The 63,822-nt window shown below is 36.5% G+C and overlaps 7 protein-coding genes and 1 pseudogene across 9 annotated transcripts; 7 read left to right on the plus strand and 1 right to left on the minus strand.

Annotated features, from left to right (window-relative positions):
- The first annotated feature begins 5,761 nt into the window (after positions 1-5,761).
- Positions 5,762-7,746, plus strand: LOC147848971 (uncharacterized; annotated as a pseudogene). Its single transcript, XR_015531861.1, has 3 exons — positions 5,762-6,025; positions 6,655-6,781; positions 6,913-7,746. The product of XR_015531861.1 is annotated as an uncharacterized LOC147848971 (transcript).
- A 4,446-nt stretch (positions 7,747-12,192) lies between these two features.
- Positions 12,193-18,695, plus strand: LOC147848972 (transcriptional corepressor LEUNIG-like). Its single transcript, XM_087337909.1, has 18 exons — positions 12,193-12,332; positions 12,453-12,550; positions 12,726-12,835; positions 13,244-13,630; positions 13,739-13,824; positions 14,296-14,383; positions 14,502-14,613; positions 14,721-14,770; positions 14,849-15,163; positions 15,250-15,462; positions 15,980-16,225; positions 16,322-16,466; positions 16,540-16,649; positions 16,727-16,876; positions 16,994-17,149; positions 17,248-17,364; positions 17,819-18,025; positions 18,189-18,695. Exons 1-18 carry the CDS (start codon positions 12,301-12,303, stop codon positions 18,330-18,332), a joined length of 2,766 nt encoding a protein of 921 aa, XP_087194035.1. The 5' UTR covers positions 12,193-12,300; the 3' UTR covers positions 18,333-18,695.
- A 3,304-nt stretch (positions 18,696-21,999) lies between these two features.
- LOC147848973 (beta-ketoacyl-[acyl-carrier-protein] synthase III B, chloroplastic-like) lies at positions 22,000-24,672 on the plus strand. The gene is made up of 3 exons (XM_087337908.1): positions 22,000-22,985; positions 24,171-24,307; positions 24,385-24,672. Exons 1-3 carry the CDS (start codon positions 22,841-22,843, stop codon positions 24,508-24,510), a joined length of 408 nt encoding a protein of 135 aa, XP_087194034.1. The 5' UTR covers positions 22,000-22,840; the 3' UTR covers positions 24,511-24,672.
- Positions 24,673-27,372: 2,700 nt separating this feature from the next.
- On the plus strand, positions 27,373-32,677 carry LOC147848974 (protein GAMETE EXPRESSED 1-like). Its single transcript, XM_087337907.1, has 8 exons — positions 27,373-28,436; positions 28,955-29,482; positions 30,369-30,495; positions 31,049-31,235; positions 31,318-31,474; positions 31,575-31,807; positions 31,899-32,130; positions 32,272-32,677. Exons 1-8 carry the CDS (start codon positions 27,922-27,924, stop codon positions 32,315-32,317), a joined length of 2,025 nt encoding a protein of 674 aa, XP_087194033.1. The 5' UTR covers positions 27,373-27,921; the 3' UTR covers positions 32,318-32,677.
- An 848-nt stretch (positions 32,678-33,525) lies between these two features.
- On the plus strand, positions 33,526-35,489 carry LOC147848975 (peroxidase 4-like). Its single transcript, XM_087337911.1, has 4 exons — positions 33,526-33,807; positions 34,326-34,523; positions 34,669-34,834; positions 35,098-35,489. Exons 1-4 carry the CDS (start codon positions 33,550-33,552, stop codon positions 35,487-35,489), a joined length of 1,014 nt encoding a protein of 337 aa, XP_087194037.1. The 5' UTR covers positions 33,526-33,549.
- Positions 35,490-45,248: 9,759 nt separating this feature from the next.
- On the plus strand, positions 45,249-48,411 carry LOC147848976 (uncharacterized). Its single transcript, XM_087337910.1, has 5 exons — positions 45,249-45,399; positions 45,535-45,870; positions 46,296-46,514; positions 46,631-46,744; positions 46,871-48,411. Exons 1-5 carry the CDS (start codon positions 45,277-45,279, stop codon positions 48,173-48,175), a joined length of 2,097 nt encoding a protein of 698 aa, XP_087194036.1. The 5' UTR covers positions 45,249-45,276; the 3' UTR covers positions 48,176-48,411.
- A 2,687-nt stretch (positions 48,412-51,098) lies between these two features.
- Positions 51,099-56,254, minus strand: LOC147848977 (E3 ubiquitin-protein ligase PRT1-like). Of its 2 annotated transcripts, none has more exons than XM_087337912.1 (7): positions 56,152-56,254; positions 56,028-56,056; positions 55,722-55,901; positions 54,728-55,165; positions 53,625-53,849; positions 52,383-52,447; positions 51,099-51,675 (listed from the first exon to the last, which is right to left on the minus strand). In XM_087337912.1, exons 1-7 carry the CDS (start codon positions 56,190-56,192, stop codon positions 51,364-51,366), a joined length of 1,290 nt encoding a protein of 429 aa, XP_087194038.1. In that variant the 5' UTR covers positions 56,193-56,254; the 3' UTR covers positions 51,099-51,363. The 2 variants fall into 2 exon arrangements, with proteins under 2 accessions (XP_087194038.1, XP_087194039.1); XM_087337913.1 differs by having other exon boundaries at positions 55,722-55,863; positions 56,152-56,203.
- Positions 56,255-60,734: 4,480 nt separating this feature from the next.
- On the plus strand, positions 60,735-63,068 carry LOC147848978 (pentatricopeptide repeat-containing protein At3g59040-like). Its single transcript, XM_087337904.1, has 4 exons — positions 60,735-60,842; positions 60,992-61,391; positions 62,369-62,659; positions 62,748-63,068. Exons 1-4 carry the CDS (start codon positions 60,805-60,807, stop codon positions 63,027-63,029), a joined length of 1,011 nt encoding a protein of 336 aa, XP_087194030.1. The 5' UTR covers positions 60,735-60,804; the 3' UTR covers positions 63,030-63,068.
- The last annotated feature ends 754 nt before the right edge of the window (positions 63,069-63,822 follow it).

Consider the following 63,822-nt stretch of genomic DNA (forward strand, 5'->3'; position numbering starts at 1 on the left):
AACAAACTCAACTAATTAAACAATGGGTTTTCAAATATTGATCAATAAGCAACTCAACGTTTTGATTAGCACAAGGTTCATTCATACGACTCAACATTTAGGCTAAAATATGGAAATAATCACATTATACATGCATATACAAGAAACCAGTCATTTTGATAACACAAGGGTTGTACCTGCAACCTTGCACTTAGGGAAAATTCACATGTGTACTCGCATATGTTGATGGTCTTCATGAAAAAGAATGAATGAGCTTGATATGCATATACAAGCAATTGAATATTTTTCATTACAGAAGGTTCTTCCATACAACCATACATCTGGGAAAAACTATGTAAAAAAAGTAACATCTAGATGCTTGTTCAAACAGCCATAATTTTTTGTCCAATAAAAGGCTCGCTTATGTATGTTTGAGGGGCTCTTTGAAAAAACTTAAAGAAACTGAACATTTTATTTTAACACATGCATCTTATAGAAAGTAAATCATAGTCAGTTCATTTGATGGGTTTAGGGCTTGCCAAGTCACCTGATTTGTGAATCCTCAGTTTTTTTCTTGTAATACTTTGTATAAAGTGTCAACTAAATGACTTTTTTGAACCTTTTCTTGTAGCTACGAGATGGGTCTATAAACAAGGGTACTGTTACATCTATGAAGCCAAATGTTGACCATTTCATTTTACACTCTGAGATTTCTAAGGTATGTTCGCAGTTTTTGTGGAATGACATCATGGACGTTGCACGAAACTTGTTTACTTTTATTAATATTGCTCAGCCACAACCATCCTCTGGCTTAGAAACCTCCAAATAAATAGCCTGCGAATGTAATTGCCTGGATACATTTGTTATTTTCATAGCCATCACAAGAAAATATTCTATGTGTTTTGATATGCTTGGTATTTTCACAAATTTACAAGCTTTGCCAAAAATTTGTTTGCTTCAAGGACATTATATTGTGGGAAATTTTGACTTGAAACTCACATGAATGATAAGTAGTTCGATTATGGGAGTATTGTCCAATTCATTCACGTAATCTTGATTCTACTCACATGATGGACAATATTGTATTAGTTTTTGTTCCATTTTAAAATATTTTGATTAATAGCATAGAATATGGAAACTTTGCAAATTAGCATGACACATTTTGGAGTTTCTACAAAACTAGAAACATGGTATTTGTTTAGTAGAGGCTAAAGTCACTGGGGTCCCTAAGTATGGTGAGAAGTAGACATTGCAACTTGTGGCTATAATTTGAGAAATGTGGCAAGTTGGATGGATGTTGTCTCAGAGAATGAAAGCAAATGTGAGATTCTTAATGTGTGATGAAAACGCTAGTTGACTTACAAGGAATAAATAGAAAACCAACAACAAAAAACATTTGTCATGTCAATGAGGAAATAATCTTTTGGAGGGCATGACGGAAGGAACGTCCATACATCCATAGCTAACAAAAATTACGGAGTGATGAATCTTTCCAAAATGTTTCTAGTAACCTTGTCAAATTTCTAAAGATAACTACAAGTTGCCTGATGAGTAGTTTGTTTGCGATATCACTTAGTATTAACTCTTCGTGGAAAAGCATTGAGTGTAAAATTTCTAATTTGGGAAAATTTTAAACATGTCATTTTGATTGCTATAAAGTTCCAAGAACTCTCTGTTTTTACATTTATAAAGGCCTTTTCTCATTGTAATCCTCCTAAGAGCTTCTAGGATATATTTGGGTCACTTGGCCAGGGTGAACTGGCTAAAATGCTGTAAAATTCTTTTTAATAAAAAATAATATTCTGTCCCCTTAAACTAGATTATTAGGGGACTCCTAAAACCAATATGTTTCTCCTCTATGTCATTCTGTATGCTCTGCACTGCAACTGTTCTTTCTCTCCTGTCACTCCTACCGTAAGTCCACACCATTGCACACAGGTTTCACCAAAATTAACCTCTTGGCCTGTTGTCAACTGGTATCAAGCAAGGTATATCTCTTGCGACAAAAGCTCTTCAGGCAAAAGAGTGCTGCTATTGATTTAGATCTCCAAGCATTTCAAGTATCCTTGCGTGAACATTTCCTAAACAGGAGGAATCTCATAAACATATGTTGTTTGTAGATATTCCAATGCAAGTAAACTTTGTTGCAACAATATATTTAGGTTCAGCCCATAAAGATCTTGTAGAAGTATCCTTGCGAGAACATTTCCTAAACAAGAGAAATCCCATAAACATCTTGTTGATATATTTCGGTAGTGATGTGTGTGAACACACTTAGGACAAAGATTTGTGAACACACTTAGGACTACATGGGCATTTTTTCCCTCTTTAGGAGGTTTTTCCCCCTGTCTATAAATACTCTCATAACCCTAAAGTGGGGTAGTTTTTGTGAATCAAAACAAGAACCCAATAGTGGTATCAGAGCAACTAAGCGACGTTTGAGCAGCAACACGAGTGAACAGCAAGGTGACGGCCCCCATCCGCAATTCGTGTGTGCCATCTATGTTGGCGTTTTTCTACTACTGCAAAACAAATTTCTGCGTGTTTTTAGGGTTTAGGGTCAATGAAAGAGACAAAATATCTATATCCATTAATAGAACTTGTGGAACACGGTCCCCAAACATCAGAGTGTATCACATCAAACGCATGGGAACTCCTATGACCTGAACTAACATACGAGCTTTTAGTAAGCTTACAAAATTCACATGCATCACAAACAAGTTTCGATCTATCAGCCTTTTCAAAAAGGTGTGGATACACCTGACTCAAAACCCCATAAGAGGTCTGTCCCATACGTTGATGGTAAAGCATCAACAAGTCCTCACAACTCATTTTAGACCCCCTTACATCTGTTCCCTCTACCATAGAAGCTAATGCTGAATCCAGCCCTTCATGATCCAAATACCATAGTCCATTATGCCATGTGCCAGTCCCAAGTCTCCGACCTATCCCTTTCTCCTAGAATGTCACCTTGGGAATATCAAAAGAAACAACACATTTTAGTTGGAGTATGATAGAACTTATGGATAATAGGTTTACTGGGAAAGGAGCATGCAACACATTAGACAATGTCACAGAGTCGGTACATTTCATTGTACCTATACCAACTACAAGTTGTGTTGTATCACCGGCAGTTTTGAATGCTCTCTAGTATTGCTAAGTGAGTATATGAGGAGAACTTGCTAGCATTACCCGTCACATGCCTAGATGAACCAGAATCAATTATCCATTCTGGTGTAGAGGCAAGAGTATGTGTGTTACTAGTACCTTTGGCGGAATAAGCATAGGTAGCAACATTACCCCTTTGCATGAATGTGGCTCTTTGCTTCCTCCCAAGTTTTTCTAAGAGAGCTTGATCCTCTTCGGTGAACACCACCTTACCATCAGGTTTGCCCGGTGACCTCCTCTTCCACCTCTTTGGCCCCCACAACCGTGACCTCTAGTTTGTCCACGTCCTCCATATTCTGAAAGTTGAGGTGGTTGTGTTCCCGTCACAACTCCATACGCTACAATCTCAGCCTGCTTCATGTATTTCACCAATCTTTTCACCTGATCCTCGTTCGAATTTGACAACACCACATCCATCTTCTCAACCTAGACCATCTCCTCTCCTCTTCTGACTTCTTTTCTGAAGTCACCACTTATTCACATAGCACTCTCATCCTAGAAGGAGAAGCCTCCCTCTCGTCTCTTGGATGCTAGGACAGTGTTCTGTTCATTGTTACACCAGCAGAGGGGCGGATCTAAGGTTTGGCAGAGGGGAGGATCTAGGGTATTGTAGAGGGGCGGATCTAGGCTCTGATACCATATTGAAAAATGAGAAAAACACCTTTATTCTCAAGAATATACATATATGTCACAACAAGAGAGAGAAAACACAGAGATCACTTTTTACATGAGGAGAAGGTTCCTCTTAAAGGCCAAGATCTGGCCATTGGGATAACTAGCTGTTGGGGTTGGCTAGTCGTTTGGCTATTAACTTTAATCATTCTCAACAGTGCTAGCTCCTTGTTCACCGCATCACTCCCAAGGGGGATTTGTTGATATATTTCAGTTGTGATATGTGTGAACACACTTAGGACAGTGGTGTGTGTGAAGACACTTAGGACAGTGGTGTGTGTGAACACACTTAGGACAGTGATGTGTGTGAACACACTTAGGATTACAGGGGCATTTTTTCCCTCTTTAGGAGGTTTTTTACACCTGTCTATAAATATTCTTATAACCCTACAGTGGGGTAGTTTTTGTGATTCAAAAAGAACCCAATACATCAGCTATTTGTAGATATTCCAATGCAGGAAAACTGTCACAGTAATATATTGAGGTTCAGCCGAATTTTTTTTCAAAGTCAAAGCTTGTGCCATCAAATTGTTTATCTCATACATTGATTTAAGCTAACTTTTAGTGTTAGCCATTTCCATGGAAAAACCAAATTAAGTCAGTTAGTTTCCAAAATTCCTATTACTTAAGGAATGTGACCATGCTTAGTGAATTACTAGGTAGAAAGAGCATGTTAACAGCTCCGTATGCTTCTCTTCTAATGTGGTGGCTGAAAAATATAATAGGACCCTATGTGAGAGGGTGAGTACATGTTGTCCTCAGCTAATCTCCTTCATGGCTTTTGGGGTGAGCTTATTAAAGTTGTAGTATCTATAAGCAGTAGATTCCCTCCCATAATGTTGAAAGTTGGCATCCCTGAATAGGTCTGGTCTAGCAAATCAGTCTTGCATGACCATCTTCACATATTTGGCTGTGATGCATTTGTGTATAGTAGCTATGAACTTAGAAATAAACTTCATGCAAAGTCCATTAAGAGCATCGCCCTCAGGTATGATGAAGGTGAAATGGGCTATAGGATACGGCTACCTTAGCTGAAAAATGCTGTACACAACCTGGATGCCGTCTATAATTAGGCCAAGCTATTTGAATCTTGTCGTGCCGTGAAGAATCATAGCAAAAAGGCAAGACTTCAATGTAACCTGCCAGCCATTGATGAAGATGATGTGCCTCAGCTGGAACCATAAAGGGCTGAAAATCATGATGAGCCCCCAGGAAATGCTGCCAGAAGATGATGATCAGTCATAATAATGCTGAAAATAGCTGTAAATGATGAATCGCTGAATGTTGAAGATTCTGTGGTTCCTGCTTTAGACTGAAGGTCATTGGCTACTGAGACTTAGGGGAATTGTTCAAGGGTAAGAATGTCATTCCTGATAGGTGGGTGTATAAAATCAATACCATGGATCAAAAACCCGAGCACAAAGGAAGGCTAGTTGCAAAAGGCTATGTACATGTCAAAGGGGTTGGCTTTCAAGAGGCGTTCATGTAGTCAAAATGACCACCTTGCGGACTATGCTCACTCTAATTTTGCCTCTTGACTTGGAGCTTTACAAGATGGATGTAAAGACTGGTTTCTTGCATGGTGGCATTGAAGAAGAGCTATATATAGAAATCCCATACGGATTTGCAATTCCTGATAAGAAACATTCTGTATGCAAACGCAGCAGTCTATACTGGCTGAAACAAGCTCCTAGACGGTGGTACAAGTAGTTTGGTGCTTTTATGTTATCAAGTAGGTTAAAAAGGAGCCATGCAAATCATTGCATTTAAGCAAAAAGGGATGTAGATGACATTTGAGAAGTTGCATGGCCAAAAAAACAACCAGAGTGATTCATCTTTCAGCTACGGATATATCTTTTAAAAATGCTTCTAGTAACCTGTTCAAAATCTAAAGAAAACTAAAACCTGCTTGATCATTAGTTTGTTGGGTGTATCCCTTTGTATAAACCTTCATTATGAAGAAATGAATTAAAAATTCTAATTTGGAGAAATTATAAATCTTTAATTCAAGTAATATCCCCATGATTATTTCTTTGCATTTTTGTTCCAGCAAGAAAAGCTAAGGGTTGTCCGTATAGTAGATGTACCTGGGTCCTGGACACTTACGGTTGAGATCAAAACTAGATGAATTTTTTCCTGAGGCAGGAGGGATAGTTTTCCTTGTGGATGCAGCAGATGTTATATCCAATGTCAGGGCCACAGCGGAGTAAGCATTCCATACAGTGTAATCCTTTGATAGTGATGGACATATTTGAGAACTTAATAGAACTTTCTCCCTACCTCCTAAGGTTTCCTTTTGTGGTGCAATGCAGGGTAAAAAAAGCACCCTTTTTTCTTGATTTGTAACTTTTGTACTGTTTGAAAAGATTCCGTTAATAGTAGTTTGTATGCTGCAGGCAATGGATCCGTACAATTGTTTTCTGTAATAGAAAATATAAGTATTTTATTCATGTCACTCATATTTAGATATTAAAAAGGTAGGCATGATATTTTGTGGAGATATGTCTGGCTTCAAGTAACGAGCCTTTATCCGAAGATTCACTCATTTTATGTATGATCCTAATTAAAGCAAAGTTTGCAGAGAAGTTGAAGTACAGCAAGTGGGCTCTCAGATAATACAATCATTCAGGTTAAAGTGTAGATAGCTTTGTAAGTCCCTAACAAACAAAATTTTGTCGAGATACTTGATGTAAGCTGTATCTAATAATTTTCTCACCATAAAGGAACGCTTGAAGTGTGCACAAGACATTTTTCAGATTATAAAATAAACATTCTGCAGGCCTTGAATTTTAACACTTAGCTAACTCTGCTTCTTATGACCAAACTTTTCTGTAGGTACTTGTATGAGCTGCTATCTAAGTCATGGATCGTGAAAAGGAAAATTCCTGTGCTGATATTTGCAACTAGATAAAGTCACTGCACATGCTCCAGACTTCATTCGCAAGCAGCTCGAGAAGGAGATGTAAATTCATCTTGTCATATATACTTAAGCTAAACATGTTCAATCATAGGAAAGGTCTTTAAGTACTTGTGCCAGCAGCTGTTTTGTGCGTAAATTCATTTCTATAATTCATTGTTTTCCATTTTGTGCAGTGAAAAGTTGTGCCTTACTTGGAATGCGGTATCAGATGCTGATGTGGCTAGTGAAGTCAAATTAGGTAAAGGAGAACCTTTCAAATTCACTCAATGTGTAAACAAAGTCACAGTTGAAGAGGCAGCCGTTATAACCAACCAAATTACGATTATTGAAAATTTTATAAGAAACCACACTGTACGCTGAAAGATAGTTCTTAATGCTGATGATCAAGATCTTGCAAAGATGTTGATCCTTTTTATTCCAGAAGATGGTCTAAATGCTAGGGTTGTTCGTGTATGTTAAATTTTGGTATGGTTTCTGAGGCTTGTATTCTAGAACACTTGAACTTGAAGAGCAGATTTATTCAGACATTTCTTACTATGAATCTCAGTGGATAAATTTGTATTCAAGCACATCTACCCATCAGACGAAGTAAGATCTGATTCGTAGAGCAGATTTATTCAGATAGTTCTTACCATATTTTTCAGTGTTTAAATTTGGATTCAAGAACTTTTTCCCATCAGACGAAGTAAGATCTGAGTTGTAGAGCAGATTTATTCAGACAGTTCTTACCATATTTTTTAGAGTTTAAATTTGGATTCAAGAACATTTTCGCATCAGACAAAGTAAGATCCGAGTCATAGTGCAGAGTCTGAAATATCTCCAAATCTGAGACCAACTCAAAGCATTTTAGATTGCTTGCATTAATTTAATGCAATAGTATGATACAAGCACAACTTCATACTGAATGATAAACCTGCATTTGGTTTATTAGAGACACTGATTTTGTGTTTAGAATGACGAATATGGGAGACCATTTCTAAGGTGTCTCAAATTTTTATTATTACTGTGATGCTAGTGTAAAGATATTATGTCTGTTTCAATCTCTTTTGGGCTAGGAGATGCCCTAGTTCACTTGGAGAAGAATGAGACACCACACGCTCTCCAAAAACAGGGGAAAGAGCCATCATTGAGAAGCATAGGAGGCTTGAGTCAAGTCTCCTAAAGCACAATTGTACGATTGAGGTGAGGTGTATCATGTGGCCTTGGGATGAGTCAACATGACCAGTTGATCTTGCCGTCTTGACTTTTGACCTTTTTTTATGGTCGGGTTTATTTACATTTCTAAATCAAGCAAACCAGTTATAACATCTCAGACTTCTTTAGAGATGTTAAATCTCTCTCTCTCTCTCTCTCTCTCTCTCTCTCTCTCTCTCTCTCTCTCTCTCTCTCTCTCTCTCATGTGACATAAACTTTTATAGTCTACAGTTTGGTAGGGACCAATGGGCTATTTTCTCTTGTGAGTTGTAGGTCCAGAATCCAAATCTAAAATGTTCCATTTTGATACGAGGAATGGTCAAAGAAAAAATCCAAAATGTGTCCTTTTCATTCTAGGAATGGCCTTCAATCCATCAAGTTTTCCTCTACCTTGTAGAACTAGGGTCATAAGGTTGTTAAGGTTGACTATTTCTAGGCTCAAATGGCATTTTGTTGGTAGTTTTTTGGCATCATACATAATATAGATTGAGTCATTGTACTAGGTATTATTTAGCCACACCCACTAAGCTCACAGTGACACATGCATTGTAATAGTGTCATTGATTGTTCATTGGACACAACCCTAAAATGGTGCTAAATTTACAATACCCTTATTTTTTTATGAAATTCTCAAAACGTATATTATCTTTCTTCATCAATTCTCACACACTCTTTTATTCTCATTATCATCACCACCATGACAATCATCACTATTAAAAGAATGATGGCAATGAAAGAAAAAGAAGAATGTGATGTTGATGATGAAGAGAGAGAGAGATTATGGATGTGATCATCTAGATCATGGTGGTGTTGGTGCTTATGATGATGGTTGAGGTGGAGAAAGATGGAGATAAAGGTGAGAAAAAATGGTGGGAGAGTGAAACTTTGGCGCTGCCCCTTGTATAACATAGTGTTTGACTATCATATATATTGGGTCCTATGATATAAATCGAGGTACGATAAATGGGTTCTTGGTAAATGTTCTCCATAGAGTACCAAAACAAATGTGTACATTGAAAGAATAATTGATTTGATAATTTCCACACTTGACCTTAGCTAATACTTTGTCCTTAGAGGAGTTAACAGGTTTGCCCTTGCCATAAAATCCACGCCATTGTATACATATAGGGACACTACAGGTTTGTGTATTGTCACATTGTTTTATTATATACACTACTTTCACCAAAAAAACATGGGACTAGATAGAAATGGTAATTTCTCAAAAGCAATATTTTGGCAAATTGGCCTTGGCCTAATTCATGACAATCATAGAGTGTTGTATTATTTCTTGGAACTCTTAAGTCAGAATTTTGCATAATGCAACTTCAAAACGAGTTTTTGTTAGGGACAAGATATTTAATATTTTACGCTAATCAATGAAGTCATTAAGAATTTTCATGCAAGTAAAAAGTATATTTTGAATGCAACTATAGCAAACAATGTTGTCCATGGTAAGTTATTTAATGTGCAATAAATGGTGAAAGTTTGAATCCATTAAAACTAGTTAAATTGTTGGGTGGAGCATTACTATGTGTTTATGTGCGGTGATTTTAATGATATCCTTGCAATTCTCCTCGGAGACAAGTAATACTTGAGATTGAAACATGTTGAATGTTCAAACTTCAAACTATTGGCCACTTCTATGACATCCGTTGTAAACTTTGGACTCATCGACCCCCCTAAGTTTTCAAACTAAACATCAATGTCACTTGGGATTGAAAGGGTTAACCTAATTTGCCTCAATAATTGATTGGTTATAGATGATCCATACTAATATTGTAGAAAGGGCGTTTCACAACATTTTTCCAAGTTTCTTATGCACATTTGTATAATGTTGCATTTTTTGTACATAGTGTACATACAAGCATTCAAGACTACAAATGTGGGTTTCATACAAAGATATTAAGTTGTGTTTGGGATGCGATGACAATATGTGCCTCTTATTTGTGGAATTAAATTACTTAATTCCATCTATGAATCCACAAACACATAGGTACCATACATGGGACATCTCTACAAATGAAAAAGTGTTTCATCTTGTGTGTGTGTGTGTGTGGAGAGAGAGAGAGAGAAGGGAAGTTGATTTGGCAATTTTCACAACTATGTATGTTATATGGGGACGTTGTCCCGAGAGGAGATGGACTTATGTCATCTAGTTTTGCAACACTTGAGAGGGTTTCCCTAGCACTATCACTATTTATGAAGTAGTAAAGATAGCAAGGGTTGTATTATCATCTTGTTTTAATAACAAACATTGATTTACGAAGAGAGAGAGAGAGAGAGAGAGAGAGTAGTGTTTGGCTTTCAAGGAGGGATACCCCAGATACTTCTTATTGTTTGAAAACTTTTGGGATAGCAAAAAGTTGATGAGAAAGGAAGAATTTGTAAAGACCATTTATTATTATACAACCAACAAGCTTGGAACCATCTTGCTAAATCTCGCCATATTTAATTCCATAATGCACCAATCTTTCGATGGATATTTCTAATTGCACCCACACCTACATGCACTCACACGTACACATCTTATTTTGTTGTGATAGTGGGACACAACACAGACTGAGTTACTTTTTATTGGATAAGATGGTATGCAAGGGTTTTGAGATTTGTCCATAGTTTGGAGTCATCAATTACCACTCTCTTTATTTATGACCCCTTGAAAGTGTTATGAGAGCTACATCCTCCACAAGCCTCAGTGAATGAGTCGTGGATGCCCTCATACACATGTGCCCCATTTGTATTCATGCACTAATGGCACACATTTAGGCTCCCTTGAATTTCTAGGGACGATGATTGGGACACTTAATATCTTCCCAATCGATGGTTATAGCATCATGCTTGGGAGGGCATATATATCTTAACGTATCAAGGTTGCACATTGCTTAGATCAATGGCAATGCATTGACCTCAAAAAGCTCCAAAATATAATGTCCTAACATTTGCTCGCTCAAATATAAAATGATATAGTACCTCACCAATGTTGGCCCTTATATGGACCACTATGCCCTTTTTCCTTGGTCCAATGACATATATTGCTCTAAATGAACTCTAAATGGAGTGTACTAGAGATTGCTTGCTAAGATAGTATATGATAGTGCAATACCTCATCACCACCGGTTGGTCCCTATAAAAACAACATGACAAAGGGGCGACCTCAATTGTATGAACATGGCAAGGCTTCACATTCCCTCCTAGTTCAATTCCTATAAATAAATGCATCGTTCACATCCATCCATGTACAATGACCACCGAAATCTCATGTCATGACCAAGTATAGCAGTACTTAATCAAATGAACCCAACTCATGATGTGTATGAACATGTCGAGCCCACACACATCCTCCTTGTGCAAATCTTATACATTCATCTCTCGTCCACATCCTTGCACAAATTGCCCCTAAAATCCTCAGTTGTAGCGGTACTTGTGAAGCGACCCCAACGCATTATGGTTGTGAGGTTTTTATGCCGCGAGCAAGTGACTAATCGGGGGGGGGGGGGGGGGGGGGAGCGTCCGGACATTGGCACAGTGTGAAACCATGGGAGAAGAAGAAGAAGAAGATGCAGATTTGCGTGTGAATTGACTTACAGTACTTCAATGTGAAACCAAGTAAAACGTAATAGTAAGTAGTAGTAGTAGTGGTAGTAATAGCTTAGTTAGAGAAAGAAGGCTCTCTTCTCTCTCTTTCTCTCGTCTTGCGTCTTGGTTCGGGAACGAGGCTACAGCCGGGACGAGGTTCGGGATCCGAGGCTCCGTGAAGTGTAGGTTCGGTGGAAAGCTGCAGACTTGGTGAGCTCATCGTTCTCGCTTTCTCCCCCTTTTCTTCTTCTCTGCAAACTCTGTTTCTTCTTCTTCTTCTTCTTCTTCTTCTCCCTCCTACACTTCCCAAAATTTCTTTCACTCTGTTCTGCCTCCCCGCACAGCAAGTAAAACCCCTCATTTCTTCTCCCCCTCTCTCTGATCCGCCACCGGTCTCTGCCTCCCCCAGAACAACCTTCTTTTTGTCTCTCCTCTGGTAAAAAACCTCGTTTTTTCTCGCGTTAAACGCTGAAATTTGATAACAATTTCCTTCTCTCTGTTTACAGTTTTGATGTCTTCCTCTTTTTTTACTGTGTTTCGAGAAACATTTTTACCCCTCAAAAGGTTCCGTTTTCCTTTGAGGATCCATGTCGTCCGTTTCTCTGTTCTGACTAAAAGCTCAACGTAATTAGCGAGAAATGCTTTTTATATACTAAATTTCTTCAATTTCCTTGCAATTTCAGACCATTCCTTTTAGCTTCTCAGCATGATTTCCTATAACTCTTGAATTGCTTCGACAAAGCTGATTTCTATTCAAATTTGTTTCAATTTCTTTCATTTTGGCTGCGAAAATGTCTCAAACAAACTGGGAAGCTGACAAGATGTGAGTAATCTAAAGACCCATATGTATTTTATTTGTTATATAGCTTGTTTTCTTATGAATTCAGGACTGATTATCTTATATTATTGTCAATTTTATACCTTTTTTTGGTATATAATTCAGGTTAGATGTGTATATCTATGATTATCTTGTGAAGAGAAATCTTCAGGCATCTGCACAGGCATTTCAAGCAGAAGGAAAGGTCTCTTCAGATCCTGTTGGTATGATACATACACATACATACATACACACACACATACATACACACACATACACACACATACATATATTTATGTATGTATATATATTTTCAAGTGTCATGTTGGGTTAAAATTTCTCTAAAATGTTGATGCTTAGTTTTGGCTTTTTTTTTTCATTTTCAATTTAATATTTTAGCCATAGATGCACCTGGTGGGTTTCTATTTGAATGGTGGTCCGTGTTTTGGGACATCTTTATTGCACGAACAAACGAGAAACATTCAGAAGTTGCTGCGTCCTACATCGAGGTCTGCCTTTAACTTAAATAAATACCCATGCACATGCTGTACCTATTATATTACAGTTTGGAAAACTTAATGCAAGGTGAAATGACCCACAATAATGATTTTACTGCAATGATCACCAGATAACTATATCTGTCTTTAGGTTATACGTGGAACACTTTTTTCCTGATGTCATATTACTGGTGAAATGTTCACTGTATCTATCGTCAGGATATTTGAATGCACATTTGATTTCTGTAAAACACATTAAATATTGCTAATGGGGGAACTTAAGGTGAGGTGAAAACCCACAAAAAAAATTATTTTAACAAAACGACCATCAGATCTCCATTTTTATCTTCAGACACATGCATATACACATACACTTATGCTATTGGTTCGATAACCATGTTTACTGGTGTTTGGAGTCAGACCCAGCAGTTGAAAGCTAGAGAACAGCAGCAGCAGCAGCAACACCACCATCAACAGCAGCAGCAGCAGCAGCACCAACAGCAGCAGCAGCAACAACAACAGCAACAGCAACAGCAGCAGCAGCAACAACAACAGCACCATCAACAACAGCAGCAACAGCAGCAGCAACAGCAACAACAGCAGCTTCAGCTTCAGCTTTTGCGACATCAACAGCAGCAACAGCCTAGGAGAGATGGTAACCATCTTAATATCAATGGAGGGGTGAATAGTCTTGGGTCTGATACCATGATGAGACAAAGCACAGCCAATGCAATGGCAACCAAAATATATGAAGAATGTTTGAAGCATCCACAGAAAAGAGAAGCTATAGAAGATGCAAACTTGAAGGTGCTTTTGTGGCAATGATCTAAGTCTTAACAAATAATTATGCGTTTACTCACCAGTTTAGTGTGCTTGAAGGAAACTATTGATGTTTTTGTCAGTTTCTGGATGCAGAGATATGCTGATAATCCTAATCAACTGTTAGATGCGAGTCAAGCACCTTTGCTGAAGTCACCTCCAACACCTGGTCAACCAGCCGGGTAACTGTCCTTTCTTTGACCTGGATTTGGGGATTAAGATCTTGAATACAGACTGTGGTTCAAGAAGTGACTAGGAAACTTGAAAGTATCAAGAAAATGGAAGGATCTTAACTTCATTTTCTGCCATGATACGTGTATTCTTAGATGGTGTTTCTTTTGATGTACTTATGCTACTTTGAATACAATGCCCTTAGGAAAGTGTTTGTCTAGACTCTAGGATGTTATGATGCAAATTTTGTGCTATAATGTTATTGTGATGTGTTCAAGAAGGTATGGTGTTTAAGTTTATCTAGGATATTCTGATGGGAATGATCTGGAAGGGTGTTGATAGTTTCCTGTATCGTGGACTAATTACGATTCTTCATTGCATGAGTAATTATTTTGCATATGCACTGTGCCTCAGACATGTGAGTATATTCTGCTGTCTCATTTCTATAGTAAATCTTAACATAATCTTTTCTATTTGGGAAGTCAAATGCTACATGCCGGAGGAGGCAATATGAGTGCAACCCTTCAACAAGCACAAGTTCGAAATCAAACAATCTCGGGTGTAAACCAAGTAAATTCTTTGATGCAGAGCACCTATTGTGTATTGATCTATGATTTTCCTGCATCAAGTGTAAATATTCTCTGTCTAGTGCCGTCAATATCTCTTCACTGATGTTAGAAATTAACAGGATGTAAAAGGTGATGTAAATGGAGTACTAAATCAACGATCACCTGCACCAGATCCAGCACTTTTCGGCGTGCCTGGAGTTGGTCATTCAAAACCAAATCTTTTAAGTCCAGGTGTCACTTTTGCGTTCAACGTGTTCCATTCTAGCTCGATTCCAGGCTTGCTGACAATATAAACATAATTATAGGTAAATTAACTGACTTGTCCCTGTTCCATCCAGGTGTTAATCAAGGTGCAAATACTTTACCTCTAAAGGGCTGGCCACTGACGGTAAGTTTTGGATATTCAGTTTTGCGCTAGATTGGAAGTGGAAGGCTCAAATAAACCAAATTCATATTTTGTGTTCAGGGATTTGATCAACTTCGTCCAAATATGCTACCCGCAAAGTCATTTATCCAATCGCCGCAGCAATATCATCAGATTCAAATGCTCAACCCTCAGCAACAGCAGCAACTCTTGCTGCAAGCACAGCAAACACAAGGAAATTTGGGATCAACCAATCTTCTCACAGAGTTGGAATCTAGACGGATCAAAATGCTTCTAAGCAGCAGGAATGCAATGCCCAATAAAGATGGCCAACCTACTGGTATTGGAGATGTCATGCAAGGTGTGGCCTCCCCAATGCAAGCTGCCAATCAGAGTAACCAGGAACTAATAATGAAAGTGTGTATTGGCTCTTTGTCTTCACAAAATTCACTGATTAATATCTATTCTTTGGTTTAAGTCTTTGTGGCTATACTCTAATGTAGGCTAAGCTGACTCAGCTTCAACAGCAGCAGCAACAACAGCAACAACGGCAACAACAACAGCAGCAAATCCAGCAACCACCACCATCTCAGCAGCCACAAATATCACAGCAACAGATTCCTGCAACTCCTCTGCCGCAGCAAGATAGGCTCATTGGACCTACCGGAGGAGTGGTTGATGGAAATCTCTCCAATGCCTACCGGAGTAATGAGCAGGTAAAATACTCTGGATGGTCTCTTGGTTGTGTCGTTTCATCAATTATGTAGGTTTGAATGTCTTTTGAATGACTTTAGATCATTTTAACATTGGAATTTGTTTCTTTTTTGTATCTAATTTTGCTAATACATATTGTGGATTGATTATTAGTATTTGTATTCATCATATACTTGCCATTAGCTCCGATAAATATTGAGATTATGAGCTCTTGCCTACATTTGATTACTATTGAGTCTTTTCTATCCAAGAAGTGGTTAATAAAAGTTGTACTCAACAGTGTAGATTCACAGGTGATGTTTATCTAGTTTTATATTGAAGGTTATCTTAAATGAATCATTTAATTGATATTTTTAGCATTTTAGGAATCTCTCTCTCTCTCTCTCTCTCCTGATTTCCTCCCATGTACTTAATTTGAAAGCCCAAATTGTCCTGGCCTTGGTAAATGTATGTATTCCTTATGTCTATTCAAGAAGTAATTAAGGTTGTTACTATCTAACTTTTATCTTCTATATATAGACTGTCACAAAAGGGCAGAATGGGCGGAAAAGGAAACAACCTGCATCTTCGTCTGGCCCTGCAAACAGTACAGGTACAGGAAATACAGCAGGACCCAATTCTGCTCCCTCAACCCCGTCAATCCACACACCAGGTGACGTTATCTCCATGGCTAGTGCATTGCAACAGAGTGGTAGCACATCGAAGTCATCATTAATATATGGATCAGATGGTACAGGAGCTTTAGCAACCTCTTCCAATCAATTGGTGTGTATTCTTTAAAAGAAATTCATCATTTTGATCTTCAGAAACACTTTTATCTATGATGAGAGTCACTTCAGCATTTTGATTACCAATGTGTAGGCTGATATAGATCGGTTCGCTGAGGAGGCATCATTAGATGACAACGTGGAATCCTTCTTATCTTATGATGAAGCAGACCAAAGAGAGACACTTTTTAGCTGTAGTAAAAGGAGTCCCACTGGACATAGTTTGGATGCCAGTAAAGGTACTTTCCTCATACATTCAAAAAGGTGTTAAAACATGGGATAATCAAGAATAATTTGTCTTCTGGCTTTCAGGCTCCATATTCTCGGAGGTTCGATGTATTAAAGCGAGTAACAATAAAGTTATTGCATGTGACTTCTCTCCTGATGGGAAGCTACTTGCTAGTGCAGGACATGATAAGAAGGTCAGATTTCGATTATGGTTAGGCTTTTGTGGTTTAATCTGCTGTTATTGTACTAAGTTTGTGATTGCTATTTACAGGCAGTGTTGTGGAACATGGAGCCTTTTAAGCTGAAGGGAACACTTGATGAACACAATCTCATGATTACAGATGTCCGATTTAGTGGAAATTCAACACGTCTTGCAACATCATCATTTGATAAGACTGTGAAAGTATGGGAAGTTGACAGTGTAAGTACTAAGTCTGCTTCCTTGATGCATGGGCATGCTTGCTATTGCCAACCTAGTCGACTTATCCTTTATACATGGGCGAGATGTTATGATTTTTTCGCTGGATTTGTTATGCAGACAAGCTACTCATTGAGGAGTTTTACGGGACACAGGGGAACAGTGATGTCACTGGATTTTAACACCATAAATGAAGATCTACTCTGTTCTTGTGATGGAGATAATGAGATACGATATTGGAATGTGACTCAGGGTACTTGCACTCGGACATTTCAGGTAGAAATGCTCGTTTTAAAACTGTAAATTTTAGTTTTGAGAATCTTAGTGGAATTTGGATTAATTTTGATTCAGCATTGAATTGAATTGAATAACAGGGGGGAAATAGTCGGGTGAGGTTCCAACCAAGAGCTGGAAGGTTTTTGGCTGCAGCAGCTGATAATACTGTGTCCATATTTGACGTAGAAACGACGACTCGTGTGCATTGCCTGCAGGTTTGCCTCTGCTTTCTGTACAAAAAAATGCATGCGGATCATAGAAATAGAACCACAAGTTTTGCTTCATGCAGTTGGCTCACAAACCGGCCTGAAATATGAAAATTATTTTTTTATCTTTTTCTGAAAGTCAATAATCATTAGAAAAACTTCATACAATTTCCAGATTGGAACAGTCTGGAATTTCAGCAATTAGGAAGCGTAAATTGTGATTTCGTTCTTGAATTTCTACAATTTTAAGAAACCTTCATAAACTCCCCATTTTCTCTAAATGATGCTCTACTATATATCCTAGATATATAATGCTGTATATTTTCATATATTTTATGAAGCCCATGCTGTAATTTTTTGAAACAAAATGGTACTCCGAAATGGAAGCTCAAAATCCACAAAACCATGCAATATTTTCTTGTAACACGAGCAGATCTTAGAGTTTTGTTTGCTTTTCTTGCAGAGGCATACAAACTCTATCCATGCCGTGTGTTGGGATGCAGCTGGCGACTATCTTGCATCTGTTAGTGATGATTCAGTGCGAGTGTGGGCACTTCGTCCTGGTTCTGAAGGACAATGTATCCATGAGTTGAGTTGCAATGGAAACAAATTCCAGTCCTGTGTTTTCCATCCCACTTACCCTCACATTCTTGTGATTGGATGCTATCAGGTATGATTTCCTTTCATCTCATGCATAGAATATCGTGTTGGGCTTACGGATACATTATTGCTGGTTCATATATATTATTTTGTTGCTAGAGATACATGCCAACTGGTGAACCCATTTTCACAGTTTTGCTCACATTTGATGAATGTTCATATTTGCTTGGCAGTCGATCGAATTGTGGTCCATACAAGAGAAAAAGAACATTACAATATCTGCCCATGAAGGTTTGATTGAAGCACTTGCCCAGTCTCCTGTCACCGGCATGATTGCATCGGCTAGCCATGATAAAACTGTGAAACTATGGAAGTAGAGGGTGTACCATAGTATGTTTTTTGTGGAATGTTTGTGGTAATATGTGGCAGAATATTGTTGTAAAATATCAAAGGCTTGGGCTTTGCTATTATGTGAAGTGTCAGAGATGCGTGCCATGTGAATGCCAAGGATTCTATGGCTGTTTGGTTCCTCTGCAATTCAGGAGAGACTGTCACGATACAAAAACCGTGTTATAAAAACCATGTGAATGCCAAGGATTATATGGCTGTTTGGATCATATTGCAGGGCACGGTTGGTAGCAAATCTTTTAATAAACCAATGAAAATTACTGTTTATTATATCTAATCCTCTAGACGACTTGATTAAGTGAAATATATGATTCGCAAATTGCATTGCCTTACACGAAGAAGCAAATTTATTCTTTTAATTCATTTCTGCAGTGTGTAATGCCTGACATTGATAAATCTTCCATTCCTGAGATATAGAGCATATGCATGACTATATGAAGTTGATATGGACAGGGGTTCATCCAGTTTTTGTGGATCGCCACATGGTAAAAGCCAGTCCTAGGTTTTCATGGTATATATCTCTATATATTCTGAGAGAGAGAGAGAGAGAGAGAGAGAGAGAGAAGAAATGTCCAGCTCATTGAGATAACAATGGCCTCTTGCTTGCCTTCTTAATGTCTTTATTAATTTCAGACTTACATGTCATGACAGGGTTAACTTTGATCTTTAATGTGTTGTCAACTCATCAACCATGTTAATGCATGGTCGATACTATATTTTTTGTTACACAAACTATTCACAAAATGACGAGAACCTAATCTGGAGTATGATTTCCATTTGGTGGATGTTTCAAAGTTGTCTACCGTGTCCAATAACATTGCTTATTTCCTGGAATTTATTTGTTTCAATCTAGTTACGTGTTCTTGTTTATTTGGATCTTGTGGCATTGGCAATTGTGATGTTTATTTTGAATGCTAGAATTGTTGGTTCATGTGATGGTTGTGGCCATTGGCTGGAGCAAGAAAAGTTTGGTTACACCATGTTAGGATTTGATGGCAATCCACCTGTCCAGGCCTTTGGGAATGTCACAGGCCATGTAAAAATATTTTGAAAAGAGTCATAGAAGTTGAATGGAGAAGTTTTTATCAGTCAACTAGGATAAGAAACATGTAGGCTGCACCTGTTCAAAACATAACAGATGCCATAATTTATGAAGTATATTCATAATTGCATAATGACGATGGTTTGCAATGTAGGTCTTGGGTATTAGCAACTAATACAGATTATTCTCGTGATTTTGAAAGTGAATAGCACATTCATCTCAAATCAATGATTGGAACATTTGATTTGGCATAGATTGGTCATGCATTTCATATTGAAATCTTTCATGAGATTGGATTCATAGCTTTTGCTAATATTGAAGGCATGCCACAACCATCACCAACTTTTGGATCCAGTCCAAAAAGGTGAATATACATGAGACATGACATGGAAAATGCTCACATGCTCGGTTTATGTCAAAGCTATTAGAAGTATGAAGTTTGGTTTTTGCATTATATGATCATTTGTTGCAAGTTTCTTTTGTCCAAAGTACCTTAATAAACATGTGAACAAATTAGATACACACACAAGAGTAATTGCAAATTGTGTACAATCATTTTGGGAAGCATTGATGTGCATTGATCAATATAGAAATGTAAAGGCAAGAGAAAGATGATCTTTTACTATGTGATGAGAAATTGTTTTAGTGATAAAAAACATGCACAATTTTGGGAAGGACTATTATAACTCGGATGAGTGGGGGCCTTTTGGAGGATGGTGTCTATTTTCCCCATCAAAATAACTTGAATGTGAAACAAGGTTTTGTAGGATGACTAATTCTTATTTTTCCTATTCAACTTGTCCTTAAATAAAAAGATGCAAAACTAAAGACCTTCCTCCAAATATGGGAATATGCCTTTCTACATAATTGAGGAGAAACTATTGAAATGACCTTTTTCTTCACAGGAGATGGTTTATGAATTGAATTTTCGTAACCTTGCCAATGAAAGTGTTAACATTTTCGCGCAATGAAACCTTTTGATCATATACTCGACGATACAAACAAATGGAGACCAACTTTCTAAATGCGAATGATAATGTTGTGTGTCATATTTTAGTCACCCAACATTCATTACACATTCTACAAGATTCTTAACAATTTCATCATTAGAGTCGCAACGAATGCTTTTGTTTGATGACCATGTCTTGTCCGAGGGGCCGAAATCATTTGGGATGGATGTACTCAAATTGCAATAACTAGACTAGCAATGACGAGTGTGTTTATTATGATAAGTGGACGTCCAACGTGTTATGAGTCTTTGATGGATGGATGGGCATGGGACCAAATCATTCAATCTGTGGAGATCTAGGATGGTCGGCATCCCCCCGCATATGGATAGTCAATCAAGTCTGCTTTGTTCAAAATGGAGCTTGATGGGGTCAAGATGGATAGTCAATCAAGTGTGCTTTGAGCCACGAGTGCAGTAGACTAAGATGGGATGTGAGAGCCTGATAGATGAGTAGTTGAGGAACATACGACGATCACACAAGACGCACGTGCACGATTCATCCATTGTTTAGGCTTTAATTTGCCATGAAATGAATTCCTAACCCTAATTAAAATGAGTTAAAACTAATTAGAATGAATTAAAATGAGTTTACAATGAGTTAAAACTAATTACAATGAATTAAAATGAGTTAAAACTAATTAGAATGAATTAAAATGAGTTAAAACTAATTAGAATGAATTAAAATGAGTTAAAACTACTTAGAATGAATTAAAATGAGTTAAAACTACTTAGAATGAATTAAAACTAGTTTAAATGGATTAAAATGAATATTTTCAACAAAAAAAATAAAAAAATCTATTACTTGGTAAAACTTGCCCAGGCAATTCTCAGCAGAGATGAATGCAGACAAAGCAGCTCTGACAGATGGAAGAAGCTCAAGCTTTCATGGAAACCTCCTCCTCCTTTCGATGCCTTCCCTCTTCTTCTTCTTCTTCACCTCCATCCCTGTCTCTTATCTGCGATTGAACGTCGGGCTTGACGGTTGGAACCTTACATGTTTGATAATCAGATCTCATGATCCAATTCCTGAATTCTTACCTTCCTCACTATCTGCGATCTTATCCGCATTGGTCGCATTTGAATTATCCATTGTATTTCCTGTCTTCGTCTTACATCACTATGGAGATGCCGTTCTCTGCTCCTCCTGTCTCTGCTTCGTCGTTCTCCTCCTCATCAGCATCTTCTTGTTCCTTTTCTTCTTTGATTTCCTTCAATTACGTATCTTGGAAGCGTTTCTTACATCGGAGAAGGGTTTCCAGCATGATCAACGCGTGCCTTCGGTAAAATGTAGCTTCACTACAGTTATGGAACGTCCAGCTCTACCGCAGGTTCCTCGAATGTATGAAGAGATCGAGTATCATTTTCACAAGATAACGTTTATTGCTCATTTCATGTTTTTCTTCCCCTTCTTCTCTGCACGGGCCTCATCTATGCCTCCATATTGACACATTTCGTGATTTCACAAGATTTGCTGAGTTTTAGATCATTGACACATATCTCGACTTTAATAACGAGATAACGTTTTGTGAGTTCTAAACCATCTTTTCTTCAGTGCTTCTTCTTTGTTGGATGATCATCTCTGCGGCATGATGATTCATTTTCAAGTAATCTTTGTCTCCCTCTGTATGTGAAGTCCTAATGCATCTTTCTTCTTCTTCTTTGTTGCATGATCATTGACGGCATGCGGTTCAATTATTAATCTATATCATTTTTCTTTCATTTGATCAAGCCATCTTGTATTTCCTTTTTGTTGCATGTTCATATCTCGTCTTGTGAAGTCATGTTATGTTCCCTTCATTCGCGCATTTATTAAGTCGTCATATCTTTCTTCCTATTGCATGTTATCTTTCAATTGCAAAGTCATCTTATCTTTCCTTCATTTGTTTAGTAATCTATTCTTTGTTCCTACAGCACGAACTGCTTATGATTAATTTGTGAAGACTTCGTCTTGCCTTCCTTACCTGCAATGCCATGCTCATTTCTGGTTATGGTTCATAATTTGTTGTTAGCTATATAGTCTGGCTATCTGTGTTTGTTTCATTTATCAAGATCGTTTCTTTAGTACTGGTTGCATGATCATTCTGCATATAGATAATTTGTTAATTCATCTTTCTTGGTTTTCTTGCATTATCATTGCATGCGCTCTACATTTATAACAAGTTTCATTGGCAAGATCTTATTTTGTTAAGCCATATTTTCTTGTTTGCTTGCATGTTCTTCTATACTTGATGAGCTAGATTGTAATAGGTTGTCTTCTTCCTCATATCCTTTAGTTCTATTCTTTTATTTGTTTGCAAAATGCTGATTTGAACAAGCACACCAATTTTGGAACTTTTGCTTAATTTTTCCAGTATGATATGAGTAAGATCAAAGATTTTGCAAGTTTTCTTTTTCTGTAAGTTTTGGTTGGAAATTATTACAAAATTATGGGGATGGGCTCGAAACTGATTGGTTCTTGGTCAGCCACTCCGAAGCGAGTTATATCTAATGATGACTTGTCCAATATTGTTGATAGCAATGATGAATGGATTGCTGTCTGGACAGGAATCAGGAATCGGAGGTTTCTTTCAGGTAAAAGAAATCATGTCTTTCAGTAATAACCCTGTGATCCATGTGAGGATCTATGTGAAAAGTGTCTACATAAGTTAATCATTCTGCAATAAATATGCAAAAATTGGTCTCTGTGTAAAAAAGTGTCTGCAGAAGTTAGTCATTCAGAGATAACAATGCAAAAACTGGGTTCTTTGCGAAAATGTCTGCAGAAGTTCATCAATAATGAATAACTATGTAAAAATCATGTCTAGGTCAATTAGATCGCTGTGCATGTGAATGCGAATCCTTCGATTACGTAGTATCGATTAAGACATTCATGTGAAATTGGCAAATGTCAACATCCTTTGGACCATGTTATATATTATAAGGTGATAGTATACAGATTCATTCATGAAGTAGCAATTTTATATACAGCCCCTGGCTTAAAATGGAGTTTCTTTTTGCAATTTACCCAAATACTCCACTTTTTTATTGTCATGCAGTGACTTTTATTGTGACTTCCGGGCACGCATGCTAGTTTTACCTGGATGCTGTAGATCTTGTCTATATGTTGGTTCTCCTGTTGGCATTGTTTTAGTCTTAACAGTACTTTGGCGTAACTTGTGTATAAATATCTTGGCTTTCTAGTTGGCATTGATGTACTTCAAACAATGGTTCCATCTAAAATTCTGTGCTAATATCTTGGCTTTGTAATTGCGATCATCTAGTTTGCACAATACTTTGGTGTGATTTTCTTAATCTTAGTGTGCTAATATCTTGGCTTTGTAGTTGTGATCAATCTAGTTTGCACAATAGTTTGGCCTGATTTTCTTAACCTTAGAGCTCTATGTTCCAATATCTCTGATAATTTATCTATAGGCATACACGGTTAGAATTGATAGACCTGTAGGTGATACTTAGTCCTCCTTAAACATAGAGAAACGTTCATATTCATAGATATCAGAAAGCTATTTCAGCCTGCAAACAGACAGATATTCAGGCTATCTCTCCCGAAATCCAAAATCGTATAAACACACTTCTAACCAGCGAAAAAATATGTTACCTTCATTGAGGAGATGTATGAGTGATGAATCATTTTCAGTTATCATCACCCATGTAAATTGATCGTTTATTTTCCCTTGGAAATCCTCAACATTTTTCTTAGAGTAGTTATTTATGTCTGAATTTCCGAGTCAGATTCTATAACTCCCTTATCGTTATCAGATGGCGAGACAATTACTAACCTGGCAGTGGAGTCATCTAGAAAAGCTATTGAAATGGCAAAGGTGGAAGCAAAAGATATTGACCTCGTGTTGCTATGCACATCCACCCCAGATGATTTATTCAGTAGTGGACCGCAGGTATGCTTTTTGTGACTTTTTACTTTTGTGGATGAGTCTCATAATTTGATTATCTTGATCTTTACCATTATGGCCAGATTCAAAGAGAATCAGGGTGTCCTAATGCTCTAGCCTTCGATATCACTGCAGCTTGTAGTGGCTTTGTATTGGGCCTTGTTACTGGAACACGGTTATTAAAGGTTTCAAAAGATATGTATTCGTGAAATTTTGAAGTTATGTAGATTTAAGGACATAAAATCAGGAGCTTTCTGATTTAAAAGAGGAGGTTTTCGAAATGTTCTGGTTGTGGGAGCAGATGCATTTTCTAGATACATTGATTGGACTGCCAGAGGAACATGCATCTTGTTTAGTGATGCTGCTGGTGTTGTGATAATCTACACATTGAAAGCATTTTTTACTAATGTATTGCAATTTTTTTCATCGAAATGTTCTGGTTGTGGGAGCAGATGCATTTTCTAGATACATTGATTGGACTGCCAGAGGAACATGCATCTTGTTTGGTGATGCTGCTGGTGTTGTGATAATCTACACATTGAAAGCATTTTTTACTAATGTATTGCAATTTTTTTCATCGAAATGTTCTGGTTGTGGGAGCAGATGCATTTTCTAGATACATTGATTGGACTGCCAGAGGAACATGCATCTTGTTTGGTGATGCTGCTGGTGTTGTGATAATCTACACATTGAAAGCATTTTTTACTAATGTATTGCAATTTTTTTCATCGAAATGTTCTGGTTGTGGGAGCAGATGCATTTTCTAGATACATTGATTGGACTGCCAGAGGGACATGCATCTTGTTTGGTGATGCTGCTGGTGTTGTGATAATCTACACATTGAAAGCATTTTTTACTAATGTATTGCAATTTTTTTCATTGATTATGAATTTATGCATACTCTGACGCAGCAAAACTAACTTGAGTAATGCATTTTCCCATTTGATTTTCATTTTTTGCCTCTGGCAAAACCGGATTTGCTAATTTTTTACATATATTCAAGCCATTTATTTTTAGAACACTAGGTTGACAGCACATTTTTTGTTTGGTTGGCAAGTTAATAAGTAAACTGTACATATCTTTGTTATTGACCATTACGGTCTTTTAAAAACCTTAATCTTTCTTTTTATTTGAGTGATTAGCTTCAGTGCTCCTTTTATGAGGAAGTAATACAGAACTTTATTCTTTTTATACTGTTTACTAGTCCATACCGACATTGGATACTGATCACCAGGGATGTCATAGTTTTTTTATCACAGCTATGCTATGTACAGAGTGCGTTTTGGTTACAGTCACTGAGACAAGTGGCACTTTGCACTTTATATCTATCTATCTATCTATATGATGGTCACTTTCCTCCCTTTTTCTTGTTCGTGGATTTTTATGACTGGTTTCTGGATATAAGGGATTGTAATGTATCTTATACTGAAAATGAGATGTAGCTCTTGCATTTATGCACAATGCATATACATATTCTTGTTCACTTTTGTCTTCGTTCTTCTCAATCATTGACTTTTTCTGATGGGTTACTGTGTATATATGTCTTGTATGAAAATGGGAAAATGCACCTGCATGGTGATATCTTCTTGTTGACTTGTGTTCTCATTCATGGATTTTTCTGATTGGCTACTGTTTATATTAGTTTAAGATGTATCTTATACGCATCACTGAAAATTTTCCCAGTGGTTTAACTGGCATCCAGTGATGACAAATATGGTTTGCTAGGTTTTGATTTTTACAGTGATGGAAACGGTCAAAAGTAAAGATCTACTTTTTCAGATCCTGTTTTAGAATTGATATAGTTTCAATTTTTATATTGTTGTGAGAATTCATACATAATTTTATATTGTTGTGAAATATACTTGTGCATCTCCGTGATTATGGTGTTTAACAGAACAAATTTCTAAGAATTTATTTATGTTTATAAAATTTTATATTGCGAAATAACATTTGCAGACACCTCCATGCTCTTGTTGGTATCTTGTTGGGTAGCACAAGCCAGAAGAGCAACAATGGGACCAATTTTTTGCCCATGACAGCTTCGCCATGTTGCCTGGAGATGAATGGAAAAAAAGGTTTCCGCTTTGCAGTGCGCAGTGTTCCGTGAGCAATAGAAGCAGCCCTCAAAGAGGCAGAGCTGAAGGAACATGACCTTCACTAGCTTCTCGTATATCAGGCAAGAAGTTTCCTATATACATGGATTTATCTTTCTCTTTTTCCTAATAATCAACATCCAAGGAATATATTTTCTTTAAAAATCTGGTCTTTTTAGCACTAGCCGATTTGGGTCAACCTTGACGAGACTGGGGAACATTTAGAGAAAAAAATAGAAATTCAGCGTTAGTTCAGAGTCTTCGCATAAATTAAAGATGATATAAAGGAACATTTGCCATTAGTATTATTGGAAATTTGTAATTAATATGTAGAGAAGGAAGCAGTTGCTGTACAATTTTTTCTATAGGCATATATATTCTGTTTCGAGTTTTTCTTTCATCTTAATCATGACAGTGAGTAACTTCAAAATATGGATGCTATCTATGTTCAGACAAACCGAAGGATTATAGATGCAGTGGCTGAAAAGTTACACATTCCCATCAACAAAAATTATTACAAACCTAGCCAACTATGGGAATACAAGTGCTGCATCCATTCCACTGGCTCTAGATGAGGCGGTTAGAAGTCTAGAAGATAGAACAAACATCTCCCTCGGAGAAACACAATCATTAAATGGGGAGGATAGAAACCTTGAAGAGAGAACGAACCTCTCTCTCACATGCACGCACGCACACGTGTAAATATATGGCAATGGCTCAATTCATATGTTGAGTGAGCATTGTAAGCACTGTGAATGGTATCATCAAATTGATGATGGGCATCATTTACGTTGTTAATTTTTACTAGGTAATATTCGTGTATTTGACATTAAAGATACCCGGGTATCGCAAGAAACTTCAGTATCGATGCATTCCTCCCAATTATTTTTGACTTCGAGGTTTAAGCTGCTTCTTTTGAACAGATCAATATTGTGTACCATTGTTTAACTAAAGGCAATGCTATGATTGATATTTAACTAAATTATCATCAGATATTTGTCAAAAGTACACTTTTTTTTTCAATTTTCCACGGGTTTGGGATTTATGTATGTGAGCCAATTTCTCTTTCCGAGCTTCAAGCCTGATATTAATATTTACCAAAGATGACAAATCCATGTCCTTCCGTTCTCTTCATCTGCATCGTATCTCCGAGAAAAGGGAGCTTTGGTTGCTTTCTGTTTATTCGAGAGATCTAATGATGTGTGTTAATTTTTGCACACGTGATGACGATGGAGAAGCAGGCTTGAGCAGATGGGTTGGAAAATGGCAGGGGCATTTCGGCAATTTTGCGGAAGATAAATTATGCGTTCTGTGGTTTGGAGGGAGGGTATTTCTGTAAATTCCACGAACCATTTGTTTCCTCCTCTCTCAGAACACCAAGAGACGCAAAGCGTTTCGCTACCTCGCTCTCTCTCTCTGCGTGGCGATGGCGATGGCGATGGCGATGGCAACCACGACCTCCAAGACTAGCCCCTATACGACTGCCAAGAAGGAGATGCAGAGAATCCGAGTATTTATGCCAATTCCATGCCACCTTCATCCTCCACCATCAGGTACCTCCTCCTCCTCCTCTTCCTCCTCCTTCTCGTCACTTCTTCATTCCCTTCTGCCTCCTGCTGGCTATGGAGGAATCTCAACACTGAAAGAACGGACGAAAACGAAGAAGGTTTTGAAAATCCTCTCAGGCATGGCTCTGGTCTAGACCTCAGTGGCCTGAATCGTAACGATGGTCTCCCTCGTTCTTCTCTGATGAAACAAGGGCAATCCATGGTGAGCAGTAGCACTCTGGAAGCCTCCTGTTGGCAGAAAGCATACAAGAAGCTCCTTTCGAGCTGCCATGCCATCCTTCAAGACGAAGAAAAGAAGTGCAGACTTGCATATGAGTTCACAGATTGCTTCTTGAGGATGACTGGTTGGCCTCCTCCACCAAAATGCTCTGACAAAACTCTAGTAAAATATTGCACACAGAAGGTAGATGCGCACACCCATGGGATCTATCATGCTTTCTTCGTGGAAGCCGAAGCTATGTGTCAACACCTTCAGTTAAGAAACGTGACCTCTTACTCGGTTCTTTCCAAAGATCTTTGCTGTGTTTTGGAATTTTACCTTCTGTGTTGTATGCTTAGATAGATTGGATCTCTCTTAGTTGTATAATTAACTGCACAATTAGCTCTGAATTTGATTGATCATGTTTATTGGGGTTAAACTATATTATAAAGGGAGTGCAACAATTCTAGCACTTGACTCTTAAAAAGTTCTCTATTTCACAAGTTAGAGTACTCAGGATCTCAATTTCTCAATCATATAATCATATAATTATCCAAATAAACATGATTAATCAAATCAAAGCATGTAGGAGGCGAGAGTTTGTAGATTAGAGAGAATATAACAATAGTGTAGATGCAAAGACCACATAGAGGTAAAGGCAAGCCATGTAGCTATATTGATCTAGATCATACCCATCCAGCATGTGGATGAACAAAGGATATCCAATAGCTGATGAGCATATTCTAAACATTGGAGTGTTATATAACAGTCCACAAGTCTATATTTCATGCAGGAATGAAGCATTTAGACAAGAGACATCGGATATCGTAAATGATCTCAAACAAACAGGGCACTGGATGCTTGACAAAGTGAAGGATGTGGAGAGATTATCCCATGAGATCTTAGATGATGCATTACAACAGTCTTCGAAACTGGAAGAGAAGCTCAGCACCATGCAAACTATGTCCCAAACACTGCTTGCTCAAAATGAACAATTTGATAACCAACTGAAGAGTACTCTTGGCACAGTTCAAGCTGTCTTTGAGCACTCACAAGAGATAAAAGATAGGCAGATGGAACTGAAAGAACTTCATCAAGATATGAATAAGGCAATATCTTCCAGTTTGAAAGACCTAAAAACAGCTGCCCAACAAACCCATCAGCAGCTAGATGGTATATCAGAAGGGAACAAGGAGCTTGCAGAGCAACAACTAAGATTGGCAGATGCCTTAGCCTCCAATATAGAGAGGCTCAAAGCAAGTGCATTGCGGAGCTTAGATGATCTGAAGGAATCTCAAACATCAGCCATGGATGAGACAAGGTACAGTTTTGAGTTATAAAATATCGTAGGGCTTGTTTTTTTCCCTTCTTTTTCATCCATTTGTTAAGAATCTGTAAAAGAAAGGTGAATCTGTAAAAGACCCCGATCCTCCCAACCACCCCAGAGCTATGATCAAGACATAACTAACCTACCACTGACATCTCATACCAATAGATATTTGGATGACTAGTACCGTGGAATAGGTTAACACAATCTTCGTGATGAAAGCCTAGCCTGCACCATTGGTGTCTCAAGACTTCAGCCTTCCGAGATAATCTGTTTTATGAGGGTAGCTAGGCCTCATATTTATATTTCTTCCTAGGCCCCTTGAATATTTGTGCTCTTCTAAAAGACTCTCCATTCCTTGGTTGTCAAGATCATGATGGTACAAGCACCTATCATTCTGTCTATCCAATCACATTAGTTCCTTTGTAAGATTAGGGAACATACCCTTCATTTACGTTTTGTAAATATTAGTGACCTACCCTCACCTAGTTATGTGTGCATAACATCCTTGATGGTGAAAAAGTCTGGTGTAGGCTGTTTTTCAATTTATTCCACTCTTTTAAGCCTAGGTTGACAAGATCAGTAGTGAAATATACATTTTATGATTTCCAATCTGTTCAATCCATATAACATTAAGCTGGTATGGCATAACCAATTTATTAACAAAACAAATAGTATAATACATATTTCTTCTTCAAAACACAAAACAAATGTTTATGCAACTGTGTATATCTGTTAGGATCAAAATTATCCACATACAAATGGGCCTATATTTAAGCTTATTGTAGGTCCTAATTAATGTTATGCGTGTTGCACATAACAATTTCAGAGAGAAACAAAAATGAATTGTCAACTTCAGTACCATTACTTCTTTTTGCAGACTGTCATTGCAGGATTTATCTGATGGGGCCCAAAGAGCTCGAGCAAGCTTTGACTTATGGCGGATAGAATTGGATGATAGAAATAAACTTCTTCTGAAGGGATCTGAAGCTATGCTTCATGCTCAGGTACTCAATCATGGTACAATAGAGTATGCTTTTTGTATGCTCCAGTCGCATAATGTGAAGCTCTTTTTATCATTGCTGATTTCATTTGGTGTAACAAAAAGTTTGTAAGGATAACGTCTGAAACATCGTGCATTCTGAAACTTTATTCACTATGACCAGGAACTGGAAACGTGTCTCATATACCTTCTCATTAAACTGTACTCTTGCTTCTTGAGGTTGGCAATAGCTAAGTGTACTAAAGGATTCTCACATGGCTCTCCATAAACTAGAATGTGTGGTGCTTGTGAAGAATTAGAAATATTTAGAAGAGGAATAGAAAATTTGTGGGAGGGAAGAAGAGATAGCAGGAAGGTAAATTTTGTGAAATTGGTAGCTGCAAGCAATTTGACTTACGGAAAGCTATCAAGCAAGCAAGACTGAGTTTTGTGAATGAGGATGCTTTTTTTCTCAATAGTTGTTACCCTCATGCTCCAGGCAATGTTGAATGTTTCTGAGAGGAACAAAGCTATTTTTTCATAAAGCAATTAATATATGCAATGTTTCTATATTACAGGAGGCATTTGTTATGAAACAAGGTTCTATTTTATCTACCTTGGATAGAATGTTTTCTCTCTATGACAACATTCTTTATGAATCGAGAGCTCTGAAACTTTTTGTATTTTATGGCACATTGGCGGTGTTTATTCATGTGCTGACTAGTGCCAAGCAAACCAACAATGCTAGGGGAATTCTGTATGCTGGTGAGTTATGAAGAGCCTGATAATATCAATCAACCATACAATTTCTCTTTCATAAGGTAACATTTCTTTTGTGGAATTGTAGGGTTGTTTATCTCAATCACTGTGGAGGTTTATGTTATGAAGGCATATGGCAGCATTATGAACAATCAACAGTGGATTCAAACAGTTTCCTATTGGTCTAGATCCATGTTTGCTATATTTACAGCTGCAGTGATCTTATATTTCGTTATCACATTCAGGTTCAAATTGTTTTGTAGATATCAGATTGATGTTTCATTTACTGAATGCAATATTTACCATCCTATGTTGTTTGATTTAAATGTAAATTCATATATGCAGAGATATTTCCTGGCAGAACCATATCTTGCTGGTAGAGCTGGATAAAAAGTTGAATGCTATACTCTGTCAATCTATTAATCCCCCATACATTCAGGATGTACAATTACAACCTGCTTACTCAACAAAAACCTTTTTAGCAAATGAGAGAGACAATGTGCCATGGATAACCAATTCTTGTAGTGCAAAGCAAGATGTTGCATCAAAGATAATCCATCGTGCTAAAACATATTTCAGTGAGTCATTCACCTTCAGTACTAGGATTTATTAATATAAAGTGCTGACAATGCATGGATTAGGGTTTTCTAACCTTGACTTTAAATACAGGGGGGGGTTCAAATTGTAGGAAACAAGAGAAGACAAAGGGTCCTAAAGGAGACGATGTTTTCAAGGCATGGATGGTGTGTCATGGCTTTGGTTTTTCATCCTTAGATGAGTTTGATAACTATCAAGGAGATGATCATGATGACGATAAAGAGGATCCAGATTATGTGTGCCCTTATGATGGGCAACCAACTACTTTCAAGGGCTATAACCTTCGGTCCCTATGTAAAAAGAGGTCATCTATACAGTCTGGATTCAACTTAAATCGCTGAAGTTTTTTTGTTTAGCACATGTACACATGCATATAATAAGGTACTGGGTACACATAGCAAATTTTAATTGTTGGAAGTACTGGGTATGTTGATATAATTTGCAGCTATCGATGCAATTTCTACCATGCAAGGTCGGAAAGATTTTTATGATATTATCTGAAGAAAAGAAATCCAAGGTATCTGTAATCAATCCAGTTTTACATGCAAGAAGAATCGGGAACTGTTTTCCTCCTATGCCAGTTTATTACTATATAATTGGATGAGTTTCTTGCCATAAAGTCAACCACTTGATCTTTTATTGAAATTGCAATTTGTATGATGTAATATAATAATAGATATTGAATGAAGTCAAGCTATCTCTGACATAAATTGATGGTTGATTAGGCTCCAAATCCTCTTACACTCTTAAGGGAATTATGGGTTTTTGAATGAACCTAGTACACAAAGCGATCTTAGATTTTGTGTTCTCGAGTGGTTGTTTCTGACATGACATAGCTTTAATTCAATTAGTATGAGCTTGTGTAGGGTTATTTAATTTGTAAAAGATTGAAGTGAATGTAAAGTATTGTCACTATAGCCATGTATTTTTGTGATTGATTCTATGTCATGTTACTGCCAAGTCTTTGTGCATGGCATTGTGGACATTTACCATATACTATACTGATGGTGTACATTCAAGCATTCTCCTCACATTATTTTTTTAGTATACAACCTTGTAGTTTCAATATGTGAAATGAGCTTGATGACATTTCTCTCTCATTTCTTATCAAATGCCTTTAATAGTTGATTGATCGAGGCCTATGAATTCTCATCAACTTCAACATTCCCTAAAAGTTAAAGAAAGCCATGGCACTCACATATGGATACCATACACATGGCACATATATGATGAGGAAATTTTATTCAAGGTTTATTTAGAGTTACAGAAAATTTTGCTAAACATTAGTAAGATTGAGGTATTCTCTCATGGTTATTTACCATCAATTAGGGAAGATGAGACTTTTCCCACACAACGAATGCTTGAGTTTTGTTTTTGTGATGTGATACGTGATCGAATTAACGAACATGAAGAAATGATTCCCACATTGTATGCTTGAGGTTCAATTGTGTTTGATACACAAAAGTAGAAGGGAAAGGCCTTGTCCGGTGTTTGTTTTGTTTTTGTTTAGGAATGTCCTAGAAGTGTGGATAAGAAAAAAGTCGAAGTGACATCATTGATGTGGGCACAAATTAGATATATGCTTTTTTGGATTAATTTACATAAATAGTAAGTGTGGGAAACATACATGGGTGACAATATTTTCATTGTTGTTGAGGTTTGTGAATAGACAGGATAGTGATGAAATATGGATCATAAACAGAGCATAGTCATAATCCTCGTGATGATCTCTATCTTTTCCTCAAATCACCTCCATGTTGGTGAAGATGGATATTTTAATCTCTGGTTTTCTTGTAATGGTCAACATGTTAGTGATGGTTTTACCCCTTCGTCACCTCCCCACTTATCCACAAGTTTCTATGAAACTATATGTCCAAGCATGGTATCCATTGCTACTTCGACTTTCCGCAAATTGGCTTCATCGGACAATGTCGTTGCACCTTCACTCTTGCGACTCATCCTCCACGATGCGTTTGTCCAGGCAATATATTCCGTCAAGCCTATTATGCATACTTCATATAAGACATAAATCACCTACTTAAATTCCATGTGCAATCAAACTTTATATTGCATCAAATTTCTTCAACCCTATAGAACCTCATACATATCTTGATGCTATTGTATCTTAAATCTTATTATTTCCTCATTCGGCAAAAAAAGGGAATGCCAAGTGAAGGTGTGATATTTCCCGTATGGAGTGAATGTTATACTTAGGAAGTAAATAATCACCTCAAATGGGAAACTTGAAGGAAATTTATGGGGAAATTGTGTTGTTTTCCTAATGGGTTAATCAAAGCATGGAACTTGAAAGAAATGTGTAGGGAAATGTGCTCTTTCCCTAATGGGTCCAGGGTTACTCAAAGCATTGCCTAGCAGGCAATATGAAAAGGGACATGGGAAACATATCTAAAAACTTTGCGGTATAACATCAATCACATTATGTCATGTGCTAATGCTTTTATCAAAATCCTCTTGAGCTTGTGCTAATCTATTACACAGGGTTGTGATGCATCCATATTGGTATCGCCCACCACCCAAAACCCTCTTGTTGAGAGACAACATCCCAACAATATAGACATCCCTCAACAAGCTTTTGATACCATCAATGCAATAAAACAACAACTGGAGTTGGTATGTCCAGGTGTCGTTTCATGTGCGGACATTGTCGTTTTCGCAGCTCAACAAGCCGTTGCCTTTGTAAGTTATTAATATGATTTCCTTCAATTTAAAATGTATGGAGATAAACAATACTAGAATAACATATGTATATATGTATGCTATTAGAATCTTTGGATTGTGTTTGTACCATAAAAGTGATAGTACATTTTAATAAGTTTTGCAGCTACAAGGTCCTACATGGGAGGTTCCTTTCGGTCGACGAGATGGTCGAATATCATTAGCTTCCATGGTGGAAGGCAACATTCCCACACCAACAATGAATGTGGATGATATGCTTGCCATTTTTGAGGCAAAGTCGCTAACTTTGTTGGACCTCGTTGTGTTGTCAGGTTCTTTTCCATTTAAAATTCCTTTTTCTCCATTTAGTTCCTTGATCACACTTCAAAAATCATATGTTAAAATCATAAATATATTTATCTATTTTTGTGAGGGGTTTTCCTTCATTCTAATCTATAATTTCTTAAGCACATTCATGGATTTATGCAATAATTATACATGTCTATATTTTTTCTATGGCACAAAGCACGATAATGCTTTGGTGGTCAATTTGTATGTGTATATTTGTTTAATAGGGAGAAGTCATATGTGATAGGTGCACATACCATAGGTTTTGCAAAGTGCAGCCATTTTATGGCAAGACTATCACCAATCGTTGATCCCACCATGGATCCATCATTTGCACAACAATTGAAACAACAATGCCCATTGAATGAGAGCAACAATCCGATACCGTTTGACCCAGTGTCACCGTTTTGGTTCGACACATCCTATTATAATGCACTACAAAATCAGAGGGGATTGCTCTTTTCAGATCAAGTTCTCGCAATAGATAATCGGACACATGGGCTTGTGAGAACGTTTGCATCGTCTCCAAATGAGTTCTTTCAAGCGTTCGTAAACTCAATGGTCAAGATGAGTTCCATTGGTGTGATGATAGGTAATGCGGGTGAAATAAGGAAAAATTGTAGTGTAATAAATCCTTGATTGGTTCGTGTTTTGATTGATTGCTCGGCATTATATGTATATGTAATGAGAATCACATGTAAAATGGTTGCATCATTTAGGAATTTAGATTATATAGCATTCAAATTCATGTACAAAGTGTTAACTACATTACAAGGCCACATCAATCCACATATGGCATTTGAACAATTTGAATCACATGAAAGGATTATAACATGTAGGAATGGAGGGTTGTGAAGCTTTCAAATTTATGTATAGGACACCAACTCATATATGTAGCCTAGAAATTTTAACACAATAATAGATTACACATCATAGGTAAACCCTTGCGCAGTTTATAATTCTCAACTCATCATCGTTTATGAGTATCATATTTTCTAAACATAACACAGTCAACTGAATATTGCCTATGTTGGATAACAATATTGTTTGTATACTTTTTCAAGTGCAATAGACTCAATGTTAACTTTCTTGAGTGAACTAAATCATGATAAATGTATGGTGATTGGAATAGAACTCAATGGCCCAAGCTAGCAAACATGGAATATTAACCAAGCACCTCCATAGCACATACAATAATAGCAATGCGAATGATGGAATTCCTTAATCATTATTATTTGATCATTTAGATTTTGAAACTCCATCATATCTTGACTACAGTTTTCTTCACTTTTGACTTTGTCCATAGCATTGTGTCCTCTCATAATGTGATGCATTCATTTAATTGGCATAACATCTTCATGGGCTATAACAAGGTGTGTACTCCATATTGTTGTTTAGTCCTTTAATTCTCTATAACATTTTTGTTGCGTTGAATTATGTTTGCAACATGGTGTGGCCTATGTATGAGTTGTACATTGATTTAAATGAAGGATCATTTTTGTTTATTAGAGTTTATTTGTAACATTATTGTGTCATACATATCATTATACGTTTCAATTGAAGTAAATGAGATATCATGCTAAACTTAAGTTGCTTTTGTGTAAAGACACCAATATCCAAACGAGTAACATAATGATATGCATTGGTAGGATAAAAGTAGTTAAGTTGTGCCTCTTTTTTTTGTTTTGAAAACGACGTTTCTTAAATGTTTGAATTATTGATAGAGCAACCATCATACCAAGAGTGAATGAGTTATCCCTCGATTGTTTAAAGACAATTATGGAAATCAACAACCAAGAATTATAAAACTAAACCTGATCGATTACACATTGATAGGGTACAATCATCATACCTAGTAAAATGAGTCATGCCTTAATTGTTTGAAGACGGTGCTTTGGATTATCATCTAAGACAACTATTGTACCAAGTAAACGAGTCGTGTCTCGATTGTTTAAAGACGATTATTTGAATTATCAACGGACACCTATTCAAACTAGTGATGAATTGTGGTCATTTTAGCTAACATGGCAATTGGTGAGTCAAACCACATTTCCAATATTCCACATACATTATAGGTAGTAGAATAGTAGTCTAAAAACTACTATGTTAAATATAAATACATGGGTATATATGTTTGCGTTGTTTAAAGACGATTAATTGAATTATGAACGGGCAATTATTCAAACTGGTTGTTTAAAGACGATTAATTGAATTATGAACGGGCAACTATTCAAACTGGTATTGCATTGTAGTCATTTGAACTAACATAGTTGTTGGCTTCTGTAAAGTCAAAACATGTTTCTAGTAATTCACATATGTTTTGGGTAATAGATTGATAGTTTGAAAACTACTATGTTATGCTAAAAATACAAACATGTGCATATATGTTTGTGTAACATATAAAACCACATGCATGCAGTAGACACATAGATACATGTATATTCACACATTGTGGCGGAAATCGGACTTATAACAGTTATTTTTAAAGAACTCGTTGCAAAGATATTAGTTAGTCAATCATAATTTTGCTACCAAACATCTTGCCAAAAAGTTTTAGATTACTTTGAAGAAAAAGTTTCAAAAATATCACAACAGTTGCAAATTCTCAAAAGAATCTAATAAAACCATTATTTCAAAGAATTATCTGACAAACAATTCTTCATTGTAATATCATGACACATGGATGGCCCTCGTTATCGGTTGACGATATTTCACATGTGCAACAATTCAATTGAAGGCCACCCTCACAACATTAATAACAGAAATGTATGTATTGGCAATGAAAAACAATCATTGATATCAGTTAGAACTTATAGTACTCACTTTTTAATTCATATTCTACATCAACACATGTAACAGACTTAAGAGGAGTTGAATATGTATGGCAATTCAAAACAAGTATCCTTGTTCTATCGAGGAACACTATAACATTGAAACGGTCTAATGTTGAAGATTTAACAAGTTTGGTATAAACTATGTTAATAAACACAATACAATGTAAAGGTCATTTAACTAAATCATTTTCTATTTCGTAATCTCAAAACACTTATCATTCTCTCAGAACGAGTGTCGATTGCCACATGTGTTGCTTGTCATAGAGAGTTTGAGCCTAAGTTTGGGACATAAAACATGCGAGATAATGATCATGATTCGTAACTTGATCTTTTTCTCATTCCAATTCACAAACTTTGAGCTTTACATGATTAGATTTTGTTTCTTGATTGAAGACTACACTAACGTCAAGGCAAGGCAAAACAAAAATTGGAAAGGTAATGAAATAAAAGCTCTTTAATATACGTTGGATGTTCAGTAGATGTAAAGAAGGAATTAAAAGATACCCCACAAGCTTGTGGCAAAAAGTGCACATACTAAGGTATTTTCTTGTTACATATGTCTCCTAAAGTTGTTATCTTTTTCACTCTTTATCCAATGACTTTTTTTCTTTTTTGAAGACAGGGTAGTGTATCTCTAAAAGTGGATGATTAACATAGAAGCATAATAAATTGTCCTATAAAATTGAACTTACTAAGCAATTTTGTTCAAATTGAAACTTGATAGTTCATGAATCTAAGTTGTCAATCTTGGGTACTCTTGGCAATGGCAAAACAAATTGTTTGTAACTTCCAATAGGGTCATGGGCATGAATCTAATAAGTCATTGGGATACATTGGACACATTCATGAGAGTCCCTCTTAGTCAAGAACACGTAATTTAAATTAGGGCTTCTCTCAAATTTTGGAGTTTAAAATTTTCGTTATAAAAGTTGGGTGGCAAATACTAATAGCAATACTAATAAGACATAGATTGGCATCCAATATGTGTATCACTACCCGTTGGGCAACTTGCATTCCTTTACACCTCTGACTTTTGTTAGTGCACCCCACAAATACATTTGTGCAACTTGCAATCCTTTACACCTCTCATTTTTACTGCTCTAGTTTGATATATTTGGGCAACTTGCAACCCTTTACACCTCTCATTTTGTTAATGCTACCAGCCTACACGTAATTGTTTTTTTCACCCTATGGCAATCACTAGTTGGAACTTGGATGTAGATAATTCATATGCGTCCATGGAGTAAAAAGAATACTTTTATGAAATTTTGGCATCAAGACTCGTCATTGGGATCCTTAAAAAATCTCATTGTAATCACCCTATCAAGTTTTAGCTTTGGCAAAGTTTGACATGTGTAATATTCATCGACACAATAAATGAATGATTTTATAATGTTTTCACATGTAGTTTCCTATTTGCATTGAAATGTGGAGACATCAAATTACAAGCAATGCATATATAACGAAAGATGTAGTACTTTTGATACACTTTTTGATATGTATGTAAGATATATAATGTGTTCCATCACATCAATACACAAATGAATAAACCAAGCAACGTATTTATAGTATTTTCTTTGCTAAACATGTTACCGTTGGATGCCAAACATTGTTTAATTAGAAGCACGTGACTATATTTGATATCTCAATTAAAAGCTATTCATTATGATGTAAATCTGTGAAACATCAATAATGGAAATCTATGCCTCGTTGATAGCATATAGGCATTTGTAAATATGCCCAATCAAGCATCTCTTTTTAATTCTATTTGAAAACTTACATCTAGAATTAAATGATCTTACATATGGAATTTCATCTCAAAAAATTGGTGAATTTGATGTAAACAAATCATCTTACAAACACTTAGTAGAAACACTTAAGTGTAAAGTTTATTCCAAAATAAATTCCCATAGTCAAACTTAAAAGCACACTCCACAAAAACGCTTCGGAACAACTACAATAAGCCTTGTTGTTCCATGATGATTTTGGGATTGTCCACATGAACAAATATTTGTCAAGGATTTTCGTCTCAAGGAACCCATATAAACAGTTAATTGACCAAATTCTATGCTCAAAATCTTCTACAACTCAAAAGTTTGTGTTTTCCTCCTACAAGTTCACAAGCAACCATTTCAAATGAACAATAAGAACATCCACAACTTCATAAGGCGAATTTTGAGATTAGTGATGTAGATATCTTGGAGGTTTTAGATATAGGAAATCCTATCTAATTATTAGATCATCAAATAACTTTAAGTACATTTCACCTTTGTGTAGTCAAGAAATCACATATTTTCTTACACGATAAGATTCCAATAATAAGGGATTGTTCAAGTTTCTTTCAAGAAATCACAATAACGATATTAACAAAGAAAGAAGGTTACATGAAATGTTGATTGACTCAAAAGTAGTGTGTCTAAGAGTAGTTGGAATAATTAGAGACCACATAGTCCCCAACCAATTGGCTATTATGTCCGAAGCAAGCATATTGTCCTTAAAAATCACACCTTGTAATCGCATTGGCCCCTAGGTAGCACTAAGGATTTTTTGTGATGACCTCTATTTGTTTTGATATTTTTTTCATGTGATAGTTAACAATGTATAATAGCATTCTTCTGTTTTGGTGTTGGATTTCTATTTGTTTTCATGTGTACAAGCGTGGTATATTTGGTGTGCCCCCTTTGTAGTAATAACTATAGTCTATACCTATCATTTTATATGACATTATGACAGATGGTCACGAATTTCAACGCATAACTTATGTGAAGCCAATTTCAATAGCACAATTTGTCATCCTTGCACATATCCAACTTTAGGAGGTTGGAGTGAACATATCATGCTTGTTGCCGCATTACACTATTTGTAAAGTTCTTATCAATATAGCACAATATATCGATCTATCTATCTATCTATATATCATTGTCTTCATCCCATTTCTATAGCATAAGAGAGTGATATACTACATAGTTTTTTTGCCCTAAACAACTTCTTGCAACCCTAATACCATCACTTTCATATGAGTTATGCTACATGAAATAACAATATTAGAAGCAATCATAAAAAATAAAATATTGACATCTTGATTTGTTCTATTGTAGACATGCATGTCATCATAGGAACCGTTAGAGTATAATTAATTAATTAAACAAACATAAGGATTTATAGGCTAAAGAAAGAAAAGAGGATGTCAAACCACCTGACCAACCCCTAGCAATGACTGAGACAAACCTAAACCTCCTCGATGTCCCATACCATTGAGGTTTGATGTGAGTCATACCTTGGGTTTTGTGAGGATCGCATGTGCTTAACTAACAAAAGCCATAGCCACACTGTTATAGTCTTAACATAGGTTAAGCCTCCCCCATAAGAAGATAGCTAGCCTTTTGATATAGGCAAAACCTTGAAGCCCTAGTGTGTTCACACTTGACTACTTTATATGAAGTGGTCAAGTGATAACTTAATTGTTATCCCGCACCGTATAATTGAATTCCTAACCTCGTTCATTTAAAAAATAACCCACGTTTACTCATAATAAGATCAAGGAAACTATGAAAAACCTATCTCATGAACAATTATGGTTATGCACATAACAGAAACTGGTTTAAGATTAGTGTGATTATGAATTAATCTACTAGAGGAGACTGGCAAGGCTCTTTAGTATAAGTTGATAAAGTTGAAGGTATCATAATGCATTGTTATAAACAAATATATGGCTTGTATTTTTGCCCAAAACTAAAATAGAGAGAAATCTTACTCGCAAAAACAATGTATAAAAGGCAACATATGTTATGAACACTTGTTGGTGGATGTAAAATCGTGCTCCTCTTAACGATTCTTCGTTTATTTGTCATGGCAAATATTTGTGTGCTAAATGAACAAAGGTAGCTTTCCATAACGGTTGCTTGAAAACTTGAACTTTTATTTACTCTACCTACATGTGTCTTTACCGTAGGAATAATGTTCACTCTTTTTAAGGAGGCAACTCTTTTAAAGTATGATTTTGAAAAGTAAAGGCAATGACGAGGAATCACCTTCAACTTAAGGTTTGAGGCCAATATTAAATATAGACTACAATGGCAGCATTTCCTAGGTTATACTACGGATATGATATATGCTAACATCAATCCCTTATAATGGGGCTATTGAAGTTATATGTAGCCTCCTACAATTGCTCTTTTATCGAGGTACGTATAGAAGCTGACTTTTAGTTAGTGAAGTATTGAATAATGGGTCTATTTGATGTATATCATAACCACAAAGTTTGGCACTACATCTTTTGAATGATGTCGATCTTTGAGTAGTTAAAAAGCATGAACTACGAAAAAGAGATCCATACAAAATAAGTGGCAAACAAGGATCATGGAACAAGCTTTGTGTAAAATCTATTTTAAATATATCGCTTGAATTTAAGAGTGTCTATTGTGTCCTTATAGTTTGCTGGAGAACTTCTACCTCTTCCTATATCCACTAGTGTATAATTTTTATTGTTCTTTGTAGCTAATCCAAAACATTGAAACAAAAAACTGTTTGATGGAAAATGGCACCAATTTTAAATCTTCAATCTCCCTTTTCCAAGGCTCTTTATAATGTTTCCATGTAAAGAAAATGGTTGGTTTCCCTACTTTCGAGGTAGTTTCTTTCTTGACAAAGAAAAAGTCTTCTATGGAGTAGGGAAATGGGTTTTCAAAAGATATTTTAGTATCCAAAAGGCAAGTACATATAAGTGATAATCAAATTGTTCACTTGTTACCAATTGTGACCCTCACACATGTGTTACAATATTGCTCATCCGTGGATCCTACAAGATGGATTTGGCACTAAAACGAGTACAATTCCCCAAATGAAGAGCTAATTTGTGAACCTTGTGGAACCAATTATCAACACAACAAATGATAGAGATGTCTTCACACAAAGTCTTGGTACCTATTTGTGAAAGTTATGATGATATATTAAGGGGGGGGGGGGGGTGTCATGACTTGAGTGTCACACTAAAGAGACAAGCTAAAAGGCTGAGGTCATATGTGTATGCCTTATTCACACATCAAGACTTGGTGCTTCAAAGTACGAATATCCCTTATTAGGAAAGAGACACACATCAAGATAGCTTTTGTACTTAGGTCCCATGGGTCAATATTGGCCTCTCTATGGACGCTAAACAATTTATCTATCTACCTACTTTGGTTGAAGAGAGAAAATGCATCCATCTCATGTGATTTCAAAGTCATTCAATATCACTACAAGGGTCTCTTGAAGGATATTTCAAAGTTCGCGATGACTGCATGGATGGTTTCAGATGCCTTTCAACTAAGTACACACCATCCTTAATTGCAATGCAATATATGGCTTTACACCATTCACTTCTTTAAACTTTTGGTTGACGCAAGCTCACTAACTCACCTACATCCCCCCTATGCATGCATGGGCTCCCAAATCCAACTCTCAAGATATTTCAAGGGCTTAGTCTTTGATATCGTACTACTTACTAATGTCGTTGCGCTCATGAGGCTCATGATTTATGGTTTCACTACACAGTGCACATCACGGGCATGTGCAGTTTGGTAAAAGGGATGTCAATGTGGTCAATGAGTTGCGTGAAAAACATGTGTATGGCTAAGCCACACAGTGAATGTACTTCTTGTTAACTATAGCCATATTCTTCTCGGAGACCTATGTGCGTACTTTTTTATGGTGGTACTCCAGGCCTACAAACAATGGGTATGCGAGGTCCCAAAAAGAGGCAAATGGCCTTGTAGGACAAGCACACACTTAGTTCAAAAAAGAAGGATAGGCATGTCTGAACAAGAAGCCATGGTGGTGGATAGGCATGACAAGCGGCATCTCGACCAAGAGTGCAAGTGTACTATTTGCCGTGATTCACGTGATGTGGGTCTAATGATTACTTAGAACTCGAGAGTCGAGAGTCGAGAACGTATCAGATAGAGGGAAGAAGAATAATGGCAGGAACTTTGTACACAGCTTTATGCTATTGGTCGTAGCTTGTAGGTGATTTTCCTCATAATTTCGTGCACATGGCAGACAGGATCGGGTGGATCTCGGAAGGAGGGGCATTTCGAGATGAATGAGAGAGAGAGAGAGAGAGAGAGAGAGAGAGAGGGAGCTAAAAATTTGGACTCTACTCTTCTCTTCCCTACCCTTTGGGAGCTCTTTTTTCCCGCATCTTTTTTTTTCTTCTTCTTCTTGTGTTCAAATTCTTTACACACAAAACTACAAGCCCATATATGTAATAAATCAATACTTTGGAGATAAGAGTAAAAAACAACTAATAATGAAAAAAGTGGCCTCTCTCTCTCTCTCTCTCTCTCTCGACTTTACTCTGTTTTTTGTATTCCTTTCACTTTTGCTCTGTTCCTTGGTCCCTCTCTCTCTCTCTCTCTCTCTCGACTTTACTCTGTTTTTTGTATTCCTTTCACTTTTGCTCTGTTCCTTGGTCTCTCTCTCTCTCTCTCTCTCTCTCTCTTTCTCTCTGTGTTCAGTGTTGGCCACTTCTCTTTCTCTTTCACCCGCTTCTTCCATCAAAAAGGTGCATTTCTTAATCTCCTTCCTCTCTTGCTTGATCCATGTCTTGCTCCAATACACAGACGAGAGAGAGAGAGAGAGAGAGAGAGAGAGTAAGTGAGTGTGAGAGAGATGGTATAGTAATACAGCATGTGCCCCTAGAGAGAGAATGCTATGTGGATACCTTGACCCCATATCCTATAGGTAAAGAGTGAGGCTATGTATACTGTCTTTGTACGCATTCTATATGTGATTGTGTTTGAACAGAGCATGATATTTATGAGAGAGCGGGGCTATACATACAGTATGTGGATGTGGATGTGAATGTGTGTGTATATGTATATGGGTGAGAGATAGAATGCATGTGCATACTGACATTGTACAGAGTATGGCATGTGGATGAGAGAGTATTAGTGGATGATGACAATGTACTTGTAGAGGCATGTGTGAGTGTGCTAGAGAGGGAATGTAAGAATATAGGGGTTGGATGGATGTGTTTTGAGAGAGAGAGAGAGAGAGAGAGAGAGAGAGAGAGAGAGAGAGTCCATCATTGTGTATGTGAGATAATGCAGGAGTTTTGCATGAAAAGCGTCAGAAAATGAGAGATTGTTGTATGCATGTAATGGGAGGAGAAAGAGGGAAAGAAGAATGGTGTCTTTGTATTGGAGAATGTTTGTATGGGAGAGAGAGGACATCATGGGTGTAAGGGATGTGTGTATATGTGATCAAATGTCTGTGTATGCATGTGTATGTACACTAAGTAGATAAATGTATGAAACTGTATGTATGTATGTATGTATGAGAGAGACAAGAGGAAAGAGATGCCAACACTGATCAGTATGTGGGTGTGGTGTGTATGTGAAAGAGAGAGTGAGAATGAGTGAGATCTGTCAGTATATGCATGCCATGTTTTTTGAGAGTGTATGTAGAGAATCCATGCTTTATTAGGGGTGCGTTAAGTTGAGGCAAAAAATGAAGCTAATCCTGTGAGGATCATATACACTTATATTGCAGGCTAATTAATTGAACGCGTTTTTGACACTGTTAGTTAAAAGCTATCTAGTTTAGTTGCAAAGATGGGGAAGACAGGCAAAATGTTCAAAATCATTGCCAGTGGTTTCAAATCTCCATCCAAGGAGAATCTGTCTAAGGAGAAAACCACATCACTTTCAAGCAAGAAAACTGACAAAGAACAATTGGTGAGAGCTTTTGGTGATTTCTTTTTTTGGGGGGCTGTAAAGATCTTCTACTTCTTCTGTGATTTTTTTCACACTGAGCTCCCATGGTTTCTTCTGCATGTGTTGTTAATATATTTTATTTCTATGTTTTTCTAGAAGAAAGGAGGTAAGGACAAATGCATATGGAGCTTGGGCAAATCATTATCTCGGAATCGAGACATAGAAACGACTGCAACAACTCCAGTTGACATTGTAGAGATAAAAACAATACAATCCCAAAATGCCAAAAGTGAGGTGGTTACTCAAGCATTTACAACAAATTCTGATCATGAAGTGAAGGGGTTTTTGAATGATAACAGAGTAGATGTAGATTTAGACATCTCTGGCTCTGGCTATGAGTCGAAGGGGCTTTCACTTAAGGAATGTATCAAAGAATCTTCCAAAGAAGACTGGGCTGCTGCTAAGATACAAGCTACCCTTCGATGTTACTTGGTAAGGAGTTTTCTGCACAAAGGGCTCAAAAACCCATTCAAAATTTATGCACCCACTTACCCCACTAATGCATGTAATGTGCTGTATGCAAATACGTGATACATTGAAGATTGATCTGTAACCAAGATGAAGGGGAAGATGAAGATTATAATTTGAAGGAGGAGAGGGGTCTTTATCTTTGAAGTGTTGATAAAGTTTTGTGTTTTCTGCTATGGATCTGTTGTATCTATGCTAGAGAGGCTGGGATCTAGCATTATATATACATACATACATACATACATACATACATACATACATATGTATTGCAACTGAAAAGATTTTTTAATGAATTTGGTTAGATCTAGGTTTGCTTTAATCATTATGTTTTCAATCTTGGTGGAGTTCATGAAAGACTCAAAACTGTGTTTGTTTCTTTGATATTGTAGGCACGGCGTGCATTCCGAGCACTAAAAGCTTTGGTAAGACTCCAAGCATTGGTCCGAGGATGGATCGTTAGAAAGAAGGCATCTGTGTCGCTGCGATTCATACAAGCATTAGTCAGACTTCAGGCTCTTGCACGGGGCCGTCGGGTTCGATCCTCTGAACTTGGTCAACTAGTTCAAAAGCATTTGCAACAGGCAAAACAACAAAAGAGGAAGCCAGTGGTGAGAAAAATGAGAGAGCTGCTCGGAAAATAATGTCATTAAAAACCCAAGACTCTGAGACTAATAAATTTCACGAAAACAAAACCGTAACATTTGAGTGTGTATATCTATTGCAGGAGGGTTGGGTAAGTAGCATTTCCACTGCCCAGCAATTGCAAGCAAAAGCACAGAGTAAGCAAGATGCGATTATGAAGCGACAACGAGCCATGGTGTATACGTTCTCTGAACAGGTAAACTCTTATTGAAGGGACATGGTACATCTATTTATTGCTATAATACACATGCATATACTTATTAATCATATACATATATGTTTAAGTAAATGTATATTTAGTTCGATTCCTCTGATCTTGCAGCTTAATCGATCCACGCAAAAGCCAAATATTTGTTCAGTAGTTGATAGTCGAATCGACAAAAGCTTATGGATTTGGGTTTGGTTAGAACGATGGGATTCAGTTCATCCATGGGGTTCTCTACTTGGCCCAGTTAGGGAACAACGGGGCTCAGCAATAACAAAGATCGAGAAAGTGAAAGCGAGAAAGGAATCCTTTGCCGAGCCACAAACCGAAGATGAAATATATACAAGTTCTGCTGCCGAAAGCATTTTGCCAGCGGTACTGATAAAAGCCGAAAAGCCAAAAGCCAAAAAGGAACCCGTTGTGGAAAAGCAAGACGAGATATCTACAAGCAGAGCCATGTCTCATGAACTTAAAGATGAACACGAGGGAATGGAGGAAGACGAGAAACTGGTTGAAGAATTAGAGAAGCAATTCGACTCCATATTAATGAACGAAAATGATATCAATGGCAGCACCACTACTACTATTCAGCCCATCACTGGAATCACCCCATCCGTTGATGTCACGACTAGTATAAAGGCACCGGAACAATCACAATGTGACTCGCCTATCGCAGCATCAAGCCCAACATTCTCGTTAAGCTCGCCTTTACAATATTTGGGCACGCAAGAAGGAAGTCCAGAAGAGCCACACCCTCTTCATCTTCTTGCCGAGGAGGACGAAATTCGGAGTGAGAAACATGCTTCAAACACAGATGTAGGTGGATGTGCACAAGTCGTGGAGCCATTACCAAATGATGGTGGTGAGGACTATAATGTAGTACATGGAAGGAACAATGGTGAACTTGTATTACATGAAGGTGATGGTGGTATCTCTGAAGAGATTGTAAAGTGTGACATTGTGTCAGTAGCGTCGGCAGATATGAACCCAACCGGGACAGCTGCAGATGATGAAGTTTCGAGCAAGATGAGGGATTTCACATGCCCTCCTCCGGTAGAGCCGGCCACAGGGTCTAGTCCATCTGTTCCAAACTATATGACAGCCACTAAGTCCGCGAAAGCCAAGGTACGTCCCCACAGTAGCCCAAAGCCAACCAAAGAGTCACCCAAGCAAAAGTTCGATTCGTCACCGAAGCCGAAGAAGAAACCGTCGCCTGCGGCTTCGGAGTCTCCGAACTCACTTACGAAAAGACGTGATTCCCTCTCTTCGATTGAAGGGAAAAGCTCTCCCGGGATGCTTCGGTCGATTGTTCACGTGCGAGCATCTAGCAAGGGAGCTCATTTGGGCTCAGCTAGGGAATTGAATGTCGACCACTCTCCAGCACTGTCTTCAAATGGACATTCCCGCCGTCACGACAAATAAGTGGTTTTTTTCACTTTGGTTTTTTTTTTCCACTTATTTACCTTAGCTTCCTTCACATGATCATCTAACACAAAGACTGTATGGATTCATTTGACATGCATGAGCTTTCTTTGAGATTTGTTTTCTCTTCTTTCTTTCTTTTTTATAATGTTTGCAATTTTTTTGTATTGTAAAGAAACCTTTTGACACAAGATATATAACATAGACAATTGGGAAGTCTCCCTCTTACCATATTATAGCTTCATACTTCCATCATCCTATCCACCATATAAATAAATCATGACTTGATGGAAAGTAATAAATTTCCACTGCTCTCTCGATTAGTGAAACATTTTTTGTAGTGAATAGTTGGATGGAAAAGTAAGAACCTTACAATGATTGAAAGCATTCATTGTGAGGGGCACACATTGAATGTCATTCGAGTAAAAACTATGTCACATTATTCTGTGGATCTACTGTTCATGGTTAAAAAGCACATTCAATGAATGATCCTTCATATTAGTGGTTACTTGTCTTCTTATGGTTGCACATGCACAATGCACATACATTATTACATACATACATTATACATACATATATACATACATCAACCTCTCATTACCACACAGACATTTATCACTCATGTTATCAACAAGTTTGAAAAAAGGATTGTCGTATTGTCATGAGTATTGTCGTAAGTCTTGTTCTTGATGTAAAAGAAGCCCTTCCCACACAAGTTTCAAAGTGCATGAGTGTTTTATTAGATGGGATCACCTTTCACACGCGCGATATATATGAAAAAATGATGTAGTTTTCAAGCCATTATTATTGTTGTTACAACTTTCACAGCTATTGAGGACAATAATGTCAATACTCAGTTCCTATCCTCATTACTGTGTGATTATTCTTGTCGAGAGGGTTTCACTTGATGTGAAGATGAGTGTTGACACAAGTCACCAATCACCACATATACTATGAAATATGTTTTATTATCATGGTTATTTTTGAAGTTTTACTTTTATACATTAATTTCTCTTTCTCAATCTCTTTTATTTTGTTTACATTTACGTGTGGAATGTATGGATAAATGTTATTGTAAAATGGTTAGAATTTTCGGGTTCTTGAATGAAAGTGTGTGCATTTCCTTGGAACACATTCCTTGTACAACCTATGTACACTTTAGGTATTGAGTACGTGATAGAACTTGGGAAATTGAGTGAATTAGCCTTTGCCCCAATGTTGTTGGCCATGGATTCTTGATAAGATTTAAAACTATATATAGTGGTCAAGCTTAGTAAGGTAACACCATTTACATTATGGGACCAATGAATGGAAACAAGTAGCAATCAAGAACGGTTTGGTTCAGTTTGAGATTGTCAAACTCAAACCGTTTTAAAAAAGTGAGACTTAAACCTAACCACAAACCAAATGGTTTTAGAGATTCTCAAATTGTTAAACCATTAAAACCGTAGTTTCATGGTTCGGTTTCAATTTTTAAGTTATGTCATCAATAATCAATTTTAAAATGTGCAATAATTCAAAATTTGATTGATCTATAAAATATCATAATTAGGCTCTAGACTAAAAAGGCTATTAAAAACATAATTTTAAAAATAAATTAATAATCAAGTGGCAACTCTAAACTGTTTAAAACAAAAATTGTTAAGCCAATAAAGGTTTGAACAAAATTGGACCGAGTTGTTGACCCCCCAAACTGAACTGTTTAAACCATTAAGCCATGATTTCATAGTTCGGATTGGTTCAAACCGAACCATTGCGGATTGCTAGAAACAAGTTCATGTCAATTCCATGATGGTGGGAGGGATGCGATTGACACAACCATGGGTAGGCACACCCTAATGAAGGAAAAAAAGTTTGATTGATCTATTGGTGAATGGATATGTCCAAGACATTCTTTGCGAAACATGATTGCAACATTACGAAAATGTTGGCTAGTCATTTAGGGAAATTCGAAATGTTCAAAAAGGGGGAAAATTCTAATATGAGACTGGCACAAGGTGGTGTGTTGGTGGCTTGAACGTTGTACATTGCTGAAACTTGATGAAGTTGATGCCACCACATAAAATCCAGATGTAGCTCGTAGAATTGACTAGTTTATGGAGACCTTGAATCACATTTTTATTCGAGGTTTTGAGGCATTTATACACTAAAACAAAAGCTTCATTATACTCACGTTTTTATTATCAAAGAACAATCAATCTAATAAGAGCCATGTGAAAGATGGAAGGCCTAAGGCTAAAGTCAAATTTATGATTTAATATTGATTAGTGTGTTGCGTAATAATGAACTATTTTTTCCCTTGATAGATAGGGTAAAGGGGTGAGACTTCTAGGTTTAAACTTCAAATCCTCATACATAATATATAACAATAGCTTTTTAATAACTTTGCTTATTTATTGTTGCACCATTTACATAAATGATTGTGGATTCTCTATTTTGAAGGCCCCATGAAATGCTTCATCTCTTGTATTATTGTGCTTGAGAAGTCTTAACTCAAGTTTCAAATGCTACCCAAGTGTGGCTCTTATTTGTTTGTGTAAAAGGTCTCTCATTCTCCTCTTAGTTGTAATGTGTGGCTCCAAGCCAAGTTTTTCATCTCTTTCCAAGGTGATCCCTTTAAGGGAGCTCATTAGAGTTTAGTGTACTCGGTTTGGGCTTGTTGTGATGCATGTCATATGCCCTCTATTGTTTGAATGGTTGTGGGAGTATCATATAAATCCAGAATGAATGCATTAGTCTCTTTCAAGAGTCAAAACATGATGACAAACTTATTAGAATACTACAATTTTCCAAGAATTATGCATGTCTTATACTTAGTAGCATGAGCAAATTAAAAAATTGATCCACTTTATATCTATAACAAATGCAATATCCTCCTTACCATCAAAATACGATTACATGCTTTTTTCATGAAAATGTGCAATAAATATTTGAAGAGAAAGAGAAAGGTGTTACATGGATGTAGTGAATTTCTTTAGGAAAAAGCTAACCATTGACAAGGTAATTACATGTACAAGAAACTTAGATGAAATGATGCTCTATCTGTCATGTAACCTAATTATGTGATTGTTCTAGAATCCATATAGGATATTTTCATGCCCTTACATAATTGTAATTTGTAGTTGTTCAGGCTGCTGCTAATATTTTCGTGTCCTGTTAATAGCCTTGAAGGAGAATAACAATGTATTTTACAAAAAGTAGTTGACATAGTCATCAAAATCTGTATGCAACATTTGTGGTTCTTGTGTTTGCCTACGTTGTTGGATTGTATTTGATTGAAGGGACAAAATGAATGGAGCCATATGGCCAACCCTTTCTAATCTGGCTTGCTTTGTACTTGAGCGAAGCGATATCACTTCCTCTAGTTGATGATGAATTTGATGTTTTTGATTAAAACGACCATCGTGGCATCTAGCTTCCTTGCAATATCCACATAAATCATAGCCTACTTTTTCAGGGCAATCTCTACATCGATATCGTCTTCCCACAATTGGAAACATCTGCAATGCATGTCATATCATATAAATTATTAGTACACACACATCTCACATCAATATCTTTACAATCATTAGATGTAGTATCAATTTAGTTATTCCATCACAAGAATAAGGTTTTACAACAACAAACATTGTTGGAACAAAGTGGCTGATTTGTTGAAGACAGTAGGAATGTGTTTTTGTTTGTTTGTTTAAGGAATCATCTAAGTCTGTTTATAAAAAAATTTATTTCATAAAATTCCTTTTCAAACTCCTTTATTTCTTTACACAAAATGTTAGGTGTACCGTGTGTACATGTAACTCGTCTTTAAGAGCTAAATTTAACATAGGTGGTCTTCTTCTTTGCATTCTACATTGGCTTGCAATGGTAGATTATGTGTGCAATGTGCACATTCAGTGGCCTTTAAGAATCGATGGCAAGGACTTCACTTATTTTCGGGTACAACTACTGGTCCGAAGTGGAATTATGCCATAGCTTCTTTTATGTTGGATAGCTGATAGTATTGTTTTACTTGTTTTATATATGACATCATCAGTTTGATCAGATGCTTATACTAACTTTTGTATCTTACAATAATAAGTGAGATGAAATGTCTCCTTCTGTTTTCTCTATGTATGTATAGTTTTCAAGTAATATATACTAAGGTGCATCTTTCATTTTAAAAAAAACAACAAACCTCAAATTTTGTCAATAAACTTATGAAACGTACCCCACAATTGTCGCATCCCACTCCCTTGTGAATTAAATCAAGTTGTTCCTCTTCCACAAGACCATCTACATGTATCCCATAAACAGAAAATATGGTGTCATAAGATTTACAAACAACAAGAAAAATGTTTAACGAAACTTGCAATTGCTCACAAGGTTACAAGGGACAACACATAGGACTACATAGGATGAAATAGGTGAATAATTGTTGTGTAGGTGTAGGGGGGTTAGTAGCAAAGTTAATGTGTAGAGTGGTGTGTGACATATGACATTGATTGGTCATTTACCATGTCAACATGTGCCCCATAGCAATAGGATGTTGAAGTTGGATTTGAAATAAACAACTACGGAGAGAATCAAGATTCCAACCTTGAGGAATTGAGAATCTTCTAGGGCCTAACATATCAAGGTAACATAATGGGCCTAAGATAATCTTGATGGGGTGCTAACACTCAGTTGATTATGCCAAAGGAAATACCTACTCAGAAAGAGGCAAATGTTTCGAAATGGGATTTGTCCCATGTTGGGAATTGTTTGTAGATCTATATTAGGACAAAGGAAATTGTCCCCTAGGTTTGCCACCAGTGGCATGGATTTCCTAATTATGACTAGAGACTCTTTAAAATTTTGATGGATAGGCTACTAGATAATTGAAGTGCAAGTGGGCAAGGTAGTGCTCCTAAGCCAAACCAAGGAGAAAAAATGAGGGAAACTGTAGTGAGAGAAAGAGAGACCCTACTATATTATAATTGATTCATCACAATGCATAAGGTTTCATCACATTCATATATAATACAATTTATTGAAGGGTAGGGATAGGCCCATGTATTATTGATGGCATATCATACTTCCTCAAATGCCACTCTTATTTACCATAATTCTACAAATTCCATTCTAGTTTACTGAATTCCTGAAACACCACATAATTTAATAGGGTGCTTACAAAAACTACCACATTTTGAGAAGTAATTGTTATTTATAGGAAGGCACATTGATTTCCTCAATCACCAAACCACTTGTAGGTTTTAATTAGCAATTAATAGTCCATGTTTCACTACTTTTCTCATACTTCCATCAATCATATTATTGGGTCTTCAAAATTTTGAATATTAACCTTGAAGATTCAAATTTGCCGAATAATGCCTAGTAACTCTTGGAATTTGGTAAATAAGAGTAGCACTCTAGGAATTATGGGGAGCGAAAGTACCATACTGATAATATCCCGACTACAATTTACACTCACCATCAAGACTTGGACGATGTTTGGTATCATCAAAAGTATCTTCAATGAAATGAGAAGACACCTCGTCTTTCCGTTGTTGATATTGGATTGGAAACCTCATTTGCAAGTAGTAATGTAGTTCCAAGCATACATAGAGTGATGCCCTAGAATGGTGACACTCACAAGAAGGGCATTTATTTAACCGGATGGTGGAATTTTCAGTATTCAAGCATGACTCGCAAATTGCTACAAAGTTTCAAAAAATGTGTTAGTCTAGAAGCATATTTCTAGAAATAAAACACCTAACATACCATAGATTGTTCCAACACTTGGTTGGTTGGGCCCCATACACTATGCCTATTGAGAAAAGGCGGTCAATGTTTAAAAAAAGGAAAAAACATGCCTATCGTTGTGCTTTTATTGCGGGAACAAAAATGTGAGTAAAATCTTGTTTCTATCTATGTTTTGAGTCAAATTTTCAAATAATACAAAATTTATGAGTGCAGAAAGCCAACTTAATTGTTAGTATGCCTTTCTAGAAGATTTATTTTTGTCTCAACATCACAATTATGAGGGTTCTACAATAACCCCAACAAAATCACGTTTTGTTCTAGATCATGCATGTCAAGATTTTATAGTGGTATCATTGGTATGTAGATCTTATGAGTTGAAAGGCCAACAAACTATAGATATTAGAAACTATCATCATGCACGAGATGGTGGGGTCATCACCTATATGATTGACAACACCATTTTATGTAACAAAAGGCATGTGCCATCCCTAAGGTGATGCTATTTTTAATCTCAAAAGCCCCTCATGTTCTACATATACTAAGAGTTGTTCTTAGTGACTCATTCTTTTCTATGAATTATATAAAATGAAATTAGAATTCACTCACGCTTTTTCCCTTTGGTCATTTAGAAGTATCTCCATGGTTCATTTCGAAACTCATTTCAATAATTGAAGTAATAATGTAACACTTTCTTTTATGTAATTTAGTAATGTTAACTATACCAGTCTTAAACCACATGGGAAAATTGCTAGTTAATTAATTGAATGATGTTATTTTGTTTTATTTTGTTACAATAATGTGTGTGTGTGAGAGAGAGGCGTTGTAATTTACCTTCACCACAATTCAAGACTATCGGTCTATAGAGGAGTTTATCGCATAGTGCACATGGGAAGTCGTCCAAGGAAGGAGCAATGTCATTTGCCTTGTCTTTAACCATATGTTCCAAGGTGTTGGGTAGCATGGTAGGTTTCAAAACACGCAATGATGGATTGGCTCCAATTTCGTGCTCATGATTAATTATTTCTCTATGACAATCTATCTCCTTTGTTGATTGTTCATTTTTGGCATATATAGGAAACAAGTCAAACTTCTTTTTATGTGAATTAGATTGTTGATCAAGTTGCATGGATGTTGGTGTCTTATACACATCAATTAATGCTTGGTTGTACATTCCAAGGTTGCCCATTCTTGGTGAGAAAACTTGTAGTCTTTCCTCCATTCCAAGGTTGTCCATCCTTGGTGAGAAAACTTGTAGTTTTTCCTCCATTTCTATAAGATCATATTATATTTTTGAGAGAAAATAATATATTAGTGGAAGACTAACCTTAATTCATGCAAAAAACTCAAAACTTTACCATTACAATTTCACCATGGAACTTCCTTAATCATTTCGTGCATTGCAATGAAGAGGTCTAATAAAAATGCCTACCAAATAGAATTGGGAAGGTTACATTCTCTAGATAGAGGGTAAGTACATATAGAAATTGGCGCTATTAACAAAGCAAATGATGGGTTGATGAATAAGTTTTATGCATTGTTTTTGTGAGGAAAATTGACAAATTTGTCGAACTCTTGACATCAGAAGTTCACTATAAGCAAGGTTTATTAACTAGGTTTGGTGGGGGGAAAACAATTTGTAGGTGCTAGGTACTTAAAAAGAACTTTTTTGTGAACTCACATGTTCTCTAAAATAGTCACATATTTATGACTTTCCCCAATCAAGGACTCATATGAGTTATCTCACCTACCGAAGCTCATGGTGATGATTCTACGGCTCGAGTATGATGAACAATTATCAATGATATGGTTTATATGAATAAGATACCTTGGGTTTCAAGAGCTCGAGCAAGGTAGTCGTGAGGGAATGCGATGTTAAGGAAGCGATGCAAGAGCGTGCAAACACGTGGGAAATGGATGTATGATCGTCTACACATCGGGCACTGTGACGGCTTCTTCGAATCCATTGCCTTGTGGACACACCAGAAACAAAACATGTGGCCACAGGCTGATAATATAAAGTTCATTACATTCAATACCCACAAAAGAACACAAAAAGAAGATTAGATGTGATGTATATATTTGTATACAAGAAGAAGAAGAAGGAAAGGAGATATGGATGAATAATACTAACATTGGACGATGGGTTTGTAAGCTAAATCCCTGAGAGTGAAATAAAAAGTAAATTAGCATAGTTAACTTAAATTATTTATTTGTTTAAAAGAATATTTAGATTTATTATTAAAGAGAAATCTTACAAGCAAATCAAACATTGAAAGTTTTGTTGATGATTTTCCATGAAATGTTTGCATAAGGAGGAGGAGGAGGAGGAGGAGGAGGAGGTGTGTGTGTGTGTGTGTGTGTTTGAATAAGGAGACTTTATGTAATATATACAGATACAGATACAAAAACAACTAACGAAGTGTGTGACCAGTTAGGAACTCCTTGTGGTTAGCAAAAGGTTTTCTCCCCTTATAATTGTGTGGGTCATTTAGTGATGATTCATGATCATTTATATAGACATCTTTCTTGGTTGGAGAGGTCAAGGTTTGTGTATCAAACTTGACCAATGATGGATAAATGAAGGTATAAAAGTCTTATCATCTTCTAGTGTTTTTAAGGAATTCAAAATTTCATGCTTCTTTGTTAGGATAGATGATTGTTGACCTTGTCATGTTCTCATAAATTACCCATTTTCCAAATTCTAGTTAGGATGCCACAAACTCTATACATGCAACCTTACGAGTCTAATTGAGTCAAGTAAGCTTGACTTGACTTGACTTGATGTTTTATTGGGAATATTCGTAAGAGCTCCTTTGTATGGTTGAGAATTTGTGAGTATTTTGAGTTTGTTTTTTTTTTCCAAAATAAAGCTACTTTCCCATTTTGAGTTTGTTTTCCTTTTAGAAACATTAAAGTAATCATCAAACTACCATCATCCCCCCTTTCTAATGAAAGTTGTTACAAAACACTATTGAAACAAGGGAACCTATTATACGGATGGACTTTGTTCTTTATGAACCAAAATGTGAAGGTTCAATGGTATGTCCCCCGAGTTCTACATTTTGAGGGGTTTAATGTTGTGAGCTCATGTTTCATATGACCACATTGTTGGGCTACAATATCATAAAATACATTTTGTTGTATGTTTCATTGAATGTTATATTTTCTTTGCAAAAAACGTTTCTTTTCTAATTGTCTAGATTTAGTAACACCACATAATGAGACGTTCTTTATGGCTATTTTGCTATTAAGAAATGAATAGTTTCTCCATCGAATTGAAAATATAATAAAATCTACCTAATATAGAAGCTTCTAGAATGTGAAAATAAAGAACTTTGTCTTTCACGATTGTAAACACTAGTCTCACAATTTAGGTCAAAAGAGAGTTGCTCGATACATATTATTCAATATCATCACCAAATGTGGTTGCTATGTGTTGGGTACATCTTGATTATGCAAATAGTAAACAAAATTATAATTCATGTCATTCAATTTCTAGAAGATTTGACCTGTGACCGCAACATTGAAATTATGTTGTTCATTCTTTATCTTATCCTTCGTCGATTAATTGGTGGTATATGTACGTGTATATATAAAATACAAAAACTAAACTTTTATATTTATGCAAAATTTGAATGAATATACCACTCTCGCCTCTTTACTTTTTACGAAGTGAAAGTTTGAATGTCCTTCCGAAACTATCCTTTACTTGATTTATTTTTCCAGAAAAAACACTACTTCGCATTAGTTAGCAAACAAATTACATCATAGACCACCAAAAATTCATCAACCCTCACTCTGGCCTTCTCACCAAAGTGGTCATAGTCCCGACTCCCCACCTCATTTTCAACAAAAGTATCCCAACAACTCTTATAACCTAGTAATTTGTACCATATCTATACATATTTACAGCACCTGGTCCCTGGTGGAAGCCATTGGCGGAAACAGCCATCAGGGTGCTTGGTAGTTATGTTGAGTTCACAACATAAAAATTTCATTCTAAAGCACAATGTTAGAGTCAGTAGAACATACACAAGAACACGGCATCATGTGTTAACCCATAGTGAGAAAGTGACTCCCTTTTAAATACTTTCTTATAACTTATTTAAATACTAAACTTCAAGCGGATAATGGTGTGGTTTGAACTTTGTGGTTTAGATATGGGTTGCAGTTCCCAATAATCCGTTCGATAATTTGTTCATTATAAAAACTTTTCTCTTAGAAAAAAATAGAAATAGAAATTTACAAGATAATATAATATTTGCCTTCCACTTAGAATTATTGCAACATCAAATCAAACATTTAGCACTAAACCATAATGTAAAAGCATTGAAAGTATACTTGTCATTAGCATACACTTCAAAGGTCTAACCTATCATCTCTCTTTCCCTTTGAAAGATTCCCTCTATTTATCTAGGCTTTAGTGATCAATTTCTAATAATGATATTGATCATAGTAGAAGCACCTATGGAATGTGAGATTGACATTAAGTAATCACACATATGGCTCATGTACTTCTCAAACTATATATGTTATTGTCAAGATATTGTGGTTTTCTTCCTCTTTACTTTTAATGATAACATACACTATCTCTCTCTTAGTTAATGCACACAATGAGAATTGAATTGGTATCACATAGGTATAATTATAAAGGTTTTACGGAAATAGTTTCATTGGCTTTGATCATTCCACCATAATGGTGTCTCTAAAGAGTATTAATGTGCATCTCTTCCTCACAAAACCTTGGTAGTTAATTCTAAAGCTAATTTTCATGGTTTAAGGGTAGGAATCAGGATAAGTGGGGAACTAGTTACATGGGAGCGTGGGAGTTGGTACAAACCCATAAAGACCAATGTGTAAGATGATTCGTTATCCTTACCAAAATCTACTTTCTTCTCAAGGTTTCTTCTTGAGAACCACCATATGGACATACCATCATTTACCTTTTTGTTAGTGAGACAAGGGAGAGTGAGTGTTAATCACTGTCTATCTACTTACTCACAAAGTTACTTCTAAAGCAAACTTACTCTTCAACTTAATCACACATACAAGACAAGGCTTTTAACTTGAGGTGAATTAGAGTTTACCATGTTTTCATGCATTCAATAGACGAACAAAGGGGCAAGAATTCACCAACTTGGTCTATCTTTCATTAGTTCACGTAATATAATTATAAGTGATTAAGGATACAAAGATTAGGATTTTAACTTATAATTAGAGAAATGATTAAGGAGAGAGAGGCTTAATATTTAGCTCTAGGGAGATATATCAAATGAGGAAGAACCCTTGTAGAAGGTTTATGACGTCACCTTTCTAGTTCTTCCTTATTTAACTAAATTAAAATTGTGTCTCTTTCACACATGTGAAGGTTTACCGATTTGTAAATATTATTATTTTGTCCCATTACAATGTTAGACTCTCTTTCTCTATATTGTCCCACTTATATAATGAGTCTTCAACATATCCCTAGATTGTAGCATTGTTGGTGAGATATCTAAGAGATACTTAACACTACAACAGAGTGGTTGTTTGGGAGCCTAAAAAAGTGACTAGCTATCCATTTTATTACAACATCTTGAGATGTTGTCAAGATTTTGTAGATGAAGTAAACCATTCTTCTTTTGAATTCGTTTGTATCAATATCCAAGGCAAGGTGAATGTGACATTGATGATATTTTATGGTCTTCATTTGGGGTTGGTAAATGTGGTTAAACGTCCAAGCTTCCTTGATAGCAGATTTGTCACTTTTGGTGAGGAAAGGTATAACAACTTTTTGTTTATGATAAGTAGTAGTTGATAATGGTTCTACACGATGCCATGGAGAGGAGGGTCAAACAAGGACATTTTCATATATGTGATGAAGTTGACCATAGTCGAATACTATTGATAGACTTTGCATGGATGAACTAAAGCTTATGTAGTGAGGCTCAAGTCAACCCAAACAATCATATAAACATCTGCCCTTTGTAATAATGGTTGGTGATTATAATCCATCTATTTTTATTTTTATAGTGATGAATAAATTCCAACCAAACATTGTAAGGACTAATGAGGAAACAATATTATCTATTGATGCATCCTCATGTTTTTGCACAATACTTAACAATATTTTGTCCATCAAAAGTTTTCTACTTTGATGGTGTCGAAGGATCAAACACTCTTTAATAAAGTATTAATTCTAATTGATGATTAAAACGTAATAACTAATTATCAACATAAAATGATGGGATGTTAACCACAATTTGTTAATGGATAGTGACATTAATAATCATCAACTTTTAATCATCTTAAAGTTGCAATGTTGAGATTTGAAATTTCGAAAGTGTGATATCTTTGCGAGTATTGGAAACTTGAGTGGCATTTTAAGGGGAGGAAACAATACCCAAGTACCCCTTTCCATAGTTCATTATTTCCCCAACTACCCCCTCAATTCACGCTCTTCACCAAACAACCACATGTACCACTCAAGAGGCAGAGGAAGAGGAAGAGGAGGAATAGAGATTTAACTCATTAAAAGGGTAATTCCTCGTGTAGTGTGTATGGACGCTCTTTTGGGCGGGCAGGCAGGCGGGCATTCATGGACATATAATGAGAATGGCGGAACATTTCGTGACAAGAAAGGAAAGTTCATGAGAGAGGGGGGGGGGGTTAGTTTTTGTTATTTTGGTAAGCCTTTTTTCTCCTCATGTTTTGGGATGATCAACCTTAATGGTGGGCATTTGGGGAATTATGATAAATTAGGGAGAGAAAGAGAAGGGGTGGGGGTATATTTGGTATTTCCAAAAACCATGCTCTGTGTGTGCGTGCATATACATACATATGTATATAAATGGATGTATGGAAACAGAGAATTTCTTCCCTTGAGAAGCTGAAGAAATCTTATCCTCTTCGTGGTCCGAACCATCGCCATGAAAACACTGCTGGAAGCTCCTCGCCACAGTCTCAGGTAAAAAGAAAAAAGCAGAAAGAGAAACACACTCCTCAACTCTGTCTCTCTTTGCTTTCCTGTTTCTACATCTCTATCTCTCACACATTCACATGTATATATGACTTGTTGTGTTACTATGGAAATAACCCACCATTTCTTTCTTTCAGTTTTCCATCCACTATCAGAGAATCGGACCTTTCTAGGTCTTTTCTTGGTATTGTCAAGACCTCATCTCCATACATACCCGTGGATGATATTCACGCCAGAGGACTCATTCTCATGCATTCTGCTGGACTGAAAGAAGCAACGCCAAATTTAGCTGAGGTGTCGAATAAGAAGACAAACGTGAAGGCGAAGATAGCATTGAAAGTGGGAAGAAGTAGTAAATTTAAGCCGAATTGTGATGAAGAAAACCAGTGGTCTTATGTGATGAAAGATATCGAAGAGACAGGATCGGTTTCACTTGTTTTTGGAACTTATCGTAAATCTGGAAAACTTTCCAAGGAGATGGTTGTTGGCACTCTTATGCAATTCAAGAAGCTCAAAGACTGGAAATCAATTGTGGAGGTAAGCTTCTTTTTTGCTCCTTTACTCCCATATTTTGTTTTGTGCTCGAATGGTAGTACTTTTGTTGTTTTGTTATGATTCTAGTGATTATGATTGGTGAATATGATGGGTTTTGTTAACCCTTAGGGTAGATGATTATGATGTGTGTTTGTCAGTTTTTCTTAGGATGGTCTTTGTTGAGCTCGAGTTAAGAATATACTAATGAAATGCACTTTAGGACATGGACTCTAGGAAATATAAGAATTGTAGGTAGTTGAGGAGTTCCAACGACATGACCTTGAATATGTGTTATTGTATTTTCTTAAGTCCATTTGCTAAAGTTCAAGATTTAGGAAATATGAAGGGTTACAACCAAATTACCTCGAATGTGTCGCTATCACATTCGTAAAGTCCGTTTGCAGATCACATGTAGTCAGGGGGCTACAACCACATGACCTTACATCTGTTGTTCTCCAATTTCCAAAGTGCATTTCCTGATTTTACCGTTATCTTAAAGTTTAACAGATTTAGCTGCCAAAAGTTTAGTCTAATTGAGCGGGGAATTCTACTTTAACTTCAATGGAGCACATACTGTGAAGAATTTCTGTTACCAAGTGGAAGTTCACAATACAGCACAATGAATTATATCATGACCATGCCAGTCCTAATTTTTTCAAGTTTATTCACTAATAGAATCATGATATTTTAGTATGTAACATAATCTTTAGATTAAATAACCTTTTCCCATTTAAAATTTTGCACCAATTGGACTCCTACAATAAAATAAAGTGATGGTCAGATGTATCATGCATTTAGATGCCCATCGTATAAGTTTAATCTATTCTCAATAGATTGTATAATTATGACAATATATAGAAATTATACTCCGAATCGATTGGAATGATTTCATAAATAAGGGGATGCCCTTGTTATAGTAATATGCTTTCTTTCTGGTTTATTGAGTAAAATGGCATCTTTACGAAGTGCTCTCTTTCTAGATATTGGAATGGCTCAAACAGCAGAATTGGTGGACATTCAGTGAGCTGGATTACAACCTCATTATTGCTGCATATGGAAAAATGGGTGAATATGAGAAAGTGCAGAAGATGATGAAAAAAATGGAGGATTCAGGTTTCAAACCGAACGTTGCATCTTATACATCTCTAATTGAAGCTTATGGCAGAAAAAAACTCTTTTCTGAGGCAGAGGGTATCCTTGACAAAATGATGAAAGAAGGACCGAAACCTACCCAAATAACATATCAAACAATGATCGGAGCTTTTGTAAAGGTAGAAAAAACTAGACACAATTCTGGTCGTCCGAGATTGTTTTGACTCGCAGATTTTTATTGTCTTTTGGGTTTCGTTTTTGAATTAGGGTGAAAAATATGAAGATGCAGAGAGGTTATTCCAGAAGATTGAAGAAGAAAATATTGTTAAACCCGATCAAAAGATGTTCAACTTGATGATACATTCTTACGGGAAATGTGGAAAGGTAGAAGAAGCTGCAAAGCTATCAAGAAAGATGAAAGCCGTGGATGTTCCATTATCAGTCATAACCTTCAATACATTGCTTTCTTGTCAACCATCTGTGAAAGATACAGAGAGTGTCTTCCGACAGGTATTGGTCAAAGAGTTAACCCCAAGCCTTCTTATGTAGTTTAATCACATAGTTATTAATTCATCTCAATCATAAACTTGTAGAGACTGATATTAGAATTAGAATTACAATTTTTATCGTCCATAAAGAGACCAATTTTGACCTATGGGACCAAAGTATACATGTGTTCTTGATATGTGTCTCCATCCTAAAAAGGGGTATTTATAAATTGAAGTACAAAGTCTCTATGTGTGACTAAAGCATACACATATGAGCTCAACCTTCTAGATTGTGTCTTAAGTATGGCACTTAAGTTATCACTCCCTCTTAGTATGTCAGCACATCTTGAACGAATTGCGCTATATGGCGAACATGTGAAGAGCAAGTGACATTCATCCTCTACCATGCCTTCATTGCATACTTTACATGCTTTCAAATTCGTTACATTTTGATGCCATGATGCCAACTTCAATACCTAACCTGTGAGATCGAGTGCGAAGTAGCGTAAGGGCTCTATGAGCATTACAACTCATATTGGTAATGAGATAAGGTTGGATACAATCAATAGGCATTCTTGCTTTATATTGAGACCAACATTTGGGGTTGACATTTGCAATGTAGTATTCTAGCTTTGTCCTCTATGCATCTTCTCACTTCATCCTTAATGATTACACCAGCCTTTCCTCAATCATTACATACTGCACAGTATCACCCGAAAGCTCTAAAAGATTTTCCATACCCCATCTTCTAAACCATTTTCTTATGTCAACAACCCAACCGGATGAATACACTGTAGTGTTTGATTCATTATATAGAAATCCTTCTTATATCTCTCCAACATATTATAGTGTTT

Source organism: Azolla caroliniana, unplaced genomic scaffold, assembly GCF_043228905.1.
Source record: "Azolla caroliniana isolate FFs.n. ecotype wild unplaced genomic scaffold, voAzoCaro1.0.p SCAF_160, whole genome shotgun sequence".
Taxonomy (NCBI): Eukaryota; Viridiplantae; Streptophyta; class Polypodiopsida; order Salviniales; family Salviniaceae; genus Azolla; species Azolla caroliniana.

Excerpts from the sequence above, each read along its gene's own strand:
- LOC147848978 (XM_087337904.1), top strand. The coding sequence starts at position 60,805 with ATGAAAACACTGCTGGAAGCTCCTCGCCACAGTCTCAG. Across the intron at positions 61,392-62,368 it reads ACTGGAAATCAATTGTGGAG|ATATTGGAATGGCTCAAACA; the intron begins GTAAGCTTCTTT and ends CTCTCTTTCTAG. Across the intron at positions 62,660-62,747 it reads TGATCGGAGCTTTTGTAAAG|GGTGAAAAATATGAAGATGC; the intron begins GTAGAAAAAACT and ends TTTTTGAATTAG.
- LOC147848975 (XM_087337911.1), top strand. The coding sequence starts at position 33,550 with ATGATCTCTATCTTTTCCTCAAATCACCTCCATGTTGGTGAAGATGGA. Across the intron at positions 33,808-34,325 it reads TCCACGATGCGTTTGTCCAG|GGTTGTGATGCATCCATATT; the intron begins GCAATATATTCC and ends TCTATTACACAG. Across the intron at positions 34,524-34,668 it reads CTCAACAAGCCGTTGCCTTT|CTACAAGGTCCTACATGGGA; the intron begins GTAAGTTATTAA and ends TAAGTTTTGCAG.
- LOC147848972 (XM_087337909.1), top strand. The coding sequence starts at position 12,301 with ATGTCTCAAACAAACTGGGAAGCTGACAAGAT. Across the intron at positions 15,463-15,979 it reads CCTACCGGAGTAATGAGCAG|ACTGTCACAAAAGGGCAGAA; the intron begins GTAAAATACTCT and ends TTCTATATATAG. Across the intron at positions 16,650-16,726 it reads GTGCAGGACATGATAAGAAG|GCAGTGTTGTGGAACATGGA; the intron begins GTCAGATTTCGA and ends TGCTATTTACAG.
- LOC147848977 (XM_087337912.1), bottom strand. The coding sequence starts at position 56,192 with ATGGAAAATCATCAACAAAACTTTCAATGTTTGATTTGCTT. Across the intron at positions 56,057-56,151 it reads TTTCAATGTTTGATTTGCTT|GGATTTAGCTTACAAACCCA; the intron begins GTAAGATTTCTC and ends TTTCACTCTCAG. Across the intron at positions 55,166-55,721 it reads TCGAGCTCTTGAAACCCAAG|AAATGGAGGAAAAACTACAA; the intron begins GTATCTTATTCA and ends ATGATCTTATAG.
- LOC147848973 (XM_087337908.1), top strand. The coding sequence starts at position 22,841 with ATGGGGATGGGCTCGAAACTGATTGGTTCTTGGTCAGCCACTCCGAAG. Across the intron at positions 22,986-24,170 it reads GAATCGGAGGTTTCTTTCAG|ATGGCGAGACAATTACTAAC; the intron begins GTAAAAGAAATC and ends TATCGTTATCAG. Across the intron at positions 24,308-24,384 it reads TATTCAGTAGTGGACCGCAG|ATTCAAAGAGAATCAGGGTG; the intron begins GTATGCTTTTTG and ends CATTATGGCCAG.
- LOC147848974 (XM_087337907.1), top strand. The coding sequence starts at position 27,922 with ATGCCACCTTCATCCTCCACCATCAGGTACCTCCTCCTCCTCCTCTTC. Across the intron at positions 29,483-30,368 it reads TCAGCCATGGATGAGACAAG|ACTGTCATTGCAGGATTTAT; the intron begins GTACAGTTTTGA and ends TTCTTTTTGCAG. Across the intron at positions 31,236-31,317 it reads TAGGGGAATTCTGTATGCTG|GGTTGTTTATCTCAATCACT; the intron begins GTGAGTTATGAA and ends GTGGAATTGTAG.
- LOC147848976 (XM_087337910.1), top strand. The coding sequence starts at position 45,277 with ATGGGGAAGACAGGCAAAATGTTCAAAATCATTGCCAGTGGTTTCAAA. Across the intron at positions 46,515-46,630 it reads AACAAAAGAGGAAGCCAGTG|GAGGGTTGGGTAAGTAGCAT; the intron begins GTGAGAAAAATG and ends TATCTATTGCAG. Across the intron at positions 46,745-46,870 it reads TGTATACGTTCTCTGAACAG|CTTAATCGATCCACGCAAAA; the intron begins GTAAACTCTTAT and ends CTGATCTTGCAG.